Genomic DNA, 60,983 nt, shown 5'->3' on the forward strand with positions numbered 1-60,983 from the left:
ATTATTCCAGTACCTTCAGAAGATCTGAAAACTGGTTATGCCTTTGGAAAACTCTTAGCTATGGTTACTCCTTTACAGTACTCAAGTGAGTTATAAATGGAGTCACCATTTAAACCCAAGTGACTCTTAGTTGTGGTTACTCCTTTACAGCACTCAAGTGAGTTATAAATGGAGTTACCATTTAGACCCAAGTGGTTGCAAACGGACAACAATGTTGAAAATCAAGATATTCATCTTGGTTTCATTGAACCTCCTCACTGCACCAATTATCGGTCATACAGACAATTGGATCACTTATGCGACGTCAATAAAGAGAACACCGGTATTCTTAAGAAGATGTTACTACTTGTGTTTTGAGGACGAAAACTCTTCCTTAAGGGGGAAGTAATGTCAGGACACGGGTCCTGTACCCTAAGAACTAGGCTAGGCAAGGACTACGGCCAAGGGCCGGGCTAGGCAGTGTGGACAGGGGATCCGTCTAGGGCAAGGGGCTAGGAGCCCACCTATAAAGGGAGGTTGGGAGGAGGATCCAATAGAGCCTAGTTGCCTAGTTTCTTATAGGATGGCCATGAAACTTTGCAAGGGTGGGGAATGTACACTAATCCCTATCCCTACAAAGATTCATGGGAATCGCAATCTGTCTTGATGGTCTACGGTGGCATAATCACCAATGTTTGACTGTTGGGCTCTTGGCGAAGCCAAAAGATTAGTGATTCTACGATACTAGACCGACGAGATGGCAACGAAGGGCCATTAAATTCTGCAAGGGTGTGGGAATCACACTTATACCTAACCCTACAAAAAATAATGGGCATCACAATCCGTTTCAATGGTCTAGGATGGCCCAACTGCTAAATTTTGGTCGTTGGGTACTTGGTGAGGTCAAAGCCAAAAAAATGGCTATTGTGCCACCCTGGACCAATGAGATGATAACGGATGGCCATGAAACTTTGCACACATAGTGAAAGTATGCTAATCATCATCCCTACAAAATTTCCTGGTCATCACAGTTCCTCTTGACGGTCTAGGGTGACACAATCACAAAATTCTGTTCGTTGGACCCGTGGCAAGCCCAAAATCAAAAAATTGGCGATTGTCCGTGGATGTTAGACAAGTGGAACTAGAACCTAGAAGTCCACCTCCCAACCACCCACTATATAGCATGGCTCCTAGCCCTTTGCCCTAGTTGGAATCCCTTTCCACATTGCCTAGCCCGGCCTTGCCCTTGTCTAGTCCGGTCTTGCCATTGTCCTGACATTACTTCCCCCTTAAAGAAGAGTTTTCATCCTCGAAAACAAAAGTGGGAAACTTATTCTTAAGAACGCTAATGTTTTCCCAAGTGGCGCCTTCCGTAGGTGGATCTTTCCACTTGATTTAGGCTTGTTGACGTACATGATGACATTGTCGTGTTGTGGCACGAATATAGTGGGAACGGACATTAAACTATTTATCTTGTGACTTTTTGCCGCATAAGTATACTTCATATAATACTCATATGCATAAATAAAAGCTTTCTACCATACCTTAGTATTACCTTTGAAGTAATATAAATGTACGTTACCATTAGAAAGTACTGTAAGAGAAGTATCAATGATTGTGCCTCTTTTTGTCTGGGGAAAAAGCATTTGTATATTTCTTCTAATATCTCAGCTATACCCTACCATATATACATCATTTTCTTCTTTTCACATTTATTTAATAATATAACCCTTCAATAATGCATACTTTCTTGGATACATACAAGAGGGAAGGACCTACTACAAGACTTTATGAAAAGGAAGATCCAAAGCTTCTTGGACAATCCCAATTTGAAAATCCCAACCTAAGGGCATGGAGAAAAGGCTAAAACCAAGTCAAGCTCTTTTAGTAGGCCAATTTTTCCTTTTGAAGCATATCAATCAGAGTTACAGGAAAAGAGCGAAAAATCCTCTCACAACTACACTGCAAGAAGAGATGGTAAACAGGTGAATCAAGTGGAAAGAGGTAATCTTGGTCTTTTTCCATAAAATAAGATATTTGGAGGATAAAAGACATAAGCATGTGAATGTGACACCTCAAAGATGCCTTGAAGGACAAGACACACAAGTTGGGACCCCCTGCTGGAGCCACACAGAAGATGCCTAGGTGGGGCCCACATACATCATGCACCCACATGGAGCCTTAATGACCAAAAATGCTGAATTTCATGATATTTTGAGTCCTATAATTACCCATTTTAAGAAATATCCTGTTTCACGGAAGAAGCAACAGGCGGCCGTGGCCAGAAGGACCATAATTTCCTGGGAAACCATTGTAAAATTCTTTTGTAAAGAAGCATCTTTAAGCCGGGAAATTTTCAAGGATGTATGATTATTCTTTTGGGAGCAATTGTATATTAGAGAGCCAGTTTTAAGAGTAGGAGCTTATGGTCGGACAAGCCATTTTTTGCAAAGACCTAATCTATAAAGGTCAATTTCTGTAAGTTTTGGGTAATCTTTTGGGAGAAGAAACTGAGACAACAGCGTACGAATGAGAGCTCCTTCTTGTTCAAACTTGTAATCTTGGCCATTGCGGCTACGATAATCCAAATTTAGTTTTGATTATTGAATTGTGTTCCTCTCCTCTTACTCTATCCTTCAAGTATAATCATTCAAGATTTGGTGAAGATTTTCGACTACATGTTTGAGGCTTTAAATCGTTGTTTCGACCCTAGGAGGGGCTTTAGGGACCTTAAAACGAACCATTAGGATCAACTATTTGGTGTTTTTTTTGACTTTGGAATGAACGATCGCGATCGTGGTACCTCTCCAGAATACTGTGACAGCGATAGGATATGACCTTAATAGTCCCTTGAATCTTCCCTTCAAGTTTTGTGCGTTTCCGAATAGATTTGCATGATAAACGGGCATGACGACTATAGAGCTGAGTAGAAGGATGTAGTCAGATAACTTGGCAGTGACGCGTTTGATTCACTTGTAGAACTAGTAGATGCATCTCATCGAGTTCAGTTCATTAGGCATGACAACCTAGTGAGTTTCCATACCTCATCCGAGTCGCTTCCCTTGTATTGATAAATATGTTGATGCTTGAAAGCTATGCTATGGACGTCAGTCGCGGCGACCCGCAAACATAGGCGCCGTTGCCGGGGAATGCACCTTAGGTGATGACTGACCGAGTGCGCAGTTAGACTCCTTAAAAAAGATCAATCCACAAATCCATTTTACACCTCAATTAGGCTGCTAGACAATAGTTTAGGGCCTAGGGGAATCTAGAGCCAGTGGACCGGCCAGATCCTCTCTTAGGAGATTTTAGGGAGCTGTGAGTGAACGTGTTTAAGCATTTCTGCTCTTCAATTTCTCTAATTCGATTGAGTACTGAAATCACACCCGAAATCCGTTGTGTTTGTTTTGTTTGATTCAATTTCTTATGTTTTTCCAGTTCTGTACTTAGGAGTAGGATAAGCAAATCACATTCCAATCAGATTTAGGACAAAAGTTAGAGTCGAAAAACCAAAAAACCATAACCTTGGCCAAAAAAGCCATAAGACTCTGAAATTCTAAAAATCTGACCAAACAGGGCTATTATTGATTATCACAAAGTGGTAGCACAAAACACTAGGAAACACTTGTCAGAGGGAACATACAAAATTTCATCATATTTGGCTCTTTTACTACGATCGCGATCGGTGTACCTTAGTCTCAAAAGTGTACAAGATTTGACATGTGCCTTCCTGATAAGATTCTAAACAAGTTTGTCTAAAGCAACCACACCCAAAAACATCAAAAATCAAGGGAATCAGGCCACTTGGGTAAGACTAGCCTGACAGACCCAGAAACTGCAAAATCTTGACTTTTGGTGATCCAAATGCAAAAAGACTTGGGGGATAGCCTTAAAACATTAGTGTCTACAAGCATGCCAAATTTGGTTTGATTTGGGCTCAGAAGTACTATCGCGATCGGTGTACCTCAGTGCTAGATTTTGACCATATTTCATATGTGGAATCCTTAGGTGTCTACAAACATAAAAGTCTAAAGGACCTAGAACCAGAAACCTCAAGATGCCTATCAAACCACCTGAATACAGATCCAAGTCAAAAATTGCTGAACTGGATTAGAAATTGACTTTCAGTTGACCAAAACACATCCAAACTGGGAAGGAACCATACAGAGAAATACCTGTACACAGAGCAACCCCTGGTATCCTTCAAATCTCAAATCAAACATCAAAATCCAGTCAAACTGATAAATATGGGAGAAACGGGCACTTCCAACCAAGAAATGATAAAAACTTGACTTTTTTGAGTCCAAATACAAAAGTGTATGGCAGGTAGTCTTAAAATAGCCTAGTGAACAAGCTAGTGAAGTTTCATCTGATTTGGACCCAAAAGTACAATCGCGATCGGTGTACCTCTGGCCCAGATCTAGCTCATTTTTTACCTGATCATAAACCTAGGTTACACAAGATACCAGGAGTTTTCAAAACTCAAATTGGACATATTGTCAATAATCTGCAAGCAAAATTGTGTTAAGATCATTTTGAAGTGTTGAATCTGCTAACAGTTGGAATGATACAGTGATCTCATAGCCATCCAGTGTATTCATTTGCAGAGACCGGTCAAGCAACAACCCATGCAATCACCGAAATTGAAAGATTTTTCCATCTCCAGGTAAGAGGTTTGGATTCGGTCAGTAAATCCCACTTTCTTCATGTTTTTGAGATCGGGAAAACAAATCAACACCAGACACCTAGATTTTGCAGATCAAACGAGTGTCGCATTAATGGAGGAGAGTGTAAACCAAGGGATAGTACGCCAATTGGAACCAATCCTTGAAGAAGTCATTTTCGATACTTCTTCAGAGAGATCTTCAGAGAGCTTCGCAGAACACTTGGGGCAAATAAAACTAAACGGAAGAGAAAACATGGCCGCAGGACCATCAGACCCCTCGGCCACGCTAAAGCTATTATTCATCAAGTATCAATATGACAACAAGCAAGGTGCCAAGATATACCAAGATGGTATGGACCGCTACTGCGTGAAAATAGAAGATAGACCAAGCGAGTTCAGAGACTTTGTGCCTGTAAGCTATAGCGGAGACAGGTACCTAGATGACGAGGGTATTATGTATTTGGTAGTCCTAAATCCTAACATTGTAGACAAGTGGGGATTGATGGGCACAAAAGCCAAAATAGACGAGGAACATGAGGAAAGGGCTCCAACAATGAGCTTACCGAATGTGAAATTAAGGCGAGAAAACAAAACGATGCGAATCAACACAGATCATGTCTACCTGGGGCTATACAAGTATAATAATGGAGGGCAAGATCTCTATTATAGATGTGAGGAACCCTACGTTGGGGAGATGACTGAGCGGAAAAAACTTTATGTCTTCACCTTCACCGAGGGAGCGGAAATGAAAATTGCCGCATATGACAAGTATGGAGGACGATATGCAGCAATTGAAAAAAAAGAATTGGAGGGTTATACGTACTTTGGGGGACCAGTTCACCATTACTATGTCACTCCAAGCCCTCTTAGAACAGCACCTACAACTGTTGTGCCTGAACCGTTAACCACAGGTGGAGGGAGGACTCATGTAGCTGATTCTTTCAGTCGACCTCATTATTCGATGCCAAGCCCCATGGGAACGCTACATTCCAGAGAATCGATGGCTACGAATTGAGGTAGTACGGTTCCTATCTCTACACATACGGTTGTAGGTACGACATTCGCAGCCATCCCATCACATTTGCCACCTAGTAGTAGGTTTGGGGCGGGTGAGCCAACGAGAGCAACCTACAACCTCCCTGATGTACGAGAACGATTAAGTCGGGACATGGGATCAATGAGAGTGACCGCAGACCATAGGCGGATCAGACTGTCCCAAGTTGCAAAGTGCATGCCAAACAAGTATAGCGGCTCGGGGGATCCATATGCTCATGTATTGCTTTTCAAGCAAGTCTTAAGAGCGGAACAGATCACTGATTTCCATACTCAATACGAGGGATTCGGGCTAACCTTGGAAGGGACGGCCTTAACATGGTTTCAACCTTTAAACCCTGAAATTTTTCCAAATATTGAACATGTATTGCGCGAGTTCGTAGAAGAATTCTCAAACGGGGTATAAATAATAATATTGTATTGCAGATATATGCTTTTAAACAAAGGGAGAATGAAAAAGTGAAGGAAGTGACCTTGAGATTCAAGCAATACATTGAGAGATGTGCGAGAAGAGAATTACCGCAGGACGAGAGATTGTCTGTGCTCTTCGTTGAAGGACTTAGGAATGAAACCTTGAAAAAGGACCTTCACTTGAAGGCTTGTAGCACATTTCAGCAGGTTACGAGGGAAGCATTATATCTTGTCGACAACTGCAAAGCATATGGGGAAGTGTCCGAGGACATTGATTCAATAGCCAGTGGCTCTTCATCGATTAAGAGCGAACCCTCTACCAAAAAAGACGCTCAGGCGTCCTTGATGCCGACAACTGATCAATTGATAGAGGAGGTAACAAAGAGAATGCAACAACATGTGAGATCAAATTCGGTGATGAGACAGTCTAAGACAAGGAAGTGTGACACATGCGGGGGGGATCATCCGATGCCATGGTGCACACAACAGCCTAAAGTTCCAGTTGTGAGTGGACGAGTACTGAAATGGTGTGCCATAGAGAAGAAATGGACGAATCATAGCATTGAAGAGTGTTTTTATAACAAAAATTTTGTGAGGGAAAGACCGTATGGACCTCCAGCAGGACCATCCCAACCACCTCCTCCAAGGTACCAATTTGGACCAAATATGAATTTGGTAGCGGGAGCAGACAGACCTCAACCTGTGTTGGGTCAACAACCTCCGTTACCACAGGAAAATAGGGCCATGATTAGATACGCTCAACCTTGTGAAGCATCACCAGGAACGAATAGTACACTTCAAGTGTCTTATTACGAGGAACCAAATGAGCCTTACGCAACTCAACCCGAATCACAAATATACGTAGACGAAACATATCAACCGTGGGGAAATAGTGAGGGTATGGCACCACCAACCTATATAGCACAACCTTCAAGAGATCATTATTTGGTAGACGAGAGAACGTTAATGTTCATTGTGAACCAGAATTACAAACCAAGAGGATATCCCAATAGAGCAGAACAACCTATGGTACCACCTCCTCCAAATCAACCAACAATTGGATAGTGCTATAGCTGTGGAAGTACAGATCATTGGGAGCGTAACTGTCCTTTCAAGGACGAAAGAGTGAAAATTTTTGGGTTTTGCGATGGATGTGGCGTGAATTACATATTACCAGATTGTCCGAAGAATCCGGACAACAAGGGAAAAGCGACTATGAATATTGTGGGGGTGATACCAAGCGCTAGTAGCGGATTAGAAACCGATCCCATGATCCGAATGAACGCGATAACCAGAGCCCAAACTAAGGACTTAGGAAAAAACGAAACTTTGGAGGAAAAGGTCGAGTTGCCCATACCAACAGAAAATGAGAGTTTATCCGTTAGAACTCAGCGAAAATCCTAGAAGGGAAAACGAGACAGGATAAAAGCAAGAAGGTTAAAAACGCAAATTGCCATGCAAAACGAGTTGCATGAAACGAAGGAACAACTCAAACAAGAGAGAGAGAATAAGACAACTGAGGTCATCAACAAACCGAGGAAAGCGTCCTCAGGTGGATCAGTCTTGGTTGACAAAGTGCTAGAGCCGTTAGATGCTCTATTACAAGCATACGAAGCAAGGCTAAAAACAAACCAAACCTTAGAGCAGAGATGGTTGACTTATCCTCAACCAGAAGTGGAAACGAAGCGTTTGGAAATGTGTAAACACCTCATTGAGACTGCCCAAGCGTTGATGGAACCTGAAATAGCTAGAACCCCAGAACCAGAAGTATTGATTCACAAAGAGCGAGAAAAAATAAAAATCGATGGACCAAAACGATTAAACGAACCCAAGCTAGAAACAGTATTGCCACTGGATCATCGAGTTGTACCAAACACGACTGATGACGCTAAATCAATGACGATGATGCCAATTCCAGAGGTGGAAGAACAATGGCCACAACACTTATGGGAAACCATTAGAAATAGAAAGAATGGAAGCGTGACGTTACAATCTGCTCCAATTCCTAAAATTAACATAAATAACGGATTTTTTCCAGCCGATATACAATCGCTGTATGGGGATGCGGGAACGAAAATTTCGGTAGAAAGCAAAGCCCAATCCTTGAAAACCCTACCTTCATTTATAGGTGAACATGAGGCACAATCGGAGATAAGGTTAGTTCCATCCCAGATAATAACTATCCCACGTATGGTTGACTCAAAAAGTCTTCAAGAGATGCTGCCGACACCTATAACATGCACCATCACGCTGTCTGAACTCTTGAGAGTCAAACCACATTTGTGGGACGACATGGCAAAACATATGGAGCACAAGGGAGTAAAGATTCCTCTTCCGACAAACCCTCCGGGAGAAGAAAACGAACGGGGAAGTCAATCCAAATCCCGACAAGTGCCCATAAACAAGGTCGGAGATTATTGCGAAGGAGGAGGGTAACACAACATTACCTGTTGAGTATCAGGATATAACAACAATAGCTATCCTAGACAGTGGATCTGGAGTGGCTATTTCTACAAAGAAAATCTGGGAGAAGTGGGGCCGCCCAGCTCTCAGGAAAACTAGGATGAAACTGCAACTTGCAGATGGGTATGTAGAGAGGCCATTGGGAATCCTGGACCAAATAATTGTAACTTCATGTGGAATTAACTATGAGCACACCTTTGCTGTGGTAGATTTCGGAAAAACGAACAACTTTGACATTATTTTGGGACGACCATTCATGCGTCAACTCAAAATGATACAAGATTGGGGTTACGATCAAATCTACCTAAGGCACGAGGAACTAATAATGAAAATCAACATGAAGGATCACAGCTATAGAGACGTTTCGAAAACACCAACGCAAGAATTTAATTCTACCACTGTAAATGAAAAAGAAATACCTGCGTGGATGCAAACAAAAGCGCATATCTGGATGTGTGGGTCATTCGATTGTGGTGAGCTAATCCAAGAGGAATCCGTTCTGGAAAGATCCATCGAAGACAAGGCTTATTTCCCAGAACCTTTCCTAGAACATCTATTTGAGCCATTCGGGTGGACTCAAATATTGTCAACCTTGGACGTATGTGTTAACGAATGCACACCTATGAAATTTTGTGACGGAGAAGGATACGACCTAATAACGTTGCAAATGGCTAGCGTTATCCTTGAGTCGGGATCAGACAACGAGGAACAGGAAGAACCTCCACGTGAGACTGGGTGTAAACGAATAACTAATGAGGTATCTGCAGTGAACGATAGGATTAAAACAGAAGAGGAATTCACGGATTCACTATGCTATGACCCTCCATCATTGGACGACGAAAACCAAATGATAGAGGGTGATGATGAAAGATCAAGCGCATCAGAGACGAACGGAAAATACAGATTGAGACATGACAGGTTTTACGAGTTTGATAACCAAAAACCTAGTCAACAGGAGCGGTATAAATCCAAGAGAGCCAGAAAATCAAGGGCGAATAAGCAGAATCCTATGCCTCTTGTCAATGACAGAACGGGATATCTAAAACTTGTCAAAGCTGAGGATTGTGTCAAAGACGTGGTCACTGGCCGGTTTACCAAAACTAAACCACGGGAAAACAACAAATGCAACAGGCACAAAAACACAGATTCAAAAGGGAAAGACAACAAAGGATAGAAAATGCAACTCGCCTACGGGCTGAGAAGCAAAGATTGGAAGCAGAACAAAAGGCTGCTGAAGTGGACATATCCTCATAGTCCACGGAACAAACGAAGGGAAAGGACGCGGCTGAAGAGCAGAATCAAACTGAACAGCTTAAGCAGATCCAGAGAGATAGGAATCTGGATGCACGACGCACGGCGGATCTCACCCGCCAAAGGATAATCAGGATCCTGAAGAAAAGGAAAGCGGAAGCATCTGCTTTGCAACAAGGCAAGGAAACTTCCAAAAGGAGACATGTGCGAGAAAAATCAAGTCCGCCTCCTCCATCACCCAAATCACATCCTCCCTTGCCTAGAAACTCACCTCCGCCATCACCCAAATCTCCACCTCCTCCCCCTTCTCCATCGGACAAAAAACATCCAACTCCTCCCCCTTCAACCTCACAAAAGGAGGCTTTACCATCTTTAGGATCCATTGGATACCAAGAAGCGTGTCAGTCAGTGGCTGGATTTGATTACAAAAAAACACTGCAAGAGTTAGAACGGCGGTTCTAGTGTCAATATGTGGTGCTGACTGACAAAGAAAGGCAGGTACAGGAAGCCCGACAAAAGAAAGAATCAGGGCAAGAAGAGTTAGACAACCTAAGGACGCGACTAGAACACACAACGGAGGAAAGAGACCTTGAGCGGCAACAGGCTCAGTCTCTGATCAAAGATTTGGTGGATGTCAGGACAGACCTGACTGCGAAAGAGAAAGAGGGCCAAGAACTGACGACCAAAGTCCAGAAAGCAACGGAGCAGCTCGCCTACGAAAGTGCAAGATTCCAAAGGCTTAGCAACTCGTACAGCACTGTCAAGGGCACTCTGACGGCTTTGATGGCTAATTAGGAACCTGCTGGAGCATTGGTCTCCACATCTGACAATGCCACAGCAGTGAATACTATAGCAGCGCTAAAAGCAGAGCTTGAGCAAGAAAGGCTCCAAAGACAGCTACTTGTATCAGGAATGGTGGCCCAGACAGCGGCAAACGAGTTAAGATTAAAAGAAGTGGAGCAACAACTCGCTCAAGCAAGCACTGAACTCCAGATTCAGAGACAGATCGCTGACACATTGCTAAAGGAAAAAGAAGAGTTGCTTGTCCAACAGCAGATCAAAGCAGACAAGGAACAGACTCAATCGCAACTCCTGCCTGGACACCATGCAACAGATTTTCCTGGAACCTCACAGCAAGGGCAACAGGACCAGGAATTTGAAGGACCCGATCTGGACATACGAGATGAGCTCAGTGAAAGCATATAGGACATGCCATAGGGGCCAACCAAGGAATATATGCTCTATGAAAAGAAGATACTGGAGTCAGCAGCCCTGGCATATTTACAACCAGAAGAGCAAGTGGAAGGGTTTGGCCACGAATACCTTCTGTTTCCTCTGTTGTGCCATGAAGCAAAATTATGGAAAGAAAAGAAGCGACCAACCTTGCGACGAAACAAAGAAGGGGGTTACAAGGGCATTGCACTCACGGTGGAAGAAGCTCAGGTGCTCGTCGATGACCACCCCAAGTGGAGGCAGAAGTGGTTGGAAAAGAGACCACAGGATCTAACGAATTACCACAATGCGCCTCAACATATACATATAGATCCTACATTCTGCCCGGTCCCTCGAAGACGCACTTGGAAAGATTTCACAACATGGAAGGGGTCAAGGCAGCAGAAGCTAAATTACCCGATTCTGATAGCACATCAACCCCCTACAGTGGCGTACATGGTCAGCACACTGAACTCTACAGTGACGTTGCTACAGGATGTCCCCGATTTGGCCTGCCAGATGTTAGTGAAGATAGCCCGGATGATCGTCACCTGCATCCAGGTGTTTAAAGACACTGAAGGCGATGATCATCCTTGGAATCTGTTCTTGGAAGGACACAGAGGCATCTTCTGGAATCTACAGGATTCACCGCCATGGCATATCTTAATGGCCATGTACTCCAAGCTCATGTATCTGCCATCACACTACTTGCAAACATTTGAAGAGGCCTTCATCACAGGATTCTTCGAATTGGATTCAAGGATTTTCCATTCCATTGAGAAGGACCTCAAGGCAAGGTACATGGCATACCAACACACATTATCAGAAAACCCATTCAGACAACACCAAGAAGCCCTCGAAGCGGTACTGCGCACAAGAAGCTTTTCGGCGACACTCGCTTCATTAGAGCCACATCAACGGCCTAAACATTAAACGTGCACGAGGACGTGCAAGGATAAGGAAGGGGGCAGTGTTTGGTGGAAGAAGCAACAGGCGGACGTGGTCAGAAGGACCATAATTTCCTAGGAAACCATTGTAAAAGTCTTTTGTAAAGAAGCATCTCTAAGCCGGGAAATTATCAAGGATGTATGATTGTTCTTTTGGGAGAAATTGTATATTAGAGAGCCAATTTTAAGAGTAGGAGCTTATGGCCGGACAAGCCATTTTTTGCAAAGACCTAATCTATAAAGGTCAATTTCAGTAAGTTTTGGATAATCTTTTGGGAGAAGAAACTGAGACAACAGCGTACGAATGAGAGCTCCTTCTTGTTCAAACTTGAAATCTTCGCCATTGTGGCTACGGTAATCCAAATTCAGTTTTGATTATTGCATTGTGTTCCTCTCCTCTTACTCTATCCTTCAAGTATAATCATTCAAGATTCGGTGAAGGTTTTTGACTACATGTTTGAGGCTTTAAATCACTGTTTTGAGTGTTTTTATGCGTATTATATGTCGTTTCGACCCTAGGAGGGGCTTTAGGGACCTTAAAACAAACCATTAGGATCAACTGTTTGCTGTTTTTTTTGACTTTGAAACGAACGATCGCGATCATGGTACCTCTCCAGAATACTGTGACAGTGATAGGATATAACCTTAATAGTCCCTTGAAGATTCCCTTCAAGTTTTGTGCGTTTCCGAATAGATTTTCATGATAAACAGGCATGACGACTATAGAGCTGAGTAGAAGGACGTAGTCAGACTACTTGGCAGTGGCGCGTTTGATTCACTTATAGAACTAGTAGATACATCTCATCGAGTTCACTTCATTAGGCATGACAACCTAGTGAGTTTCCATGCCTCATTCGAGTCGCTTCCCTTGTATTGATAAATATGTTGATGGTTGAAAGATATGCTATGGACGTCCGTCGCGGCGACCCACAAACATATTCAAAAAACATTTGATTTGGGCTAACTCTTTAGCCTAATTAAGTGATTATGTAAAACATGGCTCCCTCACCTATAAAAAGGGCAACCTTCTCTTCATTGGGGCAAGTTATAAGTGAGTAAGAATAGCTCAATTCCATAGTGACACACTCATCTTAGTGCCACACTTTCTCTTGAAGAAAGGCGGAAGTCTTGCCTCATCTTCTCTCTCCATTAAGGTGGTGGCGATTGCTCTCATGTAAGATATATGTTGCTAGTTTTACTTTCATTTGCATATCTAGTCCAATACTTGTCTCTAACTCTATCTCTATCTCTCATTATCTATCTTAAATACCACCACCACACTTAGATCTATCTCTAATTCTATCTTACTCCTCCTTCGATCTCTCTTGTTGTGTTCTAATTGATTCATTGGAAGGTATTCAAGCAGCAACCTTGTCAATGTAATGGGTACAACCTTCTTGCGGGAAACAATTATGAGCACAAGGTTAGTAACCATATCTTCATCTTCCACAAGAATCTCTCTCTCTTAAGGTTTTCATTCTCTTCCACAAACTCTAGAATCTCCTTGATACAGGTACTTCTCTCCCCGCACTATCCTTATTGCCTAAGGGCAATAATAGGGCTTAGGAGAGAAACTCTTTTCTTCTTCTCCTTTTACTTCTTTCACACCTTTATCTTTGAACATACTAAGTATATCATTGATGAATAACCATAATCCACATAGAGGTAATTTCTTTCAATTCCATTCAGTGCAATCTATTAGGGTCAACATTTGGATTAGTCGAAAGATTCACTTTCAGCAACGCATAGTGTTTCTATTTGGTCCTGAAAGGCTCAAAAAAATACTTCTCTCAAAAGATCCCATCTAGTACTACCTATTATTGACTATGACTTCTCTTTTGATGTGAATGTGGTTATTTTATTATGAATCAAGAGGATTTGTACTCACAACTAATCCCAATCGCTAGACAAAACATATACATTATAGTAAGCAAAAATCTACAATTCCAAAGAGCAATCCGCAGCTTATTTGGACAACAAATATTAAGTATCATTAACTCATCTATTAACCCTTTTATCCTACCCATGATACAATATGATCGTAATCTCGATGTTTTCATTTTTGTTTTGTTATGACTATCTTTAATGAGTTCTCTCCATCACGTGTGTGTTTGTAAGGAAATGTGAGAGGCTTCTTTGGCCACATTTCTTCTATAGCTCTAGAAGCTATGTTATCAACATCTTAGCTCTTTCTCATAACCCTGGAGCTTCCTCACAAACTCTCACAGCAAGCGGCCCAGTGCCTTTCTGGCAAGACCGCCTACTTCTTGACATATATTTGGTGAACCCGACGCGAAATTGCCAGGGTGAGAGTTTGTGCGTAACCACGGGTGATCATGTTGAGCAACAGGGTATGCATTTTGACCCAGAAACAATGTAAATGTTTCAAGCATTTGCAATGTTCATGCAACAACAACATGCCACTGAAAGAAGGGAGATTTCAGCAACGAAGGCCATACAAGCGGTCGTCAACAGAATGGATCATTCAATGGCAAAGATGTAACCAAGTACTTACGCGAGTATGTGAAGGAGATGGAGCTGCATCGCGTGTCAGAAGGTGAGATGATTCAAAGCTTTGAGCTAGTTGTTGCTCCAGAAATTATGGATCATGTTAGGGCAATTAAAGATGGGCATGGGAGAAATTGGGAAGAACTCAAAGTAGCTTTAAAAGAGGAATATTTCATGGAGAACTCTGAGAGAGTAACCAAAAGGAAATTCTTAGAATGGGTAGTCAAGCCAAAGCAAGGACTATCAATAACAGAGCTACTTAGGGAATTTGAGTGGCGCTATGCACAACTCACAAGGACAGGAAGGGCCACACTAGATGCAGAGAAGACAAACCTTTTCTTAAAAGCTGCGGGTAAAGAGTTTCAAGAAAAATTGGAGTTTCTTCTTGAAGATAAAGATGTTGATCAAGGACTAAAGACCGACTAGAATGAAGTTGAAGGTGTTGTCTCATTGCTTGCCAAACGACAAAGAAGAAGGGACAAGATGGTAGTAAACACTACAAGTCCTTCAACCTCAACTTCTGACAAAATGGTAAATCCTACTTTTATCACTCCTAAGTTTGATGAGTCCATGCTAGATGAGCTTGTGAAGCGAATGCGTGACTTGAAGGTGAAGCTTGCAAAGCTTGAAGAAAAAGGCTAACCATCAGGGCCACTTCCTAGGCAAAGACAACAGCCCAAAGAAGGGTTTTTTAATAGATGTATTTGGTGTGATAGTACAGGCCATGTAAGAAGGGATTGTGATGATTTTAGTGATGCTTTGTCAAAAGATGTTGTCTTTTTTAAGGATGGTAAAATCCACTTAAGAGAGACAGGTCTACCATTTAGAACTAACTTTGGGAAGGGGGGAATGCAAACCTTAGTTGAAGATATGGCAACTAATCGTGCCAGCTCTTCAGTTGAGACAGCTACTTATGGAGTAAAAATTGAGCATTTTTGTGATGAAGAGGTGATTGACCATCATGATCAAATTTGGCCAAATGTCATGCAATTAGCTAAAAAGGGAAAGCTTACAAAAGAGATTCTACATGAAGCAGGTGATTGCATACGTCTAGAAACAGGATGGAATGATCCAGTGGACTCATTGTCAGTGCATGACTACATTACAAAATGCCAACAAAATGAGGAAATTGTAGAAGAGAAGCGCAGACGTGAGAATTCTGATGAAGGACCATCAGAAAGAGCTTCTAGAAGTGGGGGAAGAAGCGACTCAAAGCCTTCTCAAACACACTCAACGCAAGGAGCATCTCCACCTGAAGTACTCATGGAGCAGTCTACAACAGGAAAGAAGAAAGAGCCAACAAAAGGTAAGACAAAAGGCCCAACTTATAAACTACAATCTGATATTGAGGTTGCTACAAATTTAAAGAAATTCTTGGAGGAAAGGATCTTGAATAGCAAGATTGAGTTTACTCTGGGAGAAGTTCTTGGCATTGCAAAGAGTGAATTCCATGAGGAGATCATTGACATCATCAAGAGGAAGAGGCAAACCCTTGCTGAAGTTTCTCGTCCACAGGTTGAAGGGGAAACCTTAAAGACACAATGGATGCAACTGCTAAATAAGGAGGATGATGGAGCTGTGGTAGGATGCTACCAATCTAGTGGGAGAGTGAAGCAAGTGCATTTCTCAAATGATGATGAAGAAGTTCAAGATATTCCTAGGAGCTACTATTCACGAAGTCACTAGGCAAGGGCTATTACAGAAACTTTGGTCAAGGTAGGTGATCTTGAAGAGCCATTTGTTGCCTTGATTTACCATGGTTCAGAAATAAACATAATGTGAAAGAGTCTCTACAACAAGTGCAAATGGCCAATGGACACAGATCATGGCTGGATGGTAAAAGTGGCAAACAATTCATCTAGTGAATTGTGTGCAGCATGTCTAGGTGTGAAAGTGACAATAGGTGATTAAAAGATTGACCAAAACTTCTTTGTACAGGATACATCTTCATATCATCTCATCCTTGGACAACCCTACATTGTGGGAGTTCGAATGGAAACAAAGGTAATGGACGATGGTTCAGCATATGCTAGGATACGTAGCAAAGATGGTAAACGAGCTGTCCAATTTCTCAGAGTTTGTGTGAACCATGAAAGAAATCGTGACAACCTCAGAGAGCATCCTCTACCAAAGGTGAGCAAAGAGTTTCATGATCATAGAGAAATGATGGGTTTTGGCCCAGTACCATTGTAAAGCGGGATTGCAGTGGTACAGAAAGAAAAAGGGTCTCGCCTGATCCAAAAATAGGTGAAACTTTCTCAATGAGCTCCTTGGTAACAAGGAATGGATCAATATGTTTTACAAAACTTGAAGATTTGAAGAGATGTGAGAGGCAATATGTGCATAATGTACAAATAGGCATGAAAAAGAGTGGGTTGCTAAAGCCTACTGAAAATGTTTTGGGTTTGTGTGAACAAGTTTCTTTTGTAGATACTATGGGTGAGCTTGATGCTATAATGAGGTCTAGTTTGCATCTTGAAAATGAAGTTGTGGAAGTTTGCTCTATGGAAATGTATCAAGCAATAGAAGCCTTTAAAGAAAGCCAAACAGTTGGCCCAGAAGTCCATGTTGAAACTAAATACAAGACTGTAGCAAAGAGGGTGAAACCAGTAGCTTCACCCTTACCACCCAACAACAGGGAAAAGATTGAGCAGGCTTCTTTACAACCAAGTTTGAGGAATCCTAAAAAGATCGGGCATACCTTCACAAAGGAGTCTTTTCAAGAGTTGCAGATTGGTTGCGAGGAGTTTCTAACACAGGAGGAGACAAAGTGCTTCAAAGAAATGCTTTCAAAGCATGGTAAGGCTTTTGCATTTGAGCCACATGAGATAGGATGTGTTGATCCTTCTATTGTAGAGTTGCAGATTCAAGAGTTGCAGATTGGTTGCGAGGAGTTTCTAACACAGGAGGAGACAAAGTGCTTCAAAGAAATGCTTTCAAAGCATGGTAAGGCTTTTGCATTTGAGCCACATGAGATAGGATGTGTTGATCCTTCTATTGTAGCTCCTATGGTAATTTTCACAATACCTCATGTGCCTTGGAATCTGCGGACTATTCCAGTTGCAAAGGCTCATTTTCCAAAGTTAGTAGAGCTACTGAATGAGAAAATCAAAATTGGAATCTTGGAGCCTTCTTGTTCTCCATACTCAAACAGGTGGTTCACAGTTCCAAAGAAGAATGGTTCTCTACGCTTCATCCAAGATATGCAACCAGTAAACAAGGTGACAATTAGAAATGTAGGTAAAGGTCCAATTGTGGATGACTTTGTAGAGGCGTTTGCAAGGAGGGAAATCTACTCAATGGGGGATCTCTACTGAGGGAATGATCAATTTCATCTTGCAATCGAAAGCAGAGACTTGACAACCATGAGGACACCTTTGGGTTTGGTAAGGATGTGTACCTTGCCACAGGGAGCAACCAACTCGGTTGCACATATGATGAATGGGATGAATAAGGTCTTACGTGACTTTATTCCTCAAATCACAATGCCTTTCATTGATGATTTGCCTATCAAAGGATGTGAAGAAAGTGACAAAGATGAAGCTTTGGATCTCAAGGGATGTCGCAGGTTTGTGGTAAATCACATAAATGATTGTGATAAAAAAATTTCTAGGTTGGAAGAAGTGAATCTTACATTGTCAGGGAAAAAGTCTATGTTTGGTGTCAATGAAGTGCTCATTGTGGGGCACATGTGCGGGCCATATGGTAGGAAACCTTGTCCAGCAAAGGTAGATGCCATCCAAAGAATGAAAGAAACATGCACTAGCATCACTGAGGTTAGAATGTTTCTGGGAGCATGTGACTTCTATGTTATTTGGATTCCACATTATGCACATGTAGTTGATCCTCTTTATTAGCTGCTTAGAAAGAATCATAAGTTTAAATGGACAGAAGCACATGTAAAATCCATGAAAAAGCTAAAGGAGTTGCTCCAGTCAGCAACGACTTTGAGAAAGGTAGACTATGAGTGTCAAAGGCCAGTAATTGTGACAGTAGACACCAGTCCTACAGGGATTGGATGTGCAATAGGGCAAGATGACAAAGAAGGACACAGATATGTGGTAAGATTTGGAACAAAGGTACTAAGTGCTCGCCAAAGAAACTATCCACAGATAAAGAGAGAGTTATGGGGTATGGTTACAGCCTTGAAAAGTGGAAGAGAGTACCTAATTGGTGCATGTGTGGTTGTAGAAACAGATTGTCTACCACATCTTGATTGGCTTCTTATTGGAATCTACTTGAGTACTCTAACAAAACAGAATGATTGGTATGAACAAGAATTCAAGAGGATACGCAGGAAAGCATATGGGTACTTTTTGAGGGATGGTTACTTGTGGAAGCATCCTAAACAAAAGGGTGCTACACCACAACGGGCTATATGTAAAAAAGAGATTTAAGTAAAGCTCATGCAAGAGTTTCATGAGAGTCTATGGGCTGGACACATGGGTGTGTGGGAAACCTTCTCCAAGTTGAAAGAAAAATACTGGTGGAAGGTTATGTATAAAGATGTATCTCATTTTGTAGAGTCATGTGTAACTTGTCAAATGTATTCAAATGTTTGACATCGTGATGGATTGCACCCTACATATCCACTAGCCATGCACTATAAATGGGTTGTGGATCTAGTCACAATGCCTTTAGGACTGTGGCAGAGGAGATACTTGGTTCTTGCACGAGAAGACCTAACTAATCAGGTTGAAGGAAGAGCATTAAGAGCTAAAACCACAGAAGCTATGTGCAAATTCCTTCTTGATGAGGTGATTTTCCGTTATGGTTGTGTGGAAAAAATCACTGCAGATAGAGGTGAGATGGATGCCGAAGAAGCAAGGGAGTTCTTTTCTAGATTAGGAATCAAGCTTTCTCTTACTACAGCTTACAACCCTGAAGGCAATGGAAAGAGTGAAAGAGGGCATCCTCCTATCATCAAAGCTTTCGCCAAGGCTTGTGAAGGAAGAGTTAGTGAGTGGCCAAAACTATTACCATATGCTTTATGGGCCGATTGTACAACACATAGCTCAGTAGCTGGCTACATGCCTGCGAAGCTAATGTATGGTCAAAAGCCAGTGATGCCGATTGAAGATACAATTCCCACATGGAATGTACTACCTTGGCAATAGGGGCTTAGCAGGGAAGATCTCCTTGCATTGCGTATAAGGCAACTAGAGAGAATACCTGGAGACATTGAAGCTGCAAAAGAACGACTCAAAAATTCAAGGTTGAAAAACAAGGACTACTTTGATAAGCGACATCGACTTAGGAGCAAAGCAATTGACAAAGGTGACTGGGTTTTAGTGTATGATAGTAGCCTTGATAACCAGCACAGAGTCATGCGCAAGTTCTCAAAAAGATGGTTTGGACCGTATGTTGTAAAGCATGTGCATGAAAATGCTACTTACAGCTTGATTAACTATAGAAGCCAAGCGTGCAAGTACTTCACGTAAGCATAAAGAAAGGGAAGGGAGTCATAAAGGAAAAAGAGAGATTTCACTAAAACATGGCATTTGCCAACGCGTTTCGACTTACAAAGTCTCATCAGGGCATTGCATGGATACAAAAAATCTCTCTTGAGGTTTATGCTTTTATAAGAATTTTTGGAGGGAAAAAGTGATTAGGTGGAGCATTTATGGGCCTGACATGAAATGTATGATCTTTAAACCATAAAGGATGTGTACCCAAAGCCTCTTGATTGAAAGTGAGTGGGATTCCTTGGGAATGGTAGAGTCTCTTGATTGAGAGTGAAAATATTTAGTTCTTGGAAATGGTAAATTCAAGTTTCCGTGATGAAGGTTTGAGTTTAAGAAGGACCATCACTTGTATAGGGTTTTATGGTTGAACAAAGGGCTAGAGGGTTTGATGAAGCATAAGAATGTTCATTGAAAACCATCTTATGCAAACGGGATTAAAATACGAGGAGGAGATTATAGTGTACCCCATCGTTTATGATTTTAAGAGGCAAACATTGACACGAGGACCATGTGATGCACCTGTTGGTGTTTATGAAAGCAAGCTGGGAAGACCAAGAAAAGAGCAATAATGATAGGTGTTAAGGGGATGATCTGCTAGAAATAGGCTTAGGTGGGCAGTTTCTTTGAGAGAAAGGTTAGAGTGGTGAATGTAAAGGCTAGCTTAGGTTAAGTTTTGAGCATTTATAGGAGGAAAAAAGGTGTGGTGGGTATACAAAGCTTGCTTGGGGTAAAACACAAAGAGCTAAAGGGGGAAAAAAAGGGCTAAATGTTCAAGATGGCAAAGGAATGCTTGAGGGCAAACATAAAGAATCTCTATTCATAGGTTTGATGGTAACACCAATTTGGATTTGGGTAGCAAGAGGTAAGGAATTTTATGACTTAGGAAATATGGCTTTGGAAGTTCATAAGCCCCAAGCAAGGGGGCCAAAGGATTGATCGTCGAGGGTTAAACCAAGTACAATAATGGATGGGTTCCATACCATACGTGGATGAACAAAGTTACTTGAGGGTTTAGGATGGGTAAAATGCCTAGGATAAACCATTCCAAGGCTCCAGGATCTTGATTACATGTAACATCTGCAGTACCAAGGTTGTCAATGCTTCCATTTTGACCACAAGTACTATTCCAAGCTATAGATAGTAATCATTCTTTGAAGTAATTGGTGTTATATCCAAGGAGGAGGAGGAGAAAATGAAAACTTGGAATGGGTTGATTAGCTATAGCATGAATCAAGCAAGGAAAAAATCAAAGATTAAAGTTAGCATAGAGGGAGCTTTACCACCGGTATTTGGAAAAGATTGAAGTTAGCATAGAGGGAGCTTTACCCACTAGTATTTCAAAAAGTATTAAAGATTCCCATTGCAGGAAAAAGGATTAAAATATTTAAGAGAAGAGGAGACAATGATCTAGAAGATGTTGATGAGGAAGAAGTGCAAAATACAGGTGAAGATCAAAGTGAACATGAAGCTCTGGAATCAACCAGTGAAGAAGAAAGCAAGGAAGATGTACAAGAGGTCTGATCTTACAAAGAGACAATGTGGCACATACCAGAGGATGTGCAGGTTTAGAAGGGGTGGATGTCGTGCTGTGGCACGTATATAGTGGGAACGGACATTAAACGATTTATCTTGTGACTTTTTGATGCATAAGTATACTTCATATAATACTCATATGCATAAATAAAATCTTTCTACCATACCTTAGTATTACCTTTGAAGTAATATAAATGTACGTTACCATTAGAAAGTACTGTAAGAGAAGTATCAATGATTGTGGCTCTTTTTGTCTGGGGGAAAAGCATTTTTATATTTCTTCTAGTATCTCAGCTATACCCTACCATATATACATCATTTTCTTCTTTTCACATTTATTTAATAATATAACCCTTCAATAATGCATACTTTCTTGGATACATACAAGAGGGAAGGACCTACTACAAGACTTTATGAAAAGGAAGATCCAAAGCTTCTTGGACAATCCCAATTTGAAAATCCCAACCTAAGGGCGTGGAGAAAAGGACAAAACCAATTCAAGCTCTTTTAGTAGGCCAATTTCTCCTTTTGAAGCATGTCAATCTGAGTTACAGTTCAAAAGTTACAGGAAAAAGAGTGAAAAATCCTCTCACAACTACACTGCAAGAAGAGATGGTAAACAGGTGAATCAAGTGAAAAGAGGTAATCTTGGTCTTTTTCCATAAAAAAATATATTTGGAGGATAAAAGACATAAGCATGTGAATGTGACACCTCAAAGATGCCTTGAAGGTCGAGACACACAAGTTGGGACCCCCTGCTAGAGCCACACAGAAGATGCTTAAGTGGGGCCCACATACATCATGCACCCACATGGAGCCTCAACGACCAAAAATACTGAATTTCATGATATTTTCAGTCCTATTATTGCCCATTTTAAGAAATATCCAAAGAACATTTGATTTGGACTAACTCTTTAGCCTAATCAAGTGATTATGTAAAACATGGCTCCCTCACCTATAAAAAGGGCAACCTTCTCTTCATTGGGGAAAGTTATGAGTGAGTGAGAATAGCTCAATTCCATAGTGACACACTCATCTTAGTGCCACACTTTCTCTTGAAGAAAGGTGGAAGTCTTGCCTCATCTTCTCTCTCCATTAAGGTGGTGGCGATTGCTCTCATGTAAGATATATGTTGCTAGTTTTACTTTCATTTGCATATCTAGTCCAATACTTGTCTCTAACTCTATCTCTATCTCTCATTATCTATCTTAAATACCACCACCACATTTAGATCTATCTCTAATTCTATCTTACTCCTCCTTCGATCTCTCTTGTTGTGTTCTAATTGATTCATTGGAAGGTATTCAAGCAGCAACCTTGTCAATGTAATGGGTACAACCTTCTTGCGGGAAAAAATTATGAGCACAAGGTTAGTAACCATATCTTCATCTTCCACAAGCATCTCTCTCTCTTAAGGTTCTCATTCTCTTCCACAAACTCTAGAATCTCCTTGATACAGGTACTTCTCTCCCCGTAGTATCCTTATTGCCTAAGGGCAACAATAGGGCTTGGGAGAGAAACTCTCTTCTTCTTCTCCTTTTACTTCTTTCACACCTTTATCTTTGAACATACTAATTATATCATTAATGAATAACCATAATCCACATAGAGGTAATTTCTTTCAATTCCATTCAGTGCAATCTATTAAGGTCAACATTTCGATTAGTTGAAAGATTCACTTTCAGCAACGCATAGTGTTTCTATTTGGTCGTGAAAGGCTCAACGAAATACTTCTCTCACCAGATCCCATCTAGTACTACCTATTATTGACTATGACTTCTCTTTTGATGTGAATGTGGTTATTTTATTATGAATCAAGAGGATTTGTACTCACAACTAATCCCAATCGCTAGACAAAACATATACATTATAGTAAGCAGAAAGCTACAGTTCCAAAGAGCAATCCGCAGCTTATTTGGACAACAAAGATTAAATATCATTAACTCATCCATTAACCCTTTTATCCTACCCATGATACGATATGATCGTAATCTCGATGTTTTTATTTTTGTTTTGTTCTGACTATCTTTCATGAGTTCTCTCCATCACGTGTGTGTTTGTAAGAAAAAGTGAGCGGCTTCTTTGGCTTTCTTCTTTAGATCTAGAAGCTATGTTATCAACATCTTCGCTCTTTCTCATAACCCTTGAGCTTCCTCACAAACTCTCACAAAAAGAGGCCCGTTGCCTTCCTGGAAAGACCGCCTACTTCTTGACAACGTGTACGTAAATCATGATAGTCAAGAATGTGTTCAGGTTCATGCGGTAAGGTAGGAGGTTCAAGGAGATGAACCAAAATCTGTTGGTCAATGACATTGTCATCCCCTTGTAGCCACTTACGTAAACGGCTTACATGAAACACCGGATGAATACGAGAATGTATAGGTAGCAATAATTTGTAGGCACGATCACCTACTCGCTTGAGTATTTTGAAAGGCCCACAATATCTTGGAGATAATTTAGGTGTTGGCCCAGTTTTTAGACTTTTTGAATGTTCTGGCACACGTAAAAATACTTCCTCCCCTTCCTCGAAGGTAACTTGCCGACGTTTCTCATCAACGTACTTCTTATACGGATCCTGCGCTTGTCGGACATTTTGACGAGCGAGTTTCAGCATATCCATGTGGTCTTGGAGAAAATCCTTCACCTGTTGGAGCTTTTCGGTTTCCAACCTCAACGCAACAAGTGGCCTAGGTTGAAACCCATACATGAGCATGAAAGGACTAAATTTAATTGTGACATGCTTAGCACTATTGTAGGCAAACTCGAGAATAGGAAAATATTCTTCGTAGTTTGACTGTTTCTTGCTAACGTATGCTCTTAGCATATCCTCTAGCACTTGGTTAACTCGTTCATTCTGATCATCTGTTTCTGGATGATCGGCTGTACTGAGGTTTAGTTGTGTACCCAATCATTTGAACACAACCCTCCAAACGTGATTGTTAAACTTAGGATCACGATCACTGACAATGTTACTCGGCAAACCATACAACTTGTATAGATTGTCCACAAATAACTTGTCTAGTTATGGAGTCTTAACCGTTGATTTGGTTGGAATAAACTTACATAGTTTAGTCAACCGGTCTACGACCACCCATACCGAGTCATGACCTCGTACAGTGGCTGGTAAACCCACAATAAAGTCCATAGAGATACTTTCCCATTTTCCATTGGGAATATCCAAAGGATGTAAGAGTCCTCCTGGTTTTAGGCGCTCTACTTTGTTAACTTAACATTTTTGGCAATGCAATACATAAGCTTGAACAAAGCCATGTAAACCAGGCCAGTAAAACTGTCGTTGTACAAGAGCATAAGTATTTCTAATACCCAGGTGCCCTGCACTTGGACTATCATGACATTCATAAAGAATTTGGCGCCAAATGTCTATGTCCGTCGGTACACAAACTCTCCCCTTATGGAGTAGACACCCATTGTCGATGGTGAAATTCTTCCATCGTTGTAGTTCATCACTCGATAGAGGAGAACTATGTGTGGAGGTTAACGTTACACTATCATCATTGGAGTGAGAAGGATCCCTCATTTGTACATGGCTTCACACTTTGGAATATGCTTCATCATGCTCATATTTTCCCTTTACAGAACCAAAAAATTCACTACGAAGTTCCGTGAACAAGAGAGAATTGATCTTTGGCATACGACTTAGAGAGTCAGCCATCACATTGTATCATCCTTTACAATACCGCAGCTTAGCGTCATATTCCTGAAGAATCTCGGCCCACCTGGCTTTTCGACCCTTCAAATTAGTTTGTTGTGTAAACCATTTGATGCTTTCATGTTCAAACACAATCTCAAACTGAGCACAATACAAATAACGCCGTCATGTTTTTAAGGTAGACACTATTGCATAGAGTTCGCACTCATAAGCAGAGTAGTCATTAGGCAAAATTTGGACTCACAAAGGGGTCCTTTAAGGAGTTTGACTTTACCTCTCTCTACCAAAATGGGCGCATGGATAAATTTTTGTAAATAAACTCCAAAGTTGGCAAAGGTTTGACAGTTAGAATGTCCTCTTCAAGCTCTATCTATATTGATATATAGCATGCCATGAGATTCCTCATATTTTATTGATTCTTTTTTTGATTCACTTAGATTCCGACAGAGTTGTCACATCATAGGTAAATAAAAAAGAGAATCTTCTAAAATATGAGGAATCTCATGGCATGCTATATATCAGTAGATAGAGCTTGAAGAGGACATTCTAACTGTCAAACCTCCACCAACTTTGGAGTTTATTTGCAAAAAATTATCCCTGCGCCCATTTCGGTAGAGAGAGGTAAATTCAAATTTCTTAAAGGACCCCTTTGTGAGTTCAAATTTTGCCTAATGTTCTACTGAGATGCATCAAGATTCTTGCTTTCAAATGCAATTGGCCGTCCGTCTTGTAACAAAACTGCTCCAATAGCACGGTCACTGGCATCCATTTCCAAAACAAATGGTTTCAAAGGATCTACAATAGCTAGTATGAGAGTTGTAGCTAATGCATCCTTGAGCGTATCGAAACTGTGTTGTTGAGAGGGTCCCCACTGAAAAGATTTGCCTTTGTCTTTCAGTTGATCCGTCATGGGAGCAACAATATCAGCATAGTTTTTAACGAACCTTCGGTAAAAACGTGCAAATCCTAAAAAAGTATGTAACTCTACCAGATTTTTAGGAGAAGGTCACTACTGGATTTTATCCACTTTGGATTGATCCATATATAGCCCATTAGCTGAAATAACATGCCCAAGATAGTGAATTTATTCTTTCAAAAAATCACACTTAGATTCCTTGGCATATAATTTATTTGTTCGTAAAAATTCGAATACTTGCCTCACATGTTGTAAGTGTTCTTTTGCAAAAGCACTATAGACTAGAATGTCATCGAGAAAAACAATGAAAAATTTGCCTAAGTACGGCTTCAAGACACTATCCATAAGTGTCATGAATATTGCGGGCGCATTGGTTATCCCAAAGGGCATCATCGAAAACTCGTAGTGTCCAAACCTTGTTCCGAATGTAGTTTTGGGTATATCAGCAAGTCGAATACGGACTTGGTGATAACGTGACCGGAAGTCTATTTTTGTAAAAATACGAGCATGAGTGAGTTTGGCGAATAACTCATCCATGCGTGGTAATGGGTACTTGTTCTTATCAGTAACCGCATTCAAGCCACGGTAGTCTACACACATGCGCATACTGCCATCTTTTTTCTCCACTAATAGGATTGGAGAAGCCCATGGTGAAGAACTAGGTTGGATAAACCCTTTGCTAAGGTAGTTAGCAAGCTGATGTTCCAGAGTCAATAGCTTCAGAGTAACTCATACAGTAGGGCGGTTTTTTGACAGGTTTAATGCCTGCAACCACATCGATGCTATGTTGCACCGATCATGTCAGCGGTAATCCTGGTGGAAAATCATTAGGAAAAACATCTTGAAATTCCTTTAATAATTTTTGTAACTCACTAGAAACTTTTTCTTGTTTGGAAGTAGCCATTGGTGGAAGAGATGAGAGAGAAGCATGCGGCGTTGAGGAATGTTCAACAGATTCAATGTTAGAAAGAAAATTAGACAATGAGTAACACAAGAAAACTTGATCTATTTCATTATAAAAAATGAGCTGCATAAGCTCAACTGTACATACCAATGGTGAAGAAGGTACATCCTTCTCTCCTAACAACAACACATGTGCGCCATGGGATTCCAACATCAAGGTGTTGTGCTCATAACTACGCTTCAGAGATGGTCCTAGGCTATGCAACCATTCCCTACCAAGGACCACGTCTGCCCTCTCCATGTTCATAACTTGAAAATCCAAGGATGTGGAGTAGCCTTGTACTTCCAACGGAACAGCTCGGACTTGAGTATCCCAGATTTTGGTATCACGTCCATTCATCATTGCTACCTTGTAGCAGTGGGTACTCGGAGTTTGAGGCAGTTTAAGTTTTTTCACCAATCCGTAATTGATAAAATTGTGAGTAGCACCGTCATCTACCAATATGCGCACCTTGTGCCCTTGCAGAGATCCGTGCATATGTACTAACTCATGTGGTCCGAAGGTCTATTGCCACATGGAAGCCGTGAGACAACATTCATGCACCACCTCGGTGTGTGCTACTTCCACTATAGAGAATTGTGAGGAAGACTCAAGAGGCAGGAGTTGCACCGTGTGCACTGCTTTTTCCTTGCCATGAGCAGCAGATTTCCCCTTGGGACAATCCTTTTTTCCATGACCTCTTCCTAAACATTGAAAACATAATTTCTCTTTCTTAGCTTTATCAAAGGCCTCAAGAGAGAGAGGACCTCTAGACCCCTTGGGTCTTTTAGATGCTTCTGAATTGGCTACTATGAATTTCCTTTTATTGTGCCCATACTGTGTACGTGTATTACCATGTGTATTAGCAGGCACGTGATTATGATGTGATTTCTTTTCATCTAGATCATCGTGAATATGTGCTTTCACTATGGATTCCTCAAGTGTTTTAGGGTCTTGGGTCTTGACGTGCTTCTGAAGCTCTGGTGTCAGACCATGTATAAACCCTTGTAGTTGCTCAAAGTTATCTAGGCCTTCCAACTTGAGGATAACATCTCGATAGTGAGATATATATTCAAGTAATGATGGGTATTGATGCATGGAACACGTGTTCCAAGCCGACCAATTCCGATCTGCCTCGTTAATAGGCAAAAATTCTTTGGGAAACATAGCTTGAAAAGCTGCCCAACTTTGTGGTATGACAGTCTTCTCCTTGAGAGACATCCACCATTTGTAGGCCTTGCCTTCCAGAGTTAAACTTGTTTGCACTGCTCTGACTGCGTCTGGAGTATGTCGTAAGGCGTGAATTCCATCCCACTTGCTAAGAAAGATATTCACTGCATCGTTATTGTGGTCTCGGTCTTCTCCCTTAAAAGTCTGTGGTTTGGTATTTTTCAACAACTCATACACCTCTTTTGCAGTGAGAGTGTGTAAAGTATTAGCAGATGGACCTTGTCCCTGATTAGAAAGGCCTTACCCCTGTGTAGCCACGTGCTCACGCATGTGCGTGTCAGTAGGACCCTTGGACTTTTGTTGCATTAATTGAATCACTAACGTGGATAATTCAGTGATGTTGATGCACCCAAATTGTGTCGACCCATGGAAGTGCCAGTAGCAGTGTGTGGAAATCGGTAGCCTAATGGGGGAATGCTTGAATAGGTACTAGATGCAGATTGAAAAAAATGTGATTGGGATGTGTATGCCAGATGTGGCTCTTAATTGGTCAAACGCAGCTCAAAATCTTTGCCAGGAATGGTGAGTGGGTATTGTCGATAGGTGGTTCCATGATGTATGCAAAATGATTTCCCAAGCTTGGCAAGTTCCAATCTTCTCATGTGCTTTAAGTCAAGTATATTGCAGCTAGTCCATCGAGGGCTATTACACACTGGATGCAGCTCTAAATGTATTGAGGGTGTAATACTCTTGACAAGTGCTCGAGGTGGTCAAGGATGTGTGAAGCAGAGCTAAGCAAGGGATCTTTAAGAGATTAAAATTGGATTCAACATTAAAAAAAAAACGAGTACGTCTCGTTTTCTGCAATGGAAGGGTGACGCTACAATTTGCATAAGGAAGGTCGGCAAGTTGTGTGGAGGGGAGGTGTTATCCGCATGCGAGGGGTTCCATATGGAAAGGCTTCCATATCAATAGTGAGGCCGGTTGGGAGACAGGGATGGAGCTCATCTTGATTTGCACCATGATGATGTGTTGGGCAACACATGGAGGCAATTCCTGGGGCCGCTTTCTCATGGGCTGGTTTTGCAGAGGGGAGCCGGGCCAGTTTTGTTGAGGGGCGACCTATAGCGAGGTTGCTATTGGCTAAAGCAAGGGAGGGAGTTCCAAAGAGCGGCCAGTTGAGTGAGAGCAGTGGTAGCTATGACAGAGGAGGCTAAGGACGGCCTATTGTATAAGCGAGGCCTCCGAAATGCAAGAAAGGAGGAGCACTCTAGGCTTGAAAGCGCAAACAGGGTGGGCTGCATGCATGCTGCTGGGCCGTTAAGGGCTGGCCAAATACAATAAAGAATAGCTGAGGAAGAGGTGCTACTCGGAGGATCTCGGATGGAGCGTAACGTCAGTTGTGTAAGGAGAGAGGGTGGCTTGATGAAGCACTACAAAGGGGCGCCACCCTTGCGGAGTTGACAGAGCAGTGCTACAGAGAGGAGAGGGTGGGTGATTGGAGAGTCCATAAGCAGCTACACTTTGTGGGATGCATGTCTAACCTCACCATCCTATCTTATTGCAGTATTAGCGAGAACCACGATTAATTTGTCAAACCATGGGAGGAAGATGACTCGACTAGTGCATAGAGGCTACAAGAGGTTGTCAATATCTTGGAAAATAACTAACAACTTGCATCTAACTCAAGCTACACTCAGGTGACTGAAATCACCAAAAGCCAATCGCTCATCGTCAAGCGAATCACATCCGTTACAACATCAAATGACATCCAAACGTAAGAAAACTTCTAGGACAAGTTTATAATACCTAAGCACACATGCCTATGGCCTCAAACCCACTTTAGGTCAAGTTCCAAAATCGCGATTATTAACAGTAGTGGGGTTTTGACCTAGTCGTTTTCGACCCAGAATGCATCTACAAAATGCTTAGCAATGATGCCCCAATACCCCGCCTATGCTTAGTTTTTGTTTTAAAAGTGTAAATTCCTAGTTATGAAGAAATTAGGCCGCGGGTCGGCGACGCCAAAAGCTACAAAATACTGTGAATGGCTTACGTCAATGCGTAGAGCTCTTACTTGCGGTTGCAATGTAACAAACGCATTTGCAATGTGACAACTGGAGAGGGAGTAGGAAGCGCGAGAAGGAGAGGAGTGAGCGTCGTTAGCTCACGCTGTGTATTTCTTATCCAAAAACTTATTAAAAACTTACAAAAATTGGCTTTTATACCTTAGCCATGGTTTTTGGGTGGTCAAAAGTAATAATCTGGAGTTCTACAAAAACTAGGAATTGACTGGCTGATACAATCTGGAAGCTTGTAGCCGCGGCTCATTAATTACAAAATTTACCAAGAAAATAGGAGTTACAATATTCCCGATTTATCAAAATAATAATCGTTTTACAAGGAGAACTCCGAAAAATGATGTCTGCAGTAGCTTGCTGCTAACATTCCCCCCCTCCTTGCCTGCGTCATCCCTTGACACAGCTTTATGGGCTGAAGTAATCTTTGGGTTGACGGCTGGCGAGGCGGTCTTTCAGTGCTTCTAGTGCTCTTTGACATCTGACTTTACGTCTCTAGCACTTGCAAAAATTGCATGGTGACTCTGTTTTTCAGTTCCACCACCGAGTATCCTACAAATGTTGTTGTGAGGTTGCTTATCACCGGCGCAAATATCTTCGTTTTCCAGGTGAAGAAGCCAGTGTAGAATGCCTCCTCAAAAGCTAGCATATTGTGCAAGGGCAGAAACATGCATCGGGCATAAAATCCATAAAGAACTTTCTCTAAGGGTTGTCCACTTAGATCATAGCAGAGGCCTTTGTTTTCGTCCCAAAATGAGAGCCATGAGGCTCTTGTCTTCTCAGTATCATTGAAGACCTGTATGCATGTGAGTAGCATCCGAAAAAAATTATATAACATGGCACAGGAGACATTTGGCAGACTTTTGAAGAATTTCATGGTGCCTGTTAGGGTTTTCACCATGTATTCTTATGTTGCTTGACGTCTCTCTAGAGCTGGCAGCCTGGGAAAATTTAGCCATGTTGGCCTCTTCTTCTGTAGTGCTTCGTGTGCTTGCCATGTCCTTACTCGAGGTACATGACAAAATTTCGGATCTTTTTGTAAGCTCGCAGGTGCTCTTGTGAACAGAATCAAGTATCTTGGATTCTTGTTTAGCCAGCGTAGCCTCCACTTGTCTGCGCCATCTTCTTGCATATCCTTGTATAATCTTTCTTTTACCTATAAGAGTTCAACCTTGATGAGAGGGTAGGGCAGGGATTGTTGGTGCCATTGAGCATTGATTTGATTGGGAGTGAGCTGAGTGATGTTGACAGAGTGTAAAACTCTCAACTCCCAATCTATAGTTGCCTTCCACTGCTCATCTACCTCTAAGGCGGTCTTCTCCTTCATTGCATCTTCTTTAGCCTTTTACAGCTGGACCACGGGCATTGTGTCTTCCTCTGTGATTTGGACCTAAAAATCTTCTTCACCACTCGGGTCTTTTGTAGACTGTGTCTTGAGTTCAACAAATGATACCGAGGGGTTGTCCATTTGGGGCGGCTCTGAAGTGCCGGCCTCTTCCTGAGTATCGGGATTTCCATCTCTGAGGACTTGATTCATTTTTTTTAGTTGTGTAATTTCCTTAAGGAGTTCCTCTTCTCTTTGGACCCGCATGAGTGCCAGGTCTCTGCGTTGTGACTGTTCCAACTTCAACTCCAGTTCTAAATCTCTGTTTTTCTTTTCAAGAGCCTTGTACACTTCATATGTTCCCTTGATCGAGGCCACAACTAGATTTTCTCTTATTTGCCTCAAGAAAGTGGCTTGATCATTAGTTCTTTGTTCAGAATACTACACAGATGCGTTGGCTACATCTAATTGTACTTGAATGAGTCTGAGCTGACAGAGAGGTCGTAAGAAGTTTGTTTATCACTTCTGCCAGCTGCTCATCTTTCACTTTGCAGGCATCAGATAACTTAGTCAGGAGGTCACCTAGCCCCTCCATTTCCTTTTGTTGTTTGTCTCGTGCCATTTGATGATGTTCCGCCTCTGTTTTGAGTTCTTGTACCGGTCTTTGGAGATCAGTGATTGTAACCATTCTGTCGTCAAGTTTGCCTTGAAGAGCATCTATGACCATTTCTAATTCTTTGGCTTTAGTAATGCGGTTAAAGGCTGCTGAGCGGAGTTTCTCCGTCATGATTTGCATCTGCCTTGCATACTCGTTTACATGTAGAATGACCTCGTCATTGGACTGCCACTCTTCCTGTCGTGCTAGTTGAGATGTGCCGACAGCCTCTTGTGTATCTCCTTATTGTGTTGTTATGGATGATGTTTCTATAGAGATGGTTGCTTTTCCTTGGCCATCCTAAGGTTTTGAAACCTCGGCAGTTGCTAGCTTAATGGAAATTACCATTGTGGTCTCAACCCTTTCCATTTCTTCGGTTGCAAGCCTTGTTGCCATCTCAGTCTCAGTTTCTTTCTCAGAGGTAGTAGTGGTTTTGTCTTTTTCAAATGCCTCTTTATCAAGTGCCTCTTTATCCGTTTTATCCGCCGGCTTGTGAGTTTCTTTAACTGCCTGCTCTAGCTCTGGCTCAGCTTCTTTTTCCTCATGTTGTTTGGCGTGGGCATCTTGTTGTGTAGCTTCCGTTTGGTGGGTGAATCTAGAATCTGTTTCTTTGTCGGCTTCGGCTTCTTCACTGGTATGATGTGGTGGTGATGGTGGTGATGATGGTGGAGTAGGCATGGGTTGGTCCTATTGTTCCGACTACGGTGAGGTAGGTATGGGAGATGCTTGGATTTGCCCTTAGGTGGCTACTTCTTCAGCTTCCTTTGCCGCTTCCTCGGCCTCTTTCAACTTTAAGGCTTCTACCTCTTGGTACATTCTTTCTAAATAGTCTTGTGGATTCTCAGCCTCTTTTCTCATATGATGCTTTGTTCTAGGTCCCTTTAGGCCTCTAGGTATCCACTTTTTTGGGTCTTTCCCCTGTGATTGCCGAGTGTGCTGGTATGCCTATTTTTCTCTTTCAAATCTCGCTTGTTTTTGAGCTGGCTCCTCTTGGTGGGCAGCCATCGCTTTCCTCTTCATCTCTTCCCTCCTAGCTCTTTTTTTTCCGTTGTCAGAGCTTTCACTGTTGTGTTTCTCTGAGGAGCTATCATTTGATTCATTGCACAATTTAAATGTTCTTTTACCTGATCTTGTAGATCTTGGAGAGGGTTGAGCTGCCAGGGTCCATGTATTCTGATCCAGGGCTGACAGTGGTTGTCGGCAATGCCGATGGCAAGATAGGCTATTCTTGTTAATACTTCTGGCACGCCCAAGTATGTTATCTTTACCTCCTTCTTTGTGGATTTCAATGTTGTCAACACATATTGCGTGTGGTCCACAGGCTGTCTGGTGGTTGACTTCAGAACTTCTGTAAAAGTGGTGGCCAAGGCGTGATTTGGTGTCGTGTACCTTGGTGGCCTTTTTGCCAAGAAATGGAAATGTTGATGGTACAGACAAGCTGGCTCTTCCACCTGCTTGTGAATGAGATCAGCAAATGTAGCCGCGACAGCTTCCTTTGTGAATGTGCCCGCTGTTTTCTTGTCTCTTGCCCTCATGGTCATACCTTTAGTGGGCAGTCGGAGTGCCTCTACCACTATTTCTTTTGTAATAAAAACCTCGACCGTGTTTCCTTGGTTGTCAGAGATTTGGGAGGTTCCGTCTTCCTTGATGGTGGACAGAAGCTCATAAGCTTTTTGAAAGTCTACCCCGCAAGGCTCTTATTCGTAGAAGTGTCGTAGCCCCAACCTGCAGCTAGCCTCCTTGGTTTATGGCTTTGCAGCTACATCATAGACCTCTTTAGGCAAGAGCAACAACTCCACCGAATGCCCTTCTTCACTCTTAAACCTACCAATTAAAACCGTGGTGTGGTGTTCTTCCAATTGTTCTCGAGAAAGGTAGGATGCTTTTGCCGCTTTGACTGACTCGGGGTCCAGTTGATATGGGGGAAGCTCTTGAAGTTTCTCCTTTTGGTTTAACTTCTTCTTAGCCTTCTCAGCAACTTGCATTGCTCCTGTTCAGTGAATAGAGTGCAAAGTTAGCAGATTGGTCAGATTTTTCTCTGGAATTTCCTTTTAGAGTGAAATGCTGATAATCTGGTCCAAATTGCTTCAAATCAATTTTTGAACAAGCAAAGGTGCATAAAATCATGCTAGGAACAAAACTGTGTAACCAAAGTAAATAATCGCGATTATTTATAGCTGGGAAAAATTTCAACTTTTTTGCAAACTTGGTTCTATAGGCTTGAAGTATATGCCAATTACATGCTCTGAGGGAGATATGGGCTCATTTGGATGCATAGGGTGAAAATTGTACGAGATTTTGGCTTTTGGTCTCTGAATACGTAGATATAAAGGAAATTTGAGATTTTGGAATCCAAATTGACTCAAAATTTGCAAGTGCGCTTATCACAACATGTACTTTGGATGTATGATGCCAAATTTTCGAAATTTTCTCATTTTGCCAAAAAGTAAATAATCGCGATTATTAACTTTTCTTCCAAAATTGACATTTATTGGCATGGATTGGTTCTAGACATGGTATAGACCTTGGGTGTGAATTATGAGGTGATTTGGATCAAGAAAAGTTGTTCCTAACCCAAATTTTGGCTTGCAAGGACTTCTTTGCGTTTTTCGGCAATTTTGCAAGTAATGGATGGTCACTTTGGCTCATACTTTATTTTTGGCATGTAATAGATGTGTACACATGATAGGTGAGGAGAATTGACAATTTCCAAGCAAAAATGATGCAAGAGTAAATAATCGCGATTATTTACTACAGTGACAAAAACTTTGCATTTCTCATAGATTTTGACATAGACATGTTTCATACACCTAATACAAGTCCTAAATTGAATTTGGTCAAGTTTGATCATGCCAGCATCACTTGGTGCTCTGTCAACTTTGAAATCACCATTTTTTGGTGATTACTATGTCTGTTGGGTATGTCGGTCAACTTTGAGGCTTTGGACTTGTCCGTAACATAGTCGTGAAGCTACCTGTCCAATTCTGGCTCATTTGGAGTCAGTTTGGCCTCATGTGTCGAATTTGACGCTTTGTAAACTTCAAGCCATTTTCTGCTTTTCGAGGGCTTTACTTGATGGATTTCATCAAACCACTCATATACATTGTATATGAACCTCATTAGCAAGCCATCTGTGGAATTGGGTCGAAATTCTGGCCTTTTGCAAAAACCCTAGTTTCTCTACTGGGGACCCCCCTTGACCCCAGCCAAATGGTCATCTAATGGTATGGAAAGGTTCTATATTGTTAGGGCATGCTCTGGTTCAAATCCCATCCGATTTGGTCAAGCTGGCAAGCCGCTATGGTCAGTTTTAGGTCATATGTCTTCGTGCACTGCTCGGTTTTTAGGGTTTTTTCTAGAGCTTTAGACTAGCTACCGGCCATACAAAATGGATCATTGATGAGTAGAGAACTTACCCCTCATGTCTCGTGTGAGACGGTGCTGAAAAAGGTCAATTGTGGGCTCCAGAAACGTCGCGCGAAAGAGGCCAAAATGCTCTCTCTACAAAGGCTCCAAGTGAAAATGAGGTGGTTTTAACCTACCCTGGATATCTATACTAGGACTTCCCAAACCAAATTTCCCTAGATTCCCCCGTTAGTCTTATTAGACCGTGAAATCTATGTTAGGCTCAAAAAATTCCCAAATCGGATTCCTGTAGCTCATTCTGCAAGAATTTTGCAGAAGTAGTCATGGCCGCCTAATTTAGGCTTCCCACTTCCATCTTCTGATTTCGTTGAATTTTTTTTTGCTTGTCCGCCTTGTCTTTTAGATCACCACCGTGTCTTCCGTTTTTCCATATGAGCTTCCCTGCTATTTATTATTAATTTTTGACCTTTTTATTTGAAAAATCAAAGAAAATAGAAAAATGCTCTAAAAAAGTAAAGTAAAAATCCAATAATTAAGAAAATCCCTTATAAAAACACAGCTTTATTGTTTCTTGTCGGATTTCTCCATTTTTAAGCTTTCCTATCAACAAAAATGATGAAAAATATCCAAAAAAAGACTATTTTTTATGATTTCTTGATAGTATATACACTATTTACACTCATCGGAAAGATATTATCAATGAATTTTCCCTTGATGATGGATTATAAGGGCATTATTAGGTAATTTTGAAAAAATCACACGTTAACGTGAAAATTTTTCCTCCCTCTTCAAACATTGCCCTTAATTACTTAGTACTTAGTACTCTTCCACCCCTCCTAGATGGCGTTTTCCGGGATGACTGCTTGCATAGGTTGAACATTTGTGCCTATACATAGCCATGATTGTCTCTACCGTGATATGAAGATCAATGCATTTCAACTCAATATGCTGTGCAAGAGCTAGGTCTTGAGTAAATAACTCAAGGGTTTCTTTTGTCGAGGTTTGTTGTTGATTTCTTCCAAAGAGCAAATCTTGTAGCCTTTGTGCTCTTTGTTTGATAGTACTATCGGGGTGTTTAAGCACACTGATTTCTTGAGCTGTTGGTAGCACATTAGATGGTTGTCAAGATTTTACTCGACATTGATAGCTTGGTCGGCTTGGTGCATGTTGTTTTAGAGCCTGGTGCGACTTAACTCGCCACTATTTGTTTGGTTTCACGGTAGGTGGAGAAGATAAGTGTTCCTTTTTCTTCCAAATCTTCTTCATGTTAGGTTCCCTAATTATAGGTGCTCGATTCTGTGCTCGAATCCTTGGAATCATCTGTTGTGTCTTTGGTGAAGTTTTAGGTACCTAGATCTGATTTGGTTTATCCACAAGTTGTGCTTTTGGTACCCACATTTTCCTAACTCCTTGCATGCTACTTGTAGCATTAGTTTGTTGAGAAGATGGAGAAGATTTTCTTCGTGGTTTGGTCTTCTGGTAGCATCTTTTCCATGCTTCCTTGCTTGGTGCAATAGGAACAATGAGTTTCCCTCCTTTAAGTGATAGCTTTAGCTGATTCGTATCCCAATCTGGTAATGCTTTGTACGTACGCATCCACGGAATACCAAGAATCATTGTCTCATTCATGTGCTCATCGGGCAAGCATGCGAATTGATGCGGGCATGAACATCCATGTACTACCACGTTCAAGTTGACTACTCCCAATGTTGGAGTTGGATTCTTATTGCATCCTTTGATTGTTGTTATTCTTGGGATAAATGCCTGCTTTGTTGCTTTCCGGTATGTGAAATAACTGACAACATTCACTCTAGCTCCTGTGTCTACCAAAGCATTGGTGCAATGATTGTTGAGCTGTACTTCGATGCGCAGATCCATTCCATCTAACTAGTCATCATCCGTTGAAACTGCGTCTTTAGGTAATTCCCATTGTCGATCATCTAGTTCTAGAGTGTTGATGGGAATTGGTATCTGCTGCTTCTTGAGGGCAGCTTTACGCTTGAGCACTCAAAGTCTAGCTTCCTCCTGAGCTTCATCAATAACCTGCTGTCGCCTGATTTTCCTTTGTTTGGTTGCATGCATTCTCTCTAGCAATTCATTGGTTAGTGGAAAATTGTATTTCTTTAACCGACATCCACTAATCCAATTAGCCATTGGCTCACCATCTAGGGTGGACAATTTTACTGCTCCACTTGGCGATACATCTTCAATGATAAATGGTCCATTTCCCTTTTTCTTAAACTTGGAAATGTGTTGTTTAAGGGAATAGACTAGAACTAAGTCCCCTTTCTTGAAAATTTCTGTGATTAAGTGAGAATAAAAAAATTGTTTTTGTTTTCGCTTTTGAGCATCGACATGAGCTATAGCGGTTAGCCTTTGCTCGTCTAGCTTTTCCAAATCTTCAAGTCGTTCTGACAATTCATGTCCAGTCCACTCGAGAGTCTGTGCTACCCTTAAGGTCGGCAATAGAAACTCTACTGACAGTATGACATCAAGACCATAAACAAGGTTAAAGGGTGTGGCATTTAGAGCTGTTTTGAATGAAACTCGATAAGCCCATAGAGAAGCATGGAGATTCATTTCCCAGTTCGTCCTTCCTGAACTAACCACTTTGGTCAGTACTGAGCTAAGAATTTTATTCATATGCTCAGCTTGTCCGTTAGCTTGTGGATGATAGGGAGATGATTTGTTATGGATTACCGTAAACTCATTAAGCAAATACTCTATTACCTCGTTGAGGAGATGAGTTCCTCGATCACTGACAATATCTATTGGTAGTCCATACCAATCTCTATTGGTAGTCCATACCTTACAAATACATACTCATATAAGAATGCAGTAGTGGTTCTAGCATCATTATTTTGGGTTGCCTTAGCCTAGGCCCATTTGGTCAAATAGTCCGTAGCTACAATGATATATTGAGCTTGGATTCTGTAAGCAGGTGGTTGTATCGGTCCAACAAAATCTATATCCCATTTTGCGAAGGCTCGAGACCCCATCATTGGACTTAAGGGCATGATGTCTACCCGTGTTGGCATTTTTGCTCGTTGACAAGAATCACATCTTTGAGCATATTCTTTGGCATCTGCAAAAAGGGTTGGCCACCATATTCCTACCATCAAGATTGCTCTTGCGGTGGTCTCACTAGAAAAGTGACCTCTAGCTAATCCAGCATGTGCTCTATAATCGAAATATACTCGTTTTCATTTGCACAAAGATGCAACTGTTGATCTTTACCTCTCCGATACAATTGGTTTCCAATAAGAGCATAGTCTCTTGATTCCGTTTCAATTGCTCTTTGACGACGTTTACTCTTATCGAGCCGAACATTTGAAACAATGTTACACGAGGAATGCGCGGTTTTTTTTTAAAACTGAGGGCAGTCTTTGACAAAAGATCTAACATATCCCCTCATAGTCGGCCAAAATACTCTAAGTCTTGAGATTTGTTGCATAGTTTGGTCTTCGGCGAAGTGAAGTCCTACTATGGTAACATGTGCTTGACTTAGGTATTGTTCCTTTTCTTCAGGGTTAATGCATAAAAGTAATATCCCAGCTCGATTTCTTCTATATAGCCTCCTAGCTAGTAATTGATACATAGCCGATTTCTCGATTAAATCGATTGTGATAGGAAGTGGTGAATCCACTTGAGCTATGGTCATTAATGGCACAATTTTCTCCGAACATCTTGGTATCATTTCTACGGAGAACAAATAGGCATCTGGTAGATCATCATCTACCCCTTTAGGTGATTCCCCTGAAACTATCCTTGATAAATGATCTGCTCGTTGATGTGTAGTACCTTTTTTTACTACCACAGTGAAATCAAATTCGAGAAGAATGATGAACCATCTCACAATTCTCCCTGTGCTGCATGGTTTATTGACCAAATATAAAAAAGCTTGATGGTCCACAAAGAACACAAACTTGCTTGCTAACAAGTAATGTCTATACTTTTTTACGGCATAGATCATTCCTAGTTCTCTCTTTCAGTGGTGGTGTTATTATTTTCTACCACAATCAATTGTCGGCTAGCATAAGAGATAGGAAATTCAAGTTTTCCATCTCTTGGTTGAGCTAGTATGCAACTAGTGGCAAAGTTTGAAGCATCTACATGTACATGGAATACTTTATCCCAATCAGCTACTTTTAATATTGGAGCGAAGGTGAGAGCTTGCTTAAGATTCATGAAGGATTCTTCACATGCTTCGGTCCATTCAAAGTGCGTAATCAAGCTATACATGGGTTTTGCAATTATAGCATACATGTGGATGAACCGTCAATAGTATCCATAATGTCCCATGAATGCTGGTACCTCTTTGACTGTTGTTGGTCTAGGCAAATCAACAATGACATGAATCGACATGAATCTTTTCAATGTCGGTAGCTATGCCATTTTTAGACACTATATGTCCTAGGATTTTCCCTTGTCTTCCCATGAATGTGTACTTTTCAGGGTTTAAGCTAATCCTGTAGAGTCTATATTTCTCGAATACCTTTTTGAGTTGTTCAAAATGATCAGCTCAGATTGATGAATGTACGCATAGATCATCCATGTATACTTCCAAGAATTTCCGAAGGTACTCTTGGAAAGCATGGCTCATCAATCTCTGAAATGTGGCTGGAGCAATAGTTAACCAAAACGGCATAACCCGATAGGCAAATATACCCCATTCTATTGAACAAGCAGTTTTATGCTGATCTTTTGGGTCAACCAAAGGTTGATTGTATCCCGAAAAGCCATCTAGGAAGCTGTAAGCTTCTTTTCCTGCCACTCTTTCTAAAACATGCTCAGTTTATCGGAACAGGAAAGTTGTCTCTAATGGTAGCTGCATTCACTTTTTTTAGATTAGCATACACTCGTAATTTCCCGTTCTTCTTAGGTACTACCACAATTGGAGACACCGAGTCAGTGTGTTCAATTTCATAAATGAATTCGGTTTCCTTTAGTTTTTCAATCTCTTCTTTGATCTTTCTGGAAAATGTTTCATTATAAGTGTATGGTCTCTGTCTACTTGGTTTCGCAGCATCTCTCATGGGTATAGTATGTTGACAGATTTCTGGATCAACACCCTTGAGATATTTGTAAGAACAAGCGAAGATATCCCGATATTCCTTTAACAAGCTCAACAAAAGTTTTTCTTCTTCTTCTGTTACGTCATTTTCAATGTAAGCCGGTTTGGGCTCTTCTTCTGGCTCAACCAAGTCTACCCTTTTAGCGTTTTCAGGTCCTTCGTAAGACTCACCTTGTTTTTGTAGTTCCCTAACAGGTTGTTCGATTATGATTTTCCGATCTTGGAGAGTATACTTTTTGTAATGGGATTGAACATGCATTACATCCCTTTTTGCAACATTGTAAGCAATAGGCTTCAATTGGTTTGAGGTTTTTTTCTGGCTTTGGACATTCGTTCTTCCAATGGTCATCAGCACCATAGTTATGACAGTTTCCTGTTCTGGGCTTCATTATGGGTCATCCCATGGGAGGTCTGACACCTATATTAGCTACATAATACATTGGTGCGAGCTCTAGTGGAGCATAAGTCATGGTTTCCTTCATTGGTGGTGGGTGTGGACTATACCAATCTCCCTCTATGATTAGTGTAGATAGACTAGGCTCTGCAAAGGTCGTAACAGGCACTAATTCTTGTTCATCTATAATTGCTTTTGAGTGCATGTACTTTACAGGCACCACATTATGTCCTGGATAAGGAGGTTGTTGTCCCAACACAGGTTGAGGTCTCTCCATTCCCATTGGTGGTCTATGAACTTGAGCCATATTAGGCTGGTATCTGTACATGGGTTGTCCCTGGGGTCTCATGGGCACGTACTGAACATTACCATCATACTTTGGTATGAAGTAGCACTCGTGGGTCTCATGGTTGGTCCATTTACCCTCAATTGCACACCATTTTTGTGGCCTAATTAGTTGTCCTTGTGGGTTAATCCCCTGTCATGGTCCTCTCATAGGTGCTTTTTGCATATTGTTCATCATGTCATTCATCCTTTTTAGCATATCTTCAATGGCTGAGAGTGGTGTTGCAGCAGTTGTTCCCACTTGTGCTGATTTTGTGGATGCGGTCTTCTCACTTTGGTTATCCTTAGGGACATCCTCTTCATTGAAGATCTCACAATTGTCTCCTAGGTCAATAGCATCAGACACACATGCCTCTAGGGTTGTATGCTTTTTACTATAGAGTATAGCATGAAGTTCTTTGTTTAGTAGTCTCTCCAAAAACAATGATACAAGTCGTTCCTCTGCAGGTATCTCCATCTCTGGGCATCTGGCAATGTATTGCTTTATTTGAGTTGCACAATCCCTAATAGACTCACCATGTTTCTGTTTAAAGCTGTAGATTTGAGCTACCGTATTATATTTAATCCCCGTTTTAGAACAAGCAGCTACAAATCCTTGAGCTAATGTATTCAAGTCCATTATCGACCTGGGTGGAATGTTTTGGAACCATGTCAAAGCTTTTCCTTCTAATCTCATTCCAAACCCCTCGAATTGAGTATGGAAATCGAATATTCGCTCTGCTCTTAGCACTTGCTTAAAGCTTGCTAAGTGGTCATATGGATCCCCTAATCCATTGTATTTCCTAACCCATTCTTGAAAATTAGCTGGTCTGACAGGTCTATTCGGTTCAACTCCAGGTCTTCTGGGAGTTGGTCCTGTTCCAAGTCCTTCAAACCAGTCTGTAGGAAATAGTGACTCGTGTAGCCCTGACTAGCCTTAGTGTCACCCGGTTTTCTACGTGATGAGGTGGTTTCTGGTTTCTTCACATTACTCTAAGATGATCTCTCACGATGTTCATCTCTTGGAGTGTTTTCTAGTCCTTGATCCAGTATCCAATCCCGTATGGAATATCCTGGTACTTGGTTTGTTCTACCTCTTCAGGAGTCATCATAACAAAATTGTTGTTATAACAATACCTAAACAAGTAAGTTGGTAGATTAGCCGATCCCTTATCTTTGATCTTGAAGATATAAATGATCTTCATGGCCGTTAATTGTCCTGGTCTAACATGAGAAGTCCACAAAAGATCTTTTACGTTTCTATCTTCCCAACAATAGACTCCGATCCTAGGATTATCCGTACTAAGCCGTTTCAAAGGCTTCAAATCTACCTATTCGTATCTCTCGAATTCCACAGTGGTGGTCTTTCTTTTGCTGACATGTCTGGGATTATAGTGTTTACCTCTAATCCCCATTTATCTATCACATCCGGATTTTCGACTTGTACATATGGAGTTCCGTTTCGATCCATGTACAATTTTCCTTGTTTGTTTTCCCTAATCTCTTCTTCAAACTCAATTTCATGGTCATCAATGCGAATAGCATACTCTTCGCTAGGATCCAAATAAACCTGGGCTCCATGACGATTAATCTTGTAGAAGAGTATATGCTTATAGCGCATTGTCGTTCCGGTTTTCAAGTGAGTCGAGTAAGAAGACATTTCGGATGTTGAATCTGAAAAAGTGTCTGAGACTTCTTGAGGAATTGTGTGCAAGGAGTTTCCTCGATTTACGCTTTCTTCAGTGGATACTCTACTGGTGTTTTCCCCGAATAGGGATTGATTTCCTATTACATGACCGGATCTAAGGTTCATATAGACTTATGAAGCCCTAGATAGAGTACTCACCTGGGATTGACTTGTCGTCAATTTCCACTTGATTCAATTGCACTTTCTGTCAAGCCACTGATTCCTCGTCTGCAACCTGATTTTTGTACAAAATCAATTCAATTAGCTATTTTTCTGTAAGGATAGTAGAGCTTTTGAGAACTCCCGTGATTGGTCTCTGCATATCACTTTAATTCGTGCTATGGAAGTCAAAATTTTTAACTTCCAGATTCAGCTTAGCAAAATCAAAGGTCTAATCTGCAACCTGTAAACTGAGTGTATCGGTATCAATTTTGATTCGATTGAACCCAAATTTTTCCTATGGCCTTATATTATGCTGGTCTAACACTGTATAAGCCCAAAAGTCAAAATTGAAGTCTCTGGTTTAGCAGAAGTAAATAATCGCGATTATTTACTTTTGCTAATTTCTGGCACTTTTTGGATTGGTTTGTCAAGTATACAACTTGTTAAAGCCCTTGGGTAAGTTTCAACAAGTTTGGACTTTGATCAAGTTTACCCACTGTTCCGTGTCCGTAGACTCTGATTTCAAGAATCTGGCTTAAGTCTTACTTTTGTGGTCCAAGTTTCACCAAAATTGATTTTTGGGGTCTACTTGATGTGCTTGATCTTGTGGTATACTCAAATTTGCAAAATCACCAAGTTTTGAAGCAGATGTAAATAATCGCGATTATTTACTCATGACAATTTTTTGCAAATTTTTATCCCAACTTTGACACAATTCTATTAAGCACCTTATGTTAAGGTCACTAGCCAATTTCCATCAAGTTTGGAAAATTTTTGGTCAAATGGTCATCAATTATCTGTCCGCAAACTAACTTTGTAATTTTAGTCACAATTTTCAATCCAATGATTCAAATCTTACCAAATTTGGTTTGTGGGCTTATTACAACATGGTAAAGTTAGTGGTATGCCAACTTGGTCACGATTATTTACTTTTGCCAAAATTTTGCAAGTTTTTGATCAACTAAGCATATACACAAGTTTATCACATCAATATAAGCTTATGAATCAATTTTCAACAAGTTTGGATCAATTTTTTCTCATTTCACACTCAAGATTCAAAAGTCAGTACAAACTTTAGTTTTTACCCAGTTTTTTGCCAGTTTAGTGATCCGAATCTCTTGGGCCTTTACAAAAGTTGTTTGTACACATGCAATGAGTCAATGGTTTGAATCTTGGCCACTTTAGAGCAAAAAGTTAATAATCACGATTATTAACTTGAGGCTTGAAATGGGCACTTTTTTGCAATTTCAAAGACAGTCTTTATATGATGTTTTTTAAGCCTATAAATCAAGTCAAAACTTAATTTGGCCTAAAATGTTCAGAAAAAGTAAATAATCTGAGTTTTGGTCAACTTCTTGAAATTTTTACCTTGAAGTATCTTTGAGCTTACCCACTGGTTCGGACAACTCTTAGGCTTGCTCTCCAGTCGGATTGAGTGAATTCAAGTCTTTTCAAGCTATTTCTAGTCGTAGACCTGAAATTCTGCAGCTTCTAATAACAACTCATAGATGCTTCGTTCAGAGAGAGCAATGTTCCGAAATCCACTGCGGATCCTACTTACCCTACTCCTAGTTTCTCATGCAATGGGTTGTGGAAAGTGTCCACAAACACTCGTTTTCTTGTGTTTTTTTATGTTTTTTAGAGTTTTGACCGTAAGACTTGTCTCATCTACTAATCCAAATCTAAATCTACAATCCTACAATCCTAAAGGTACTTATCAAGTATGATTACTTCCAAGATACCTCTACACAGCTAAAGATGACAATCTTAGGCTATGCGGTTTCTAAAAGAGAGTTTTGAACTTTAGGCAAACCTAGAGGAAGTTAAAGGATAATTACACAAGACGCTCGTGTTTTTCCCTAGTTTAGGTCTCTTCAATCCCCGGCAACGACGCCAAATGTGGGACGCATGTCTAACCTCACCATCCTATCTTATTGTAGTATTAGCAAGAACCACGATTAATTTGTCAAACCATGGGACGAAGCTGACTCGACTAGTGCATAGAGGCTACAAGAGGTTGTCAATCTCTTGGAAAACAACTAACAACTCGCATCTAACTCAAGCTACACTCAAGTGACTGAAATCACCAAAATCCAATCGCTCGTCGGCAAGCGAATCACATCCGTTACAGCATCAAATGACATCCAAACATAACAAAACTTCTAGCACAAGATTATAAGACCTAAGCACACATGCCTATGGCCTCAAACCCCACTTTAGGTCAAGTTCCAAAATCGCGATTATTAGCAGCAGTGGATTTTTGACCCAGTCGTTTTCAACCCCGAATACATCTAAATGCTTAGCAATGATGTCCTAATACCCCGCCTATGCTTAGTTTTTGTTTTAAAATTGTAAATTTCTAGTTATAAAGAAATTAGGCCGCGGGTCGACGATGCCAAAAGCTACAAAATACTGTGAATGGCTTACGTCAATGCGTGAGCTCTTACCTGCGTTGCAATGCAACAAACACAATCACAATGTGACAACCGAAGAGGGAGTAGGAAGTGCAATAAGGAGAGGAGTGAGCGTCGTTAGCTCACACTGTGTATTTCTTATCCAAAAACTTATTAAAAAATTACAAAAATTGGCTTTTATACCTTAGCCAAGATTTTTGGGTGGTCGAAAGTAATAATTTGGAGTTCTACCAAAACTGGGAATTGACTGGCTGATACAATCTAGAAGCTTGTAGCCCCGGCTCATTAATTACAAAGTTTATAAAGAAAATAGGAGTTACAATATTCCCGATTTATCAAAATAATAATCGTTTTACAAGGAGAACTCCGAAAAATGATGTCCGCGTTAGCTTGCTGCTAACACACTTTGTAGGCCGATAAGGGGTCAAAAAAGGAGCTTTAGGTAAGGTTCCAAGCTGCTAGTAGGGATGTGCCATCCACCACACGAGAACGTAGCAGGAGGCAAGCACTCTAAGGTTTGGTTGCAGTACATGAAAGAAAGAGAGGAGGTTCAACACCGTTCCATCATTGTATATGTTCCTTTTAAGGATTCTACCATGGTTGTTTGTCAACTCTACTCTAAAATCAGTATCAACATTCTCTTCGACCTTCGTGTCCAATGTTGTGTCATAAATGTGAATGGTATATGTGTGAGCATCATGTGTAAGCGGGTATCCACTAGCTTATAGACAGGCCCGTCATATGTGCCAACCTCGGGATGTCTGAGGGTGTTTCTTTTCTTTGGGTGATGGTGCTCTCAAAGGATCAGAGATTGAAACTATGATTACATGCTTTGCAACTGGGTGTAGACGTTTAGGGTTGGTCGAGTTTGGGCATGGACATTGATTGTTTGCAGAGTGGGTATCTCGGTGTCTGTTAAATAGGGGATAAGGGTGCTGTGAAATCAGTAGGCTATAGAGAGGCATTCAGATTGTGTGTTAGTGGTTTTCTTATTTACCCCTTTCCATCAGTGGTGCCCCCATAGAGGACCTGCAGATTGCTCCTTGGTGAAGTCGAAGACGGTGTCACGGTTTGAAGAGCAGGATCTAACAAGAATGGCATGGTCGAGTTTTTTGACTTTTATAGGTGCTAAAGATGTTGTGGTTTGGTTGCAAGACTACGGCCTTTTTTTGCTGGACAGTGGCTTGTCAAGAGAAGAGGGAGTGGCCCAAGCTTTCCCGCTCCTGGTTCGTGGAAAAGCAAAGGTATGGTACAAAGGTTTGCAGGCTGAAGAAAATCAGGATTAGAGCACATTGGAAGCGGCATTCCAAAGCCGATCTGTGGCCAACACGCAGTGGAGTGAAGTGAAGCAGATGATGGACAACCTAAAGCAAAGCCTTGACGATGATTTCTGAGCATTCGTGTGGGAGTTCGAGGCCATATGGAGCAAGTTGGTTAAGGTAACTGCTGTAGAGAATGCGGGTTTTTTAAAGATGACCAAGTTTGTGGACTGCTTGCATGTAAAAGTGCGGGATAAAGTCAAGATAGATGGACCGTGCACATACAAGGAGGCAGTAGCCTATGCGCAGAGCAGGACGAAGAAGGTTTTAAAGAAGCAACAGGCAAAGCAGGTTCTGGCGAGTCCATTGGTGCTAAGGCCAATTGCTAGGGAAGAGATTCAGGTAATCGGACCCTTTATTGATCCACATGTGGTAGTAGTGGATAGGCGTGATGACAGAGTTGAGATGATACCATGTGGGCCTATGAGGCCTCCGTAGTTGTAGAGAGGAGTCTACCAAGTACCGCCTGATGTGCTTGACTAAGTGACTTTCGAAAATCAAGCACTGGAGAAGATAGTTGAAGTGCCAAATCCGGTGAGTTTTGTGGAGAAAGCCGAGGTGTATTCGAGCTATAGGAGTGCCTTGGATACAGATAATACATGGGAAACAGAGTCTGCTTTCTCAAGGTATGAGACATATGATGTTATGCATGTCGATAAGGTGGTCAAAGAGCAACAAATTGCAGGTGAAGAGACATTTTGTGCGGACTAGGGGGTTGGGCAACCCTCTCTCTTGCCTTGTGATGGTAATACCATGTTGACTGAAGAAGAGTGCTTTGATGAAGCAACCTCAGGGGTTTGATAATCCAGTGGTCAATGTAGATGACAAGTCGCAGGTTTTGGTTGCTAAAGCTATGGCAAGAATACAAGGTATGCAAAGCTTTCCGCCTTTTCCAGTGTTGTTTGAAGGGACTACAGGTGAAGGTATGCCGGTGTTTGCTTTGGAGGATCAGTCACTGCAGGTGGATGCCATGTTGTTGACGGATATGTTGTTGAAGGTTGCTATGCAAGCGCCTCTATGCCGATTGCTACAGGTTATCTTATTTGAAGACAATCAGGCTACGGTGAGCTCTCTAGCCGATGGCTGGGAAACAGATGATGTAAAAGGTTTGCAAGGTGTACATGCTAGTTTTATGTGTGAAGAAGGTTCATGTGTACAGTTTTTCGAAGGGTTATTCTGTCAAGAGCTACATACATGGATGGCTTACAGGTTTACAAGTGCAACACTGGGGTGGTTTGTATCAATTTTACAGAAAAATGGTGATGATCAATGCCATATTTTTTATCTAGGTGGAGTAAAAATCACGCTTGGGAGAGCCTATGGCTTTCTATTTGATCCGTTTGGGTGCTACAACCAGTGAAAGTCTCTCTCTATCTATCTAATGCTTATGTAAATAATATCTACCAGTTCTCTTCTTATGCAATGATATATTATCTAAATAATGTTATGGTTGAGCGTGAATGCTTAACCAAGGGGTGGGCAATGATGGTGCACCCAAACTATGTTGACCCATGGAAGTGCCAGTAGTAGCAGTGGTGTGGAAATTAGTAGCTTGATAGGGGAATGCTTGAACACGTGCTAGATGCAGATTGCGCAAATGTGATTGGGATGTGTATGCTATATGTGGCTCTTATATGTAGCTTTGCCAGGAATGGTGAGTGGGTATCTTCGATAGGTGGTGCCATGATGTATGCAAAATGATTGCCCAAGCTTGGCAAGTTCCAAGCTTCTCATGTGCTTTAAGTCAAGTATATTGCAGCTAGTCCATCGAGGGCTATTACAAAATGGATGCAACTCTAAATGTAATGCGGGTGTAATACTCTCGACGAGTGCTCGAGGTGGTCAAGGACACGCGAAGAAAATATAATTTAAGATATTAAAATTGGATTCAACATATAAAAAAAAGAAAACGAGTACGTCTCGCTGTCCACAATGGAAGGGTGGCACTAGAGTTCGCATAAGGAAGGGGAGGTGTTATCTGCATGTGAGGGGTTCCATATGGAAAGGCCTCCATATCAGGAATGGGGCAAAGTGGGAGACAGGGCTGGCGGTCATCTGGATTTACACCATGATGATATACTGGGTAGTGCCTGGAGGCAATGCCTGGGACCGCTTGCTCACCGGGCGAGTTTTTCTAAGGGGCGACCAATAGCGAGGTCGCTATTGGACAAAGCATGGGAGGGAGTGCCAGAGAGCGGCTAGTTGAGTGAGAGCAGTGGTAGCTACGACAGAGGAGGCCGAGGACGACATGTTGTATAAACGAGGCCTCCAAAATGCAGGACAAGCGGAGCACTCTAGGATTTAAGGCGCAAACAAGGTGGGCTGCATGCATGTTGATGGGCCGTTAAGGACTGTACGAATACAATAAAGAAGAGCTGAGGAATCGGTGCCGCTCGGAGGAGCTTAGAAGGAGCGCAACGTCAGTTGTGTAAGGAGAGAGGGTGGCTCGATGAAGCACTACAGAAGGGAGTCACCCTTGTGGAGTTGAGAGAGCAGCACTACAGAGATGAGAGGGTGGGTGATTGGAGAGTCCTTAAGCAGCTGCACTTTATAGGCCGATATGGGGTCCAAAAAGGAGCTTTAGGTAAGGTTTGAAGCTGCTAGTAGGGGTGTGCCATCTACCACACGAGATAGGAGCAGGAGGCAAGCACTTTAAGGTTTGGTTGCAGTACATGAAAGCAAGAGAGGAGGTTCAACACCGATCCATCATTGTATATGTTCCTTTTAAGGATTCTACCATGGTTTTTTGTCAACTTTACTCTAAAATCTGTATCAACGTTCTCTTTGACCTTCGTGTCCAATGATGTGTCATAAATGTGAATGGTATATGTGTGAGCATCATGTGTAAGCGGATATCCACTAGCTTATAAATAAGCTTGTCATATGTGCCAACCTCGAGATTTTTGAGGGTGTTTCTTTTCTTTGGGTTTTCATTTAAAGATTGAAAATTTCCTTCCATGGCTTATATTCGTGTCTGAAGTGCACAAAATTCTTGAATATTGAATAATTCATAAGTGTCATCACCTGTCGTAGCGTCACGGGCACTCTCCGTGAAAGCATCCGGCCGTGAGCCATCATGGGCAAGATCAGGCGTATTTTTCTCGAATCAAAAGTCATTGATATTTGAATCCATGACGACACAGTGCAATGCAAGGAATAGCAAGAAAATTACCCGATGTATCGCAACCCATAAATACCAAGAAAGAATCCCGTTGATACCGGTAATTAGCCCAGCTAATTTTGTTCATGCTCCAATCCTCGCCGAGGATGTAATCTTGCTCCGGGTTTCAAGAAAACAATCCAATAGTGTAAGTGTGTTTTCCTTGAGCACCCGTACTGTACTAGTCTTTGTATTTTGGATAACTTGCCGACGACTAGAATGAAGGTACAAAAAAATAATATGTAGTATACGCAGCAGAAATAGCACCTTGCCCTTTGTATTTCCCGGACGTTCCCTTGCTTGACCCTGTCGATATGCCTAGCTTCGCCCAAAGCTTCACAAGAGGGAGGGGGGGTATCCTACTGTGGGTATTGTCCCTTGTTTGCGAAAAAATTTAGGTTGCCCACTAACCCAAAGGGTTGGGCGTCCACTAAGTATGAAAAAAAAGCTCTTCATAGTCTATGGCGGCCCGCAAACAACACGAGGTGCAGGCTTTTGCTCACCCCGCCTTGGGTGGTGGTTGAAAGACGTTGCCACAGGCTCGTGAAACACTCAAGATGCCCGCGCAATGACATCAAGCCCGAGAGAGGCAAATTGGTGCAACTCGCTTGTCGGCCCCTTCTCCTTGCAAGTAGGGTTGCCCACCCAGTCCTCCTCCTCGTCCTCTTCACAGGGGGTGAGCTCCACGGTGCTCTTCACCCTGACATGCAAAAAACATGCAAAGCTTTGTGTGGCTCTCCCACACCACGCCTATACCTTCCCAAAAATAAGAAGAACCTTGCTCTTGATACCAATGTTAGGCAAGGGGAACCAAAACCTAGGAGTCCACCTCCCAACCACCCACTATATAGCATGGCTCCTAGCCCTTTTCCCTAGTTGGACTCCCTTTACACACTGCCTAGCCCCCGTCCTTGCCCTTGTCTAGTCTGGCTTTGCCGTTGTCTTGACACTGGACCAATGAGATGGGAGTGGATGGCCATGAAACTTTATGGGGGAAGAGGAAGCACACTATTCTTTACTCTTCCAAGGTTTCATGGGCATTGCATCCCGTCTCTACGATCTAGGGTGGCACAATCCCGAAAGTTTGGTCATTGGGCCCTTGGCGAGCCCAGAGCCAGCCCAGAGCCATAAAATTGGAGATTGTGCCACCATGAACGGATGAGACGGCAGCGGATGGACATGAAATTTTGCAAGGGTGAGGGAAGCACGCTAATACCTACCCTTGCAAATTTTCATTAGCATCACAGTCCGTCTCGACGGTCTAGGGGCAACACAATCACCAGCTTTTGGCCGTTGGGTCCTTCGCGAACCCAACGTCCAAAGCCAAAAAATTGACGATTCTCGCATCCTTGATCGACGAGATGACAATAGGGGGCCATGAAACTTTGCAAGGGTAGGGAAATCACACTAATACCTACCCTACAAAGTATCATGGGCATCGCAATTCGTTTCAACGGCTAGGACGACACAATCGCTAAATTTCCTTGGCGAGCCCAAAGCCAAAAAATTGGCGATTGTGCCACCTTGGACCAATGAGATGGAAACAGATGTCTTTATAACATTTTAGGGGTGGTGGAAGCACACTAATCATCGTCTCAATTGTCTAGGACGACATAATTGCCAAATTTTGGTAGTTGGGTCCTTGGTGAGCCGAAAGCCAAAACATTGGCAATTGTGCCACCCTGGACCAATGAGACGGCAATGGATGGCCATGAAACTTTGTGGATAGAACCATACTAATATCCATCCTTGTAAAGTTTCATGGGCATCGCAATCGCTCTTTACGATTTAGGGTGGCATAATCGCAAAATTCTTATCGTTGGGTCCTTGGCGAGCCTAAAGCCAAAAAATTGGCGATTGTGCCACCGATGGATAGACGAGATAGGAGCCAATGTCCATGAAAATTTTTGCAGGTTCCTGCAAAGTTTCATGGACATTGCAGTTTGTCTCTATGATCTAGGGCAGCACAATCGCAAAAGTTTGGTCAATGGACCCTAGAAAACCCAATGCCATAAAATTGGAGATTTTGCCACCCTGGACTCACGAGATGGCAGCGAATGGCCATGAAACTTTGCAAGGGTGGCGTAAGCACATTAATCCCTACCCTGCAAAGTTTCATTGTCATGGAAATCTGCTTTGGCAATCTAGGGTGGCATAATTATAAAGTTTTGGTTCTGGGGCGCTTGGTAGGCCCAAAGCCAAGAAATTAGTGATTCTGTCATCCAAGACCGAGGAGATGGCAACGGAGGACCATGAAATTCTGTAAGGGTGTGGAAATCACACTAATACCTGCCCCTGCAAAGATCATGGGCATCACAATTTTTCTCAATGGTCTAGGACGACACAATCACTAAATTTTGGCTATTGGGCCCTATGTGAGCCCAAAGCCAAAAAATTGGTAATTTTTCCACCCTAGACCAATGAGACAGAAACAGATGGCCATGAAACTTTGCAGAGGTGGTTGAAGCACACTAATAATCATCCTTGTAAAGTTTCGTGGGCATTAGAGTTCATGTTGACAGTCTAGGGTGGCACAATCGCCAAATTATGTATAATCGACGAGACGACAATGGATGGCCAAGAAACTTTCCACGCGTGGCGCAAGAACACTAATACCCACCCATGCAAAGTTTCATGCGCATCATAGTCTGTCAGGCTCGACAATCTAAGGTGGCACAGTCAAAGGAGTTTAGTTGTTGGGCCCTTGCGAGCCCAAAGCTAGAAAGTTAGAGATTGTGCCACCCTGGACCGATGAGACGATAGTGGATGGCCATGAATCTTTACATGGGTGGGGGAATCACACTAGTCCATACCCCTCCAAAGTTTCATAGGAATCGCAATCCGTCTCGATGGTCTAGGATGACACAATCGCCAAATTTTGGCCCTTGGAGCCCAAAGCCAAAAAAATGACGATTCTGTCATCCTAGACCGACGAGACGACAACAGAGGGCCATGAAAATTTTCAAGGGTAGTGGAAGCACACTAATACTCACCCTTGAAAAGTATGATGGTCATCACAATCCATCTCAACAGTCTAGGGTGGCACAAGCGCCAAATTTTTTCCGTTAGGCCCTTGGTGAGCCCAAAGCCAAAAAATTGGCGATTGTGCCACACTGGACCAAGCACAGTCGCCAATATTGTCCATTGGACCCTTGTCAAAACCAATGCCAAAAAATTGACAATTGTGCCACCCTGGACCAACAAGACAAGAGTGCATGTCCATGTGACTTTGTGAGGGTAATAAAATCACACTAATATTCACCCTTGCAGGTTTCAAGGGCATCACCCTCCGTCTCTAGATTCTAGGGAGACACAATCGCCAAATTTTGGGTGTTGGGCCCTTCACAAGCATATAACCAAAAAATTGGCGATTGTGCCACCCTGGACCGACGAGACTGTAGCGGATGGCCATAAATAAACTTTGCAGGGATGGGGGAGCCACACTAATCCCTACCCTTGCAAAGTTTCATGGGGATCACACTCCGTCTCAACGGTGTAGGATGGCACAATCACCAGCTTTTGGTCGTTGGGCCCTTGCCCACCAACCCAAAGCCAAAAAATTGGCAATTGTTGCACCTTGGACAAATGAGAGAGAAATGGATGGCCATCAAAACTTTGCATGAGTGGGAAAATCACACTAATCCCTAGCTGTGAAAAGTTTCATGGGCATCACAATTCATTCCGATGGTCTAGGGCGGCACAATTGCCAACTTTTGGTGATTGGCCGCTTTGCGAGCCCAAAGCCAAAAAATTGGCGATTGTGGCACACTTGACTGACGTCAAGACGTCAAAGGATGATCATGAAAGTTTGCGAGGACACAATTAACACACTATCTTCCACCCCAACAAAGTTTCATGGGCATCGTTGTCCGTCTCCGCCGTCTAGGGTGGCAGAATCACCAAATTTTGGCGATTGCATCCTTGGTAAGCACAAAGCCTAAAAATTGGCAATTTTGGCACCGTACACCAACGAGACAACATTCGATGACCACGAAACTTTGCGGGGGTGAAAAAAACACACTAATTTCTTGCTTGTGCAAAGTTTCATAACCATTAAAATCCATCTCAATGGTTTAGGGCAACACAATCGCAAACTTTTGATTGTTGGACCCATGGCGAGTCCAAAGCCAAAAAATTGGCGATTGTACCACCCTTGATCGACGAGACGACAATGGATGGCCATGAAACCTTGGAGGAGCAAGAGAAATACACTAAACTCCCTCTTTACCAAGTTTCATGGACATCAAAATCCGTCTCAATGGTCTAGAGCGGCACAATTGCCAAATTTTGATTGTTAGGCCCTTGGTGAGCCGAAAGCCACAAAATTGGCGATTGTGCCACCTTGGACCAAGAGATGGCAACATATGTCCATGAAACTTTGTAGGGATGGTGAAAGTACACTAATATCCATCCATACAAAGTCTCACAGGAACAACAGTCCGTCTCTACAATTTAGGGCGGCACAATCACCAAATTTTGGCCACTGGGCCCTTGGCGAGCCCAAAGGCCAAAAATTGGCCATTATGCCATTGTGGACTAATGAGACAGGAGCTGATAGCCATGTAGCTTTGTATAGGTAGGGGAAGCACCCTAATATTCACCCTTGCAAAGTTTCATAGGCATTGCAATCGGTCTCTACGATCTTGGGCGGCATAATCACGAAAGTTTCATCATTGGGCCCTTGGCGAACCCAAAGCAGTAAAATTGGCAATTGTATCACCGTGGACTGCTGACCGGAAGGCAACAGATGGCCATGAAACTTTACAAGGGTGGTGGAAGTACACTAATCCCTATCCCTGCAAGTTTCATGGGCATTGCAATCCATCGTGATAGTATAGTGCGGCATAGTCACCAACTTTTGATCATTGGGCCCTTGGCGAGCCCAAAGCCAAAAAATTAGTGATTTTGTCATACTAAACCGACAAGACAAAAACGAAGGGCCATGAAATTTTGCAAGGGTGTGGATACACACTAATACTTGTCCTTACAAAGAATCATGGGTATCGCAATCTGTCTCAACAGTCTAGGACGACAAAATCGCTAAATTTTGGTCGTTGGGCCCTTGGTGAGCCCAAAGCCAGAAAATTGGCCATTGTGCCACCATGGACCAATGATATGGCAACAGATGGCCATAAAACTTTACAATGGTGGGGAAAGCACACTTATTCTTTTGATGGGTATTATATAAGGGGTTTTTTTATTGCAGTTTGGGAAAAAACCCATAAGTTCATAAAGAAAGAGGGGTTGTTTTATTAGTTCAAGATTCACAGATAAGGGGTTTTTAAAATACTTTTTGAACACACGTTGTATAGATGGTTTACATATAGTGAATCCCTCGAGCCTCTCATGCATATCGCATCGTGTTTGCAGTCACCTCCACATACTAGTACATCTTGTTCTTGAAGGATGTTCTTTTTTTAGACATCCTTAGTTGAGACATACTCCACATGTGGAGAATATGAGTCTCTAGGATTGACACTGGCGCCACTACTTCAATTATGTGTCGTGACGATGTCCCTAGGTGCTAGTTGAATCCATTTTCTAGACCATTTTCAACACGACATATCAAGAACAATTTGAATGGCAAAAAATTGTCGAATACATAGAACGACTTGTTAAGGTATGAATTCTTCTAAACAACATTAACAAATGGTTGTTTATGCATATAACAAGGCTATGAGTTGTTAATGAAAAGGTTTCATTGTTTATACCTAGAAGTGATTTGTATTTTACCTTCTATTATGGTTCAAACGTTTCAGTAAGGCTTGCAAATGATTGCAGTACATAGTATATAGTTCTTTCTTGAACTATTTACACTCCTTTTTCATGTGTGCTACGAGTATCACATTAGCCATAAATATTGGCAAGTACGATCATAGATTTGTAGGTTCATATCTATTTGTGCTAAATGCATGCACACTAGGTGTTATGGGCCGTAGTGTTTAGAAAAGGTTGATTTGGAGCGGCAGGCATATTCCTCACATTAGTTGCTTATGAAGAATTTTGCACTCTATGTGCAATATCTCTATCAGATTACTTTTCGATCTACCAATCACCAATAGAGGTCATGGCTCAGTTTGGGTGCTGGAATACTTGGCACATGACATTTTCCTTGCAAGAAAAAAAAGTACCTACCATGGACAATGAAACAATTATCAAAGACATGATTTTATCTTCGTTATGAAATTGAAGTACTATCAAGTAAATTCATTCACACATCTTCACCTAAAAAGTAGCCTCATAGAAGCTTTCAATATCATATCCTCTTTCTTAAGAGGTTTATCATTGCTCTTCTTCTCCTTTGGCTCTCCTCGAACCTCAAGAGGAAACAGATATGTCCTCATCTCTATATTCACCTCTTCATAGAAGTCAAATAGGGAGAGATCAAGAGGAACAATTACCCCTCCTGGCACATCCATAAAATCGACCAACACCTCCGTAAACTACTGTGAAGCGTAGCTATGGCTGGATCACAGGACACTGCTCTTTACAATATCAAGAAGCTGGATGGAACCAATTTCCCATTGTGGAAGAAGCAGATTTGGCACGTGTTGGTACAAGAGAAGCAGATAAAACCTATAAAGCTCAAGGGGATAAAACCAGAAGATATGGACAAAGATAAATGGAGCGAAATGGATGAATTGGAACTTTCTACCATTATGCTGACTTTGGCAGAAAGCGTTTACTTCAATGTAGCAGACGAGATGTCGGCTTATCAAGCATGGTTAAAGCTGAGTGATCTTTATGAGAAGCAGAGTGCAGCTTCACAGGTATACTGGCTTAAGAAGCCTGTTGACTTGAAGATGAAAGAAGGGACACCTATGTCCAATCATCTGAATGAATTCAACACAATCTATAGTCAGTTGTCAGCTCAAGGTGTCAAGTTTGATGAACCTGTTAGAGCTATGTTCCTGTTGATCACATTGCCGGAAAGTTGGGACACTTTTCGCACAACTTAAGCTAAGTATTCAATGACGAGTCTAAAGATGGAGTTGTACTCTCTTGCTATGCATGCTAATGAAAACATTACATCTTTAGTTAACCGACTGAAGAGTATTAAAACTCAACTTGTTTATGTCGAAGCCCTAGTGCCAGAAGAAGATCTCATAGCTGTTTTGTTAAAAAGTTTGCTTGACAACAAAGTTTATCAGATTGGTATTTTCTTAAAGGAGAAAGATCCGCTACCCTCCTTGGATGGTATTATCAATTCTTTGCAGGAAGAAGCATGAAGGGTATCCTCTAACAATTTTTCTATTATTCCTAGTGCATATACAATCCCCAATGCAGTATCTCCCCCATCAATTCTTCTGATATTTCTAGTGCCTATGCAGTCACTAATTGTGCTTCTACCTCAGCTTCATCTCGGCCTTCCATTGATACCAGATGTTGTGCCATTTGTGGGTGCAACAATCATCAGACAAAAGACTGTTTCAAGAAGAATCCTTGTGTTCATTGTGGTAAAATAAATCATCCTTCAAATAGATGCTTTCAAAAGGGTAAAAATCAAATTCATGTGATAGAGGGAGACACCCAATATCCAATATATTTTGTTGACAATGAAGCTTTTTAGTTCAACTCTTTTCATGTTTTTTAGTCAAAATAAATTGTACGGGCTATAGACACTGCCACACATAAGTGATAAGACCTCCCAACCATATTTGTTCTCATTCCATTTTTGTCCTACTTCTTGTGAGGTTACTAGGTACACCTTAAACCCAAGTTTTGGTAGTGAACAAAAAACTCCATTTATTTGTAGCTAATTTTTTGGCCCACACCCTATCTGTTCAAGGGGGGTTTACTATCATAGCACCAAGTTATGGATACACCAAAAATCCTTGGTTGTGAGAGATCCTAAAACTCACGGTTGACGAGTACACCAAAAACTCGAGGTATCATGAGAGGTTCTGTCTAGTTCGGGCTTGAGGGGGGGATTGTTGGGTTCAAGCCCTCGTTCAGTTGTTGGTGTACCCATGAGAAATGCCTCTTAAAGGCATGCAGATCACTTCTAGTTTCATGGCCTAAAAGGATATATATGTAAAGATTTTATTAATAAAACATAGCGTGTTGTTTTATTGTCGAGTTCATCTCTCTCTCTCTCTCTCTCTCTCTCTCTCTCTCTCTCTCTCTCTCTCTCTCTCTCTCTCTCTCTCATTTTTCCCTACTCGGCACGCCTCCAAGCCATGGCAGCTTTTTGCCATCATCCACCCTAGCTCAGCTCTCAACATTGATCTCTTTAGATAGGCAATTGGGTTGTAGCACAAAAGGACCATTGAAGGAAACCACATTAGGAAATTTTGGAGGTCATTTAGAGGGCCATATGAAGAGAGAGAAAAATAGAGCGCGTCCAATGAGCATGAAGGCTACGTTACGTAGAAAAGTACCTGAAAAAACTCAAAAAATAGGAAAATAGCATAAAACTTTCACGAAACTAGGATTGTAGCATAGTAATTTCTTTACTTTTACCGAGCTTTTAGGTGCTTGCGTGTGGTCCCACTTCTGATATTCTCTCATGGTCATTAACGTACTGGAGGGTGACCATTAAGCCCGCACAAGATATTGGAATTTTGAAACACTTTCCCTCCATTAGAATGCTTTCAAAGTGAATCTCCCTCCACTAAAGCTTTTCTCTGAGAGTTATGGCATCCACGTCTTCTCGCCCAAGAGCCTCAAGGTGTTTACTGTCTCTCACACCAACAAACAACAACGGCACTTTGCCTAGAAGGCCAAGTAGTAGCATATCCTCAATTACAATACCAGCTTCAATAAGTGCAGACAACCAATGGGTTGGACAAAGGATAAACAAAGGTTCATGGGTCCTCATGCAACCAAGAAGACCCAAGAGGTTTAGTGGTATCAACGTTTACCGCTCAGCATGGAAAGCCAGGGTGTTGGATTTCAAAGTTGAGATCGGCAAAAGATCTGTAAAGGAAGTTCTTGTTCAGCATGTGTTTACCCATCCAGAGGTGATAGCAAACGGTGGAAATGTATCAAATATACATCAACCACGTTGCAATTGTAAGTACTCTTGACATGTGAACTTACTGATACTCTCATTATAACTTTTCTTATATATTTTGCAATGTTTCTCCCGCTTGTTATGAGTAATGTCTCTACTCTTCACAACTCAATTACATTAGATTTGTCATTTGTACTTATTGATACTCTTAGTTTAACTCTTCTTTTATATATTGCAGATGTTTATCCCTCTTCTTATGAGCAATGGGAGCCTGTGGAGTGCATAATAGGCCTCTTCCATGTTGTACATGCCCATATTGGTTCTCTACAGTATTCAGAGAGGAGCACCAAAAGATTGGCTGATGAGGGAATCTTTTTTTATGACCACTTTTACCAACTCAGCTCAGGCAATAAGAATGGCATGTTGGTGAAACTACCTCTACCGACTGATTGGAACACTGTGGACTGGCCAGTTCCTGAGGAAACAATGGTGGAGGCAATGCGAAGTAAGCTCTACAAGGATATACAAAGGTCTCTGCGTAGCTCTGTTCCTACCAAACTGGTTCGAATTGCAAACTTTTGTCCTGTTGCACTCTTCATAGAGCTGTTTCATAGCTACAACATCAGAGTTACAAAAACTATGTTCATGTGCAAGTCATTTCAGCAGTCATCCTGTGACAAACTTCTTGACAAAGGATGGTATGCAAAGGAAGAGATTGGTTTACGGTGCGAGGTCGCGCTTGATACTCTAGTTGTCAAGTACATGATTGCAAGCCAATCACTATTACTCTCATTTTGGTATATGCGATCACAAATGCTAAACGGTAAGTACATTCCTATGGACCAAGTTTCTGCAGGTTTGGAAGATAATCCTACTGTGGATGTGGAAGTGATTGATAAAGAGCATGGCCTACTATTGGTGGTTACAATAAGGGAGCTATGCAGTCTTCAGCATTTGCGAAATGACATCATTGAAGAGTCAATGGACAAGGAACTATCAGATTTTTCCTTTTTCTTAGCTGGCCGTAAGGTGATGCGGCGAAGAGAAAAAGATATTTTGTGCAAAGAGTTGGATGGTCGGGTTGAAGTAGTGTCAATGTAACAGATATTCTTGTAAACCCAAGTGTATACAAATGACTTTCAAGACATGAAGTTTATTGATCTCATTTTTCAATTGTGCCCTGTGAAAAAGTGTGCTTGAAATACATTTGTTTACCACGTCAAATCTCTCTCTCTCTCTCTCTCTCTCTCTCTCTCTCTCTCTCTCTCTGTCTATATATTAGAAAAACACAGATAGAAGAATCATCTTAATTCATTAGAAAGTACAAACTCGTCCGTGAACAATGGACTGAGATACAATTTCTGTAAGTATGGAATCAGAATATCTTCAAGGTAAAAATCGAAGGAATGCCCCTCGAAAGAAGGTGGTGAGATGGTTGTTCCCGGCGGATTTAGTTCTCCCTTTTCGGGAGTATCGTCAATTAGTAGTGTATTAGTTGCATCAAAGGGTACACCGATTTGGCTAAACGGTTTGTACAAAAGAGGTAATCCTGGTTTTTTAGGGTGGTAGTGGCCCTCAACAGTAACGCATTTTCTTTGATCATACAAAAAGGCAAAATCTGACGTGTGAGCTTGGCATACACTGCAAACTATTGCAACTAGTGGCGATAAGTTTTGCCTTTGCATTGAAGACCATATGCCAACTCTGAAGCGCGGAAGAAGAAACTCAATAAACTCCTTGGTTCCTGGACGAACCACGACTCGACAAGTTCCCATCCGAAACGTTTGCAAATCATCAAAGGGTCCTCTGTCACCGAGAGGCACCCGCATCAGCAGCAATCCATTGACGTCCAAGATAATCAACCTCTGTAAAAGTTGACAAGT

The 60,983-nt window shown here is 41.7% G+C and overlaps 1 pseudogene; it reads left to right on the forward strand.

Annotated features, from left to right (window-relative positions):
• The first annotated feature begins 32,920 nt into the window (after window positions 1-32,920).
• LOC147465219 (uncharacterized) lies at window positions 32,921-48,511 on the forward strand (annotated as a pseudogene).
• The last annotated feature ends 12,472 nt before the right edge of the window (window positions 48,512-60,983 follow it).

Source organism: Adiantum capillus-veneris, chromosome 1 (genome assembly GCF_014529385.1).
Source record: "Adiantum capillus-veneris isolate H3 chromosome 1, ASM1452938v2, whole genome shotgun sequence".
Lineage (NCBI taxonomy): Eukaryota > Viridiplantae > Streptophyta > Polypodiopsida > Polypodiales > Pteridaceae > Adiantum > Adiantum capillus-veneris.